General features: G+C 43.2%; 1 protein-coding gene across 1 annotated transcript; it reads right to left on the reverse strand.

Moving 5' to 3' along the window:
• Positions 1 to 6992: 6992 nt before the first annotated feature.
• On the reverse strand, positions 6993 to 35313 carry HS3ST1 (heparan sulfate-glucosamine 3-sulfotransferase 1). The gene is made up of 2 exons (XM_058546735.1): positions 35063 to 35313; positions 6993 to 8436 (listed from the first exon to the last, which is right to left on the reverse strand). Exon 2 carries the CDS (start codon positions 8325 to 8327, stop codon positions 7392 to 7394), a length of 936 nt encoding a protein of 311 aa, XP_058402718.1. The 5' UTR covers positions 8328 to 8436; positions 35063 to 35313; the 3' UTR covers positions 6993 to 7391.
• Between the last annotated feature and the right edge of the window lie 36776 nt (positions 35314 to 72089).

A 72089-nucleotide genomic window follows, 5' to 3' on the forward strand; every position in this document is an offset into this window, starting at 1 on the left:
GAACAAAGTACTACAAATTGAACAGCTTAAACTAACATACCTTTGTTATCTCAGTTTCCACGAGACAGGAGTTCCAGCAAGTTCTGGCTTTGCTTTGGTCTCCCCAGGCAGCCATCAAGGTCTCAGCCAGACTGCTTTCTCATCTGGAGCTTGGAGTTCTCTTCCAAGCTCACAAATTTTTGGAAAAATGGAGTTCTTGGCAACTGTGGGACTGTGGGTTTTGTTTCCCTACTGGACGTTATGGGGAAGTGGGGTGGGGAGCACTCTCTGCTACTGGCCACTGCAGTCCCTGGCTGTGTTGTCCCCTCCTAGGCCTCTCACAACATGGCAGATGACTTCCTCAAAGCCAGTAGGAGACTCTCTCTCCACTCTGCTAAGTTAAAGTCTTACATAACATAATATAATCACCCCCCATCATTTTGCCATATCAAATAACCTAATCAAGATAGTAAATATCCATCTTATTTATAAGTCCTGTCTACATTCAAGGTGAAGGGATTACACAAGGTGTGTACAACAAAGACTGGGAACCTTGAGGGACCGTTCATGAATTCTGCTACCACAGTCTTTTTGCTGATACTTGTCTGAAGTTCCTGATCACTGTTTTTGCCTTCTTTGTGCTCTGGATCTTTCCATGGGCAGATATGTTGGAGAAAATGTTCTCTTTTGCACTGAAAGGCAGTTCAGCCTGGAGGTTAAGTATGCTAGCCATGAAGACAGAATTCCAGGCTCTACTGTTTACTAGCCATGTGACTTTGGGCAAATTACTTAATCTCTCTGTGCCTTGGATTCCTCATCCCTAAAACGAGGTGAATAGTAGTACCTGTCTTATAGGTTGATGTGAAGATTAAATGAGATAATATACATCTAGCTTTTAGCAAACCCTCAGCTATTATCCCATTATCTTCTATAGAACATGATACCCGTCATAAGAACTGAGTGACTTTTCGATATTAGAAGAGTGTTTATAGAATTATAATCTCTTATATTTGTACGTTGTCCACTAGACATGTAATATGCATAGAATCTCTGTGAAGAAGGCGTCATTTATCCTGTTTTACAGAAAGGTACTAGAAGTTCAGAGAAGTTAAGGAAATTGCCAAGGTCACATACCTATGAAAAAGGCTGAGCCAAACCTCTAAGGTCAAGTTTTCAGAATCCAAGGCCAGTGCTCTTTACAATGTACCAACATGAGAAATTGGTATGAGACTTGCTCTTCATGGCACACTGTGGTAGAACTCATATCCATGGGAGGAATCTAGGGGAATAGAGTTTAGGTACAGGAAGTGTGAATTTTAATAGCCAGTTTGAAGAGGAAATGGATTGCCTTGGAGAATGCTGTATTCCCCATTAGTACAATATTCAGGAAGAGGTTGGATAGTATGGCATAGTGGAAAGAGAATGGGCATTAGAAACGATTAATTTAGTTAATACATATTTGTAACTCCTATGTTAAGCATTGTTCTAGTTGCCAGGGATATAATGGTAAGCAAAAACATAGAGCTTGGATTGATGATTTCTCCAGGGGCTTGTAAGTGTTAAATAAGACAGAGCATTGCAAAGCGCTAGCAGTACCTGGCCCAGAGAAGGTGTTCCCAGGAGGCCAGCCAGATCACGGGGTTGGGATATGGTAGAGGGGGTCTTCACAACAGATTGACAGCAGGACTAGAGTTACGATTCAATCCACAAACAAGTACTTCCTATCTACCATGTACCAGGCACTATGCTAGGTGCCAGGGGTTGCAACCAAGAGGAAGAAACATTCATGTACTAGCTCTAAATGAAATATTTGTCAAACAATAGAGATACAGTACCCTAACTTAAATAAGATGGAGAGATGTTATTTGTGGGAACCAGAAAAGTTTCATGAAGGTAGAGTTGAAGTTTGATATTGATTCATTAATACTATTTTGATAGTCTGATAAGCCAAAAAAGAGACTACTACTTTGTAATAATTATATCTACTATTGTATTTTGCACTTTCATGTGTCAGCCAATAAAACAGACTCATTCCCTACTGTTTCCTGTTTAATTGGAAGAATTATAATAATGCTGTGGGTTGGTCATGTTATCCACATGAAACACAGAGAGAATAAGAGGCTTATGCAGGTTTACTATCTTAGATTGGATGCCCTAGAAGCAAAGCCTAAGATGCGGATTCCTGTATTCTTGGGTAAGTCATTTACTAAGAATGGGATTATAGAAGAAATGGGTAAGGCCCTGAGAGACACAGGATAAAATAGGGGAAGAAGCTAAGGAAAAGCATGGTTTCAAGAGAAGTCTAGCCTGACCCTGATCCATGAGGAGCCCTGGAGCATTACCACAGAGGTTGTCCTGCCCAGAGGCCAGGAGGCTGGGCTGCTTCCCCACAACCCCAAGCCCCCGCCCCCCACCACACATCAGTCACTCATTAGTCAGAAGGGACCCCAAGGAAAGTGGAGAAGCAGGGTGGCCATAACTTCTCAGGCCCTTCCAGGTAAGGCAACTCTTGCCATCTAGAAAACAGCACAGAGTGAGCGATTAGCGGCCAACTCTTCTGGCAGCTGAGTGTGGGGTGTTTCCCTGGTAAATGGGCTCTGGATAGGGCACTAACAGCCCCATAGCTGGGAAGTGGATGGGGAAACAAAGGCAATGGGTGACTGCTGACTGGTTCAAAACCAGTTTTGGTTGGTCTCCCACAGTCTTAAATGCTCTTAACCATTAAGCCACATAGCCACTGAGTTTATAGATTTTACCTACTTTATCTCATTGAATTTTCCCCAAAACAGAGATAAGTAAATTTATTTTGAGAAGGAAATTGAGGTTCTGAGAACTTGCACCCAAGGCCACATTGCCGATCATTGGTAGAGTGAGGATTCACGCCCTCATCTCTTGGCTCTAATTGCCTTTTCTCTCCAGCTACCTAACTGGGAAATTTGGGGGAAATGGAATAAAGATCTTGCTATCAGGATGAACTGAAGAACCAAGGCCATTTCCTATATCAAAATACTTCAGTCAAGCCACTCAGAGAGAGTCTGTAGCTTTGGTCCTCACTCTTGGTTTGCCGTCTGGAGAGCTCCGCTGTGTTGCTCTGGTCTTTAGCTGAAGCTCAGGCTTCCTAAATGAATATCTGCCAGTAAGGAACATGCTTTATCATGTGCCTGTTGTATGAAGTCCCAGCCACTCTTGCTAGAACACAATCTGGTATAATCCTATCTATGCATCTTCGCGTCCTGGATGCCCATCATTTCCCTTACAGGCTTGCCTAATAGACAGACGCTTATGCTTTCTTTCTTTCTCCCTTTACCCACGACTGCATGGACTGAAAAACAGCAGAGCGAGGACATGGGAGACTAAATTCCAGTTGTAACAATCAATGGCTTTGGCATCATGGGCAAGCCTTTTAATCTCTGAATTTGAGTTTTCGCCTCTGTAAAATTAGTACTATGCCATTGCCATTTCCTAGTTCTCAGAATTTTTATGTGGATTAGAAGCAACATATTTAAAATACCAAGCACATAGCAGGTACGAAATAAACGATAGTTATTTTATGTGACAGACACACCTGCACAGGAGTCAGAGACACAGAGGTGCCTGCTAAGTAAGCTTCCACCACTTGGAAAGCAGATGTCAAGGTCACAAGTGCCTGATGTATAGTGAGTTCTCAGTGTGATTAATCCATTCCCATTGCCAGTAAACAGGTCTCTTGCCTGCATCTTCCCTACCCCCTTCTCCTCCCCATCACCACTGTCTTGATTCCTCGAGCTGCCCTTGCCCAGAATGCCCTGCTCTGCTTACATCCATTGGCTTCTATGCTCCAGTTTCATGGCAATTCCTCCAAGAAGCTTTCCCATGGAAAGAGCAGAGTCCCTGTGGCCCACAAGTTAAGTGACCAGGGTCATAGCTCTACCATGTGACCCTTGGGTGGCAAGATTCTTCATCTCTTACTACTCCTGAGTGATGGCATTATGAGAGACATCTCTGTCATCTCTCACCTTCTGTTTGTGATCCTTGAGGCCAACACTCCCCATCTCCAGGACAACCATTCCCCTGGAGTGAGTAGTTCCTCTCTTTCTTCCATTTCTTATACCTCAGTTTCCTCCTCTCTATAATGGGGCTAGTTGATTTCTCCCAAGGATGTTACTAAATTAAATGAGAAAGTACTGAACACACTGCCCTGGCCAGTCCACACACAGGTAAATGCCATTTCCCCTGCCTTCCTATCCCCTTGTATTTTTTATTTAAACCCAGAACAGTTAATGACATTTCTTGTTGCATTTTCTTTTATACTCCTGAGGGTTTCATACTACGCTCAGCACACAGTAGGGGCTCAAAAGATACATACAATTTTAAAATTACCTGAACTCTTGGCAGTGATCTGATTCCACCCCTGTAAGTAGCAGGCACCCTGGTCACTGGCTCTTCTGACCTACATCTCCCTTTAGCTGAGTTAACAGTCTCCCAGGATAGAAAGAGCAAGGCACCCTGTGCTCAGAGAGGCACATCATCATTTTTGCTAACCTAGCAAATTTTCAGGCTATGAGCTGATAACCAAACAGTATTAATAGGATTTCGGCACTATCTGATTCCCAGAGGAAGGAAGGGGGCAGGGGCTATCCTGATTCACAAACATCAAATGCAGGGAATATTCCAAATATAATAGCTGAGGTCTGCTCAGCTGCCTCTCTGGAAGGCCCCCACCTAGAAGCCCCTAGGCTGCCACCGGGCCTGGGCTGGTCTGGCATCTCTATCTTTGTTAATAGAGTTGGTATTAGACATGTTTGGAGAGGGATCAGGTGTCCATCTGGCTCCTGAGTCATTGCATTTGGGCCTTTATGAAGGTAGGCCCAGGTCTACCATAGGGCCTCCTCCGAATTTTGCAGTGCTCAGATGAGATCTAAGTGCCTGGGCTAGGTCTGGAACAATGGTTTCTTACTCCTTGCATCTTCTGAATAGCTGGCTGGGTTGTATCCTACACGGAAGAATAGACATAGCCACTAGTAGTCCTGACCCCTTGCCTCTGGTAGACCTTCATGAACACCTCCTTAGTCAAGACCCCATACCCCTAAATCAACAACGACTGAACTTATACCCACTGATCATTTTACATTGGACTACTCCCTGCCATCAACTGTGCCAGCCCCAGCAGCTAGATCATGTCCCTAGTGGTTGATCCTTCCTTCCCCCATTCCCACCCACCACCTCTTGCCCCAACAGTGCACGCTTTAAGCATACCATACACATTAGGTCACAGGCATTCCTAGATATTTTGCAAAGAGCATCTTCTTGGGAGTCAGAAAACTCGCACTGGAGTCTCCACTCAGTCACCAAATTCCCGGGCAATCTTGGAACTCCGTTTAACCTTTCTGGGCCTCTCATTTCTTCAGCTCTGAAACGGGTGTGATAAAAGCAAGATCCAATGATGTGCTGCAGAGGGAAGCACTCTGCAGATTGCAAAGTACAATGCCAAGGGGAAGCCTGCTGTAACTATTTCTACCACACCCTCTGGGGAGTTGGTTTTTTAAAGACAACCTTAATGGGTTCTGAAGAGGAAGGCCTTCTGTCTGCTGTCCACACACTCCCTGGGGTGGGGCGTGGGCCATGCTAAGGTCAGGCCAGGCTGCTGCTGCTGAAATGTATCCAAGGTGACTCATTTTCCTGATAGCGCTGCTGAGAAAAATGCAGGTTCATTCTTGCCCTTTCCTCTGGCTCAGGCACACCTCTTGGGATGGAAGACATTTGGTACCAGGGAAGGAATAGGTCAGGTCAAGTCGGGAGGAACTCTCTGAGTCTGGGCCTTTGCTTTTGAGTTCAGAAAGAGTTGGGTAGAAAAAAACAAAAAAATCTGTGTTTTGACTCTAAGTGGACTCCAAACCCCAGCTTATAGACAGTGTGACCTTGGGTGAGTTCCTTATCTTCTTCGGGCTTATTTCTTCCTCTTTGAACTCACCACAATAATTCCTATTTCCTGGGGTTGCTTGGGGAGATCGCAATGAGTTCTTATATATAATGTCCATTTCACTTCTCTGCTTTAAGTATAAACTGTATGAGGAAACGGGTTTATTTTGCTTGTTTGTATTTTTTGTTTTACCATAATTGAATATGTTTTGCTTTCATAATAAGAAAAAAATCCAATTCTGTAAAAGGCTGGCTGAAGGAAGACTGCATGAGAAAATAGGCTCAGAGGGCTTGTGGCCACCTCCGACAGCCCAGCTGCTCAGAGGCAGAAGTGAAACTGGAATGAGGCCTCTCACCTCTAGGCACAGTGCAAGGGTTTCCTTATGGGGTACCCTCCTCTTTGTGCTTTTCTCTTTTCAATTTCAACCCTCAGGAGTTTAAATTTTCTTTCACATTCAGGGCTCCAAATTTGGAACTCATTTTTAAACACGTAAATACACATATTTATGTCTCAATACATACGGAATATATGCCTATAAGTGCATATTGATCTTTCAGGAAATAGATAAACAGACTCCCAACCAAAGCAAAAGGCTACCCCTTTAAGTCAGCTTTTCACAGAATCTACAAGACAGGGATACACAGATTTGATAATTCCTCTTTTCTATTCTAAGTGGCTTTCCGGAGACCCACTGCCACCTGGGGCAAAGTACACAGCCCCAAGATCATTCTGAAGGCCGGTGGTTCAATCTTCTTTACTGCTGGTTTCACCTACCTTTATTATGGGTTTCGCCTATTGCTGGGATCAGAAACAGATGCAAGCAATCTTTGAAGCAAAGATGTATCACATGGGCCTCTTGCTAGTTATTAACTAATCCTCCAGTCTTAACATTGCTTTGTCCACTCTGAGTTTACGTGGGGTTAAACTCCACACTCAGGTACCTGCTCAAGTTGAGAGTGGGTGAACCTGCCGCCTCTAAGAATAACAGGGATCTCAGCGAAGATAAAACTTAACAACGCAAGTGAAAAATAAATCTGATGACCACAGCAAGACATTAAAAATTAAAAAGAGCAACGAAGAAAGGAGAGGAGGAGAGAGGAACATAATAGCCATGAAAAACATTTTTTTTTTTTTAAGGAACAAAGGAATATAGATTCTGCAATAAGCGCAACACAGGCAGCTATTTCGAGTTGGGGGCAAAGTTAATTATATTCAAAAACGACAGTGTCTCCAGAATTTTTTTTCTTTTTTTTGCAATGAAATATTTTAGTTCCTTCATATAGAGACATAGTACACATTAACAACCATGAAAAACAATACAAAATGCCCTCAATTTAACAAGTAGAAAAATATAACTAGTATATATATGGCAATTGTGAATCTAATACTGTACAGAAGTAATTTATGGATTTTACAAATAAATTATAGCTTAAATGCCCTTTTAAAATTCTTTTTTTTCCCCCTAGATGTACACGGTAACTTACAATAGGAAAGGTGCCTAGCTTATTGCAAATCAGTGCCAGTCAAATGTTCTGCCGACAAGCTCAAAGAATTTCTTATTCGGCTCGTGAAAATATTCGTGCAGTTTATTGAGGAGTTTGGGGTCCACTTGGGGGTGTGCCCGGCCTTTGGACTCGTGTAAGCAGCGGTCCCGGCCGCTGTCCCGCAGGCAGTAAAAGCCCTTGGTTTTGTTAAAGTAGAAGTTCGAGGCGTTGATTTGCGGCGACAGCTTCAGGAACCGCTCGACCTTCTGGATCTCGGGGAAAGGGTCCCTGATGAGGCGGTCGCCGTCGACGATGTGGATGTGGCGCAGCGGGAAGAAGCGCAGCCAGTTCTGCATGTGCACGTGGTAGAGGCTGCGGTTGAGCGCCTTGTAGTCCACGTTGAGCCGGCCGTCGCGCACCAGGAACTCCTCGATGGACGGGTAGGGCTTGCGCTTCTGCACGTGGTTGTAGAACACTTGGGTGTAGTCGGAGAGCACGCGCTCCGACGGGTCCCGCAGGATGAGCAGCAGCCGGATGGACGGGTTCATGCTGTGGACCCGCTCAGGCACTTTGGGCGACGTGAAGTACGCGGGGGTCTTCTCCACCGTGAGCTGGTGCGGGGCGGAGAAGGGCATCTGGCTGAGATACCAGACCAGGCCCTGGCTGTAATGCTCCTCCCAGTCGAAGAAGTGGACCTCGTTCTCGGCAGCCGCCACGTCGGGGTGCAGGCTGAGCATCTCCAGCAGCGCGCGGGTGCCGCCTTTGCGCACGCCGATGATGATGGTCTGTGGCAGCTGCTGGGCGGAGCCGTTGGGGGCCGCGCCGGCCCGGACCTCGTCCTGCAGGGTGGCGGCTTTCCGCAGGAGCTCCTGCTGGCCGGGCTCGGCTCCGGGCACGGCGGGGCGGGCAGGCACCAGCTGGAGCTGGGCCACCAGCAGCACCGCGCCCAGAAGCAGCGCGGCCATGCTGGACACCACGGTGGCTTCACTGGGCCGGGCGCCGCTGGGTCATGAAGCGCTGCCGCAGGGAATGCCTCCTGATCAGTGACACATGGGTGTCGCAGGCCGCCAATTACTAGGAAACAAAGGGGGAACATATTAACCCCAAATAAACACAGGGCTTAATGGAGCTACAACTCTGTAGTCTTGGGCACGGCATTCACTTGCCTGGGGCGCTCTCAGTTTCTTTATCCCACAAAGCAGGGAGTGGCAAACAGTTTCTGTACAAGGCCAGAGAGTAAATGTTTTAGCCTTTGCACGACAGGCAGTCTCTATGGCAACTCCAAGCGTGCTGTTTTGCTCTAAAGCAGCCATAGACAATACACAAAGGAATGGGCATGGCTGTGTTCCAATAAAACTTTATTTACGGACACAAATCTGAACTTCATATCATTTTCATACTTATTAAATATTATTATTCTTTTGATTTTTTCCCAACAATTTAGATCTCTGTTTGTATAAAAACAGAGCCAGATTTGGGCCTGCAGCCATAGTTTGCCAACACCTGCTATGAAGGCAAGGGTTGGAATGGTCTTTTGGACCTCAGCAAACATCAATGAAATATCCACTCCCTGCCAGCCCCAGGCAGAGGGACAGGTGATATAGAAGCAGGCATTGTTCCTGTCCTCTCACCCACCAGGGGCTCCTGATCTAATAGGGCAGGTGACCCTGTATGGAAGATTGATTGCTACTCTAATAGGGCGGGGGAGACTGTATGAAAGATTGAATGTTTAGTCCCAATTCTTCACCCCTCCCTGCATCCAGCACTTGCCATGGCCTCCTTGTCAGGGGAGTGTGCTTCCCAGCAATTTGGTTTGGGTTTGGCCAACGTCGTGTGAGCAGAAACAATGCACCAGTCCCCAGCCTTAAGAGGCCTTGTGTGCTTACACCCGCCCTCGTACACTGTTGCCATCACAATGAGAAGAATGTGCTCTGGTCAGCCGCTGGTCCTAGGAGGAAGATGAGAGACACATGCAGCAGAGCCATCCTGCAAGTCTGCTGTGTGCGGCACAACCATCCCGGCTGATGAGTAAGAAAGCATCGTTGTGGCTTTAAGCTGTCGAGTTTTGGGGTGGTTTGTATTGCAGCACAATTTTGGCAAAAAAGTTAATTGATACAACCTGACCACAGGCATCAGGATACGTGTTACAATTATCGTTTAGGCAGGGTGCTATGAGGGCATATGTTCATTCATGCGGCCTGAAACAATTGGGGATGGCTTCATAGTAGAGGAAATGTCTGAGGTGGGCCTAGAAGGATAAACAGGTGAGGTGAACAGAAAGAGCAAAAAACTTGTATGACCGCAAAGTTTTACTTTTTATAAAGTGGTCTTGTAGTCTGCTCCATTGATTGTACCACAACCTTACCATGTAAGGTCAGAAGGCGGGACAATTATAGATAAGAGTGTTGCCCAAGGACAAAAAAACTTGCTCCAGTTCAAAATTCATAGCCCAAATTCAAAACTCTAAACCCAGGGCTCTCTTTCCACAGACTGCCTCCTTTATGCTTTTTCCTCTTTAACAATCTGAGATTTATCACATTTAGGCATTAAAATCCCTCATGGACAGAGACACAGCTGGGCGAGGTTGCATGGGGTTCCCAAGACAGACGAGTCAGGGTTCATGTTTTTAGGGAGCTCATAAACAACAACCTGTGTTTGATCCTCTCCTAGAAAGAGGAGATTGGAAGCTCTCTTTTAAGTAATCTTTGTCTAAACAGTTAGGGAAGGTTAGAGACAGGCCTGGTTTGGGAACTGTGGGATTTACAGAGCCAGTAAAAATGTTCTCCGTCAAGAGGGCCCATTATCTTCTTTATACCAAGTTTAAAATTCACCTCATTAGTTTAAAACTTGTCCAAAAGAAGAACAACATTGAGGGCTTCCATTTTTATGATAAAATCAATTGATCTACCTCCCTCAGATATCAAATGTATTAGCTGTTTTGAAAAATTTATATTAAAGAGCAATCAATTAAATAGGTGGAAATTTTTCGAGAATCACAGAACACTGGGGAAGAGACTCACAAGATCAGCTGACATAAATATTTAGAGAAAAAGAAACAAAAATGTTTAGGGGGGGATGGATAAGCAAGATGTGGTTCAAGAATGGTTCTACTGATTGGATGAGCTCAATTTAATAGGGCTTTTCCTTACTCAACTGCAAGTTTCAGCATGTTCCAGTCAAATTCCATTTCCTTCTTAACTACCCAGGTGGGTCGACCAGATGGACCAGCTATGTCTACTTTTTACATGTTTGGGGGGTGTGTGTATGTGCACATGCATGCACATGCATGTTTGTGTATGTGTGCATATGTTTGTGTGTGTACATGTGTGCTTGCATGTGTGCACGTGTTCAGGGGGTGGGGTAGGTGAAGCGAGGGAGGGAGTAGCTACTCCACACTAGACAGCTCTACTCTTTGCGGTGGGTATTGCTCTCCTCATCTTACAGCTCTGTATTCAGACTCTGGAAATCCCAATCAGATTGGAATCCCAATCATTCAACACCTAAGGGACAGAGTCAGAGGCTAGATCTGAAATTTAGACTGTCTGACTGTTCACGCTCTTTCCACTCTGTTATGAGGCATCCTGGTTAGCGCAGTGCACATCTGAGATCTTTTTCCTAAAGGAGAATTACCAGCAGACGGCAGGGAGAAGAAACTAAATATAGTTTGTACTTGACAAAAAAAAAAAAGCAAAAAAACTTGGGCAGTTAATAGTTTAAAAGCTCCTTGTTTCTACTTTAATACTTTCTAAAAATGTATTTACTTATTCTAAGCCTTCTATATTCCAAAAATATTTGAGGTATATGAAAAAAAACTTAGCTAAAGTCTCATACACACACATGCTATATATATATATACACACACACACACACACACACACCCCTATATATACAGATAGGCTGTGTGATATATTTTATATATTTTTATTTATATATATTTATTTATACATGTATACTGTGTGTATGATGGATATAGAGAGAGAAAGAGAGAAGCATGTATATATATGAGCTATATGTATAAAGAGACAGCTATATATATGTATAGTATGTGCATGTATGAAACTAAGTTTTATATATATAGTGTGTATGTTTTATACACACACATATATATGTATATCTACACATATATAAAATATATTACACACACAATGGCCATTGAGAGCCAACTTCCTCCTGTTGTAGTTTGATATAACAGTGGCACAGCCAAAATTTCTGTGCCTCTTAGCAACACTCTGGGAAAAGAAAAGATCGCCAAGCTCGGGTGAACCGTAAGCCAGGACCCCTGGGCCACGCTGATCTCGCCGACGGAATTATGAACATCAGAACAGAAGAGAGTCATTACGTTCCTGCCTTTCATTTTTTAGGTGAGGAGGCTCTGAGATGACTTGCCCAAGGTCACATAGAAAATCCGGGCCTAGAACTTGTGGTTCCTGAACCCCAGTTCTGTCCTCTACCTGCTGTTATTGCTGTCTCTCTAGCATGTGGTCTTAACATAAAATAACAGCAATATTTTTGGGATCCTGAAGAAGAAAATCCCCCCAAAATCTATCCAGCAGTGACAACCCCCTGGCCCCCAACTCTAGAATCAGCTGATACTCAGGGTACATACAGCACGAGGTCAAACTCATTCATTTGTTCTATTCAGTAGAAGAGCCGAAAGGAATAGCACAGGCTGTGGAGACACGAATCCTGTCTCTAGTTTTGACCTTAGTCAAAGTGACTTAACCTCTCTTAGCTTCAGTTTCCTCATCTGTAAAATGGTACTAATTCCACCTACCTCAGATGGTTACTCCGAGACTGAAGTGAGATGGTGTGTGTCAGCATTGTCCAACAGAAATAGAACGTGAGCACCTTTGCATTTTTTTAAACAAATATTTATTAAATTTATGCTATGTATCTAACATTTTAGCTAAGTTATGATATGAATTCCCTAATTTTACCAATGCCCTCTCCCCTCTGTAATGCCAACCACAGCACCTTCCCGATAGTAGTTATGCAGCAGAGTTGTATAAATAAAAGCATAACACGCAGTTTTACTACATTCTCAGAAAAACTCAAATCTTCATAGGCAATCAAGAGATGCTCATGAAGGTAACAGTAGTCCGTCCCAGAAGTGAGAGCAGCCACTATTTATTTATTTGTCTCTGAGACCTAGTCATATCCTGCCCCATGACAAATCATGTATTGTCATCACTTGTATTATAAATGTTAAAATGACCCACATATACACTTTAAAGTTTTCCAGGAACCACATTAGAAAAAGAAATATTTTATGTAACCCAATTTATCCAAAATGTTATTGCTCTAACACAAAATCACTATATAAAATCAAGGAGACATTTTGCATTTTTTTGTATTGTCTTAAAAATCCAGTGTATATACTCTACTCTTACAGCACATCTCGTGGCCACATGTGGCTGGTGGCAACTGAAGTGGATAACACAGAGGCAGAGCACTGAGCGAAGCTGTAATTCTTAATCTGAAAGCTCTTCTAGCGTGGAAACCGTTCTCTTAGTAGTAAGATCCCCTGCCCCACTCACAAAATAGGAGCTTTCTAAACAGGCAAAGGAATAGGAAGGCAAGTTGAACTCGCAGGCAGCACAAAGATAAATTCATTATTCTCCCTCCAGAAGTGAACCAGGTAATACTGAACAAGTGGAACCTTCTGAAAGTTTGGAGCCCTCAGCTGGCATAGGCATGGACAGAATGCTCAACAGCACCTAGAGCCCAGGTCACGTCCCTTGCCAAAAGCAATGATTGCAGCTACCAAATGTGGCACTTGCTACTGAGCAGACACTAGGCTGGCAACTGCACAAAGGGCCCCTGTGATGCTCAGTGCAAGTCCTCAGGGGGAACTGATATCATTACAAGAAAGTGAGGCTCAGAGAAATTAAGTGGTTTGTCCAGAAAGTTAGAGGCAAAACTAGGATTCAAACGGTGTGAGCAGGCAAAACCTCGCTTCCCCTTTCAGTTCTTGGCAGTGCCCAGAGTTGGTGGACCAGCAGGTACTGGGCTCCTCAGGGTGAGTCTCGGTCCTGTTGAACCTTCATGCCTGGCACCGATTCTTTGCTGAGGGACAGGATTTCTTGGAAGTCCCCAGACTTGCTAGGATGAGCAAAATGAACTCTGTCCTTCCCTTGTAGATGGGTTAAAAGGCCCCAAAGAAAGAGCCAGCCCCCTCTCTGTTTACGCCCCTTTATCAGGGATGCTGTTTTCTTGGTCCTGCAGTGATTAACCAAGCCCTGAGTCTCAAGAACTCAAAAGATGATTCTCTCCCATCTGCAACACTAGGCTTCTTTGGACCCTACCGGGAAGATGCTGACCGCCTGCCAGGCATGGGGAACACAGGGAGAGGCCTCCAACTGGGGGTTCCCTTATACTTGGAATCAAATCCAAACTCCTTTCCAGGCCCGGGAGGCCCCTACAATGGGACCCGCCTGCCCCTCTGGCCCCAGCCTGCTCCTTCAAGCCAAGTTCCAGCCTCACTGACCTTCGCTCCTTTGAACACACTGAGTGCGTGCCAGCTCTGGGCCTTGGCATCTGCTCCTCCCTCGTTCCAGGATGCTGGGCCCTAGGTTTTCTGGGGCTGGCTCTTTCTTGTCATTCAGATTTCACTTCAAATGCTTGCTTTCCCTGACATGTGAACCCACCTGCTCTCTTTTAATCACTTTTTTTCACAGCGTCCCATTTTATATTCCTTATATAACATCCCAAATTATATTTGCTTGTTTACTATCTGCCTCTCCACCTTGCAATGTCAATTCAGAGCCTCCTTATCAGTGTCCTGTCTCTCTCGTTGCTGCACCCCCAGGGCCTGGCATGAATTCTGGTACACAGTATGTGCTAGAGATCCTATTTGCTGAATGAGCATGTAAAATGTAGTAGAAAGTTAGGCAAATGGCTGCAGGTCCTGAGAAAGTCTTTTAATTCAGTAGAAAGAGAAACTTAACAGTTTGTCTGTCTATGAAAAAGACTGCATCAAAAGATAGTGAGTTTTTCATCCCTAGAGAGTCAAGCAGAAACCAGATGTTGCAAGGGGGACTCAGAATTTCTAATAGTGATTGGACAAGATCACCTGAGAGTCTGGAAAATATTTTAATTAAAAAAGGAGGGGAAGCAGTGAGATAACCCTTCAAAAATATTTTAATTTTCTCCTTAAGTCTTCTTATTACGTAATTCACATCATGACCTAGATTGCAAATGTAATTAACTACAATATATTCTCTCAGTCCCACCACTGGAGTATATTCATGGATAAAATGAAATAACTAGACTATTTCACAAGAGGTAACTTCAGTGCCTCAGGAACGGCAAAGCCTATGATCCCTCTGTTTGCAGGACACCCACCCAGCCCCTCAACAAGAGACAGCGAGCCAGCTGGCACAGGCAAGAATCTCCTCTCGGATACAGAAATGATCAAAGCACTCAACCACAAGTCCTTTAAGAGATTTAACAAAAAGGTTGGAAAGGAAGAGGTTACTTACTGAGTGCCCACTGTGTGTCAGGTTGTAAGCACTTACGTGTAAATTGTCCCTTCTAATACTTGCAACAATACTAAGAGGTGCTTATTCTCATTTTATTTTATATGTTTTAAGCAATGAGAAGGTAGTATGGATTAGTGGAAAAGCAAAGAAGCTCTTGCAATTGGACAGGTCCAGGCTGGAATTCTTATAGCTCACTGACCTCAGATATGTTTCTTACCTCTCTGGGGCTCAATGTGCCATCCTGCAAAATGGGCTAAAACCTACTTCACATGGATGCCATCAAGATGAAATAAGACCACCCATCCCAAATATATAGCGCTGTGCCTGGTACACCGTAGGCATTCCCCAAATGTTAACGGCCTGCCTTTCTCCCCATGACAGATAGGGAAACATGCTATTAAGGTTAAATGACCTTCTCTCAAGGTCACAGACCCAGGAAGTGTGAAAATTAAAATTCCACAGGCCATCTCTAAAGCTCTCTGTGCTTCTTTTCCTTTGAATGGTGATGCCTCCCATGGGCAGCGGGGAGTATGTTCCAGGCAGAGGGGAGAGCTGACTCCAGAGCAGGATAAGATAGCAGAAAGGCTGAGATCTGTTATACTGCTATGCAAGAACTGCCTCTCTCCAAGCATCCCAGGGTGTTGAGTGATCTAATTTTCTGGAATGTACTGAAACCCGAGTAAAGACAGTTTGAACAACAGAACTGTCATTTCCGTATCCAACCAAACTTCTGAGCAATCAACAATATAAGATGCTCCGTTCATCTTTAGAAGTCAGACATGTCTTCATTCTCTCCTTTACTCAACTACTTAAGAGCACACTGCAGTGGTGTCAAATTTCCATCCTTGGCAGGTCATCTTGGAAACCAAGAAAAAGGAAACAGATTTAGCTTGCGCCTGTCAGTCTACGAAAGGACAGTGATATCTCCAGACTCGCATAAATATTTATTTTCTTGAAATCGCCTACACATGACACTCTTCAACAAATGTTGCCGTTCACTTTTGTTTTGATTTACTTATGGTAATTGCTGTGAGGTAGGACAGGGTGGAAAGAGTTCAGGGTAGAAAAGACCCAAGGTCAGGCCACATAATGTTAATGAGCTTCCCAGGGTCACATTTACTGTCTGGGAAAAGGAAGTGTAATTGCCCCGTTTTCCCCTTGAAAAAGAAGAGCACTCTTCCAATGTTCCTTCCTCCAGCCGTTCTATGCTCCCTTCCATCCAAGGCAATGCTGGGAGGTTCCATATTTACAAAAGGTTACCTGAATAACGAACATGACTCTCCAGGATTAAAGGAAGGAGGGCAAGCCAGGGAGCATAGCGTGGCAGGGATTTGCAGCCAGAAGATTTCAATCACAGTGTTGTTTCTGAACCTCTGAGAACTCCATGATACAATAAGGATAAATGTAACCTGTCCCATAGGTAGACTGAAGTCAACCTACACAACATTCTTCTCCAATTAGATAAGAGATTAGGGTCGAAGGATCTGGATAAGGAGTTGCAAGTGGGAGGGGACTAAAGCTTCCTCACAGGAGCCGGGGCTGCCCCATTACAATCGCTGGGAACAGTGATTTCCAAACTCAGATGTGCACACCCATCCCTGGAGATCTAGTCCAAAATGCAGATTCTGATCCAAGAGGTCTGGGGAGAGGCCAGAGAGTCTGTGTTCCTAGCAAGCTCCCAGGGGAACCGGTCTGCCCACCCACAGCCCCTGGAACGACAAGGACCTCCTGAGCCTGGAATGTCTGTGCCCGTTCAGACTCTGCTTCTGATCCCCTTGGCCTCGGGCTCGCGTGATCAATGTGCCTTTGGTTTTCTTTTCTTACTGTTGTTGGGGCAGTTTGTTTTTAATTCCAGGACTGGAAACAACTGTTGTAGACAAAACAGAGAGTGATAGGTCTGGCCACAGAGGTGGCATTATCTGTGAAGGGGGTGGCGGGGAGATACTGGAATTCACAGAGGACTTACAGCCAAATCCCTGGCTCAAATCTCAGTTCTCTAACTTAAAATCCACCAGACAGCATTGAAACTCAGAGTCTTGGATCAACTGCATTGGCCCCATATACCGATTGTGAGGATTCAATAAAATATTCTATGTGGGTGCTTACAATATTGCCATATTTCCTGGCCCATGGCAAGCCCTTAAATCACGGTAGCTATTTTTGTCCCTAAAAAACGAAGACTGTGTGGTATAAATGGGATCCAGGGATGATAATTAGTCCAACACATTTGTTCATGATCCAAAGTACTGCAGTGACTCAACCAGGCAGAGGCTCAAGGAAGAAAGGACGGTGACACATAGAATGGTCCAGGCTCTCTGTTTGTGAAGGGGCATGCAGTGGGCCCTTCATAAATGCCCCTGCATGAATGATGAGCAGCCAGGTGTGTGTGGCGGTGAGGCCCCAGTGAGGGAAGGGGAGGAGGAGCTAGTTCTCAACATGTTTAATCTGCGGTGCTGTGCACAGAAGGCAGCGGTGACCTAAATAAATCCTTCATTAGAAGCAGAAAGGCACTGGCACAGTCAGTGCACAGCAGAGCTCCGTGACAGGAGGGCGGACAGGGCCTCTCTTATTACCCGGTGCAGCTGAGTGGAAAGGGGGCCGTGCTAGCAGACAGGAGACGGAGCTGGGCTGCCTCAGTGCACTCGGGTGAGTGTAGCTTCAGTTCCTGCTCCAGGTGCGACCCACCCTCCCAACAGGTGCTGTCCTGACTACGAGAGCCTCCCTGGCTGAGGCGGACAGCCATCATCACCCCACAGGTGGCAAGCACCCATGGATCCCATGCATTTTCCCAGAAATGGCCAAGAAAGACACATAGGGCATCAGAAGCCAAAGGGCCATGTGCCATCATTTTGTCCTGTCCTTATCCCAGCACAAGGGGAAACTGAGGTAGGTGGAGAACAGGAACCCCAAGGTTAAGCATGCAGGGGCTGAACTGAATCAGAAGCCAAGGTCTCCTGATTCCCATCCCACTGGACCCCAAACCCGTGGAAAGGTGTGCTTCCTTTGTGTTGGTGCAGGGAACATTAGAATAGTTTGCAGCTGAAAATAAATACGCACAAACTGAAGTGAATGCTTCCCCTGAGCGGGCAAAGGTAGGGGAGTATTTGACTCATTTCTTGAGCCAGACTGTATGGACTAAATGTTTGTGTCCCCCAAAATTCATCTGTTGAAGCCCTAATCCCTAATCCCCCGTGTGATGGCATCTGGAGGTGGAGACTTTGGGAGGTGATTAGATTTTGGCGGGATCACGAGAGTGGGACTCATGGTGGGATTAGTGTCCTTATAAGGAGGAGAAGAGAGGCCAGGGAGACAATGGCAGATGCGAGGCTTCAGGAGCCAGCAGGGCCCAACCTGAGAGGCTTCAGGATTTAGAGACACAGTAGAGGGAAAAGACAGTGACATGGAACGAAGCATCAAGTCCTGATCTTGGATCCCAGCAAGACCACTCACAGGCTCCAACTTGGGGCACATTGAAGGGAAATCTTGGAAACTTCTCTCAGCTTTGGCCCAAAGCTTGTTTTGGTCTTTCCTTTTGCATCTGCATGCCCTCGGTTTGATATGATCATTTAAAAAACGACATTTAAGTGAGCACTTAGTATTGACACGCATTCTGCGAGGCACCGGGGTGGAGCAATGACTAAGACATCCCTGCCTGCAAGCAGCTGTGGGGAAACAGGCATGGAAACAATGAAAGCACAGAACTATGGCTGGTTTTCATTTTATATTGCCCATATTTTTTCCTTCTCTGAATTAAATTGCTGCTGTTCATATGACAGCACTGAATAAAGCAACGGTGCCTAGTTTTTTCCTCTATACCACACACATGCACACACACAACTGTGATTTCTATTGGTCCCTCGCTTAAAAAAATTTAAAAACACTATTCAAGTTGACTATTCTTTTATTCTTAAGCTTCAGGGTCTACAAAATGAATTAGCATTTCATTTGCCTCCGATTCGAGAGAGTTGACGAGTCTATAATGAATTTACTTTCAACAGGGAATACCTGCCTTATTATTTCTCTCATCTTGAAATCTTAAAATGCCATTTAATCTATCCAGAAGGACAACATCTAGATCTTGAACTCAACACCACCTTCTCTGTGATCTCTGGTTATAAGTTCAATATCTTCAGATTAAATATAATACTATATCATAAGTCAAACCAACACCAGCCTGATCTTTCTTTCGTGAATGCTAATGCAAAATGATTTATATTTTATACTTTTAAGATATTACTTATTTATTATTACTTAAATAACATATTTGAAACAAGCTGGAATCAGGGAGAGATATTCAGGTATCCTCAAGATAAATTATAAGAGCTCAGAGAGGGTAGGCTGGTGGTTGAGAACGTGGGTTTGAATCACGGCTCCGTCCCTTACTCCCTCTGGGTGACCAAAAGCAAGTCATGTGACCTTTGTGTGCCTGGTTTTCTCACCTGAAATGTAGAGATGGTAACAGTACCAGTTTCACAAGATTGTCATAAGGATTAAAAGAGATATTATTACATGAAGTGCTAAGAAGGGGGCCCGGCATACAGAAAACCCTCACCAAATGTCCTCATCATCACTGTCAGATCTCCATCTTCCATCGTAGTAGCTGATAAAGTTCCTACTCAGGTAATTAGTATCACTAACACAGATAATTTCAGGCACATACAATGCATCTCCACAAAGTCTTCTTTGCTTGATGGTGCCAAAGCACAAAAGGTGCTGAGTCAGGAATTGGGAGCTGGGGTCTGGTCTGAGTCTGCCCTGACTTCTGTGGTGATCTTGGCCAAGAAGCAGAAATACTCTAAGTCTCGTTTAAAAAGGAAACAGTTGGGTCAGAAATTCTAAGATCATCCGCCCTTTACATCTATCTAAAATGTGAAGGCTTTAGAAAGTTAAGAAATTTGTGTCTGTCACAGCAAGATATTATTATCTAAAATTTCAAACAAAATAATTACTGTTACAAGTAAATCGTAAAGTTTTGTCACTTGTGCCAGCATCAGTCTAATGTTTCATGGGTTAAAGGTAGTGACATATATTGGATTTCTACACAGCTGAGGTCTTTTTGATAAGGGGAAATAATACAGCTTCTAATAGAAGAGACTGTTCCCTTGTGAAGGGTCTCCCCAACTGCACTTGCTGTTCTGGTTCTATTCAGATCGTATTCAGTGTTCATTCGATGAATATTAATTGAACCAGGACCTGATGAAGAGGTGGGTCAGCTCAATCAGGGAACAATCTATAAAAGATGCTTAGCCATCACTGGAACAAAACAAGATGAAGAAAATAGCATTATTTAAAAAGTTTCTCAGTGACAATAAAATATACAATTAGAAGGAGCCCTTCAGCCTGTGGTGGGGGCAGGGGGGTTGCATGTTGTGGGACAAGATTTCCCTTCACCCAATCGAAAGAGTCAGTGTAATGACCTTCTAGGCTGGACAGAAGCAGTTTACTCTGGGACTTTTGCTTGCTTACGTAAGTTTGGGAGTGAGCGGAATTGCTTAGAACAACAGAGGAAGGCTGAGAACCGTCACAGAGGACCAGCTTCTCGGTTCTTACCACATATAACACTCAGCCTCTCTAAAGATGTGAAGAAGCAACCTTCGAAGAATATTAGATGTGAGCAAACCCAATTATCAGCCTGCCCAGAGTACCTACAATTCAGAGTCGACACCTAAATAGACTTGCTGTGTACCAGGCACTGGGGAACCAGAGACAAAGTTGGCATCCTGTCCCTTCCCTCAAACACCTCAAGCATATGCAGGGGTGTAGGGTATGGGGGGCAAATGGAGGAGAAGTGGTACACGAAATGTGGTGACTGCACTAGAGCTAGGGCTCTGAGGGGGTTATGGACATGATGCTTATTATCAGGCCAGGAAGATTCACAGACAAGGGAATAATGGAGACACGTACATCACAATTAAAGCCATTTTGGTCATATTAATGTGTGGTGACATAAGAAGAATTGTTAACAGAGCTACATTTAGAAATAGTTTGTTTTGTGTTTCAAAATCAAAGAAGAAAAACGGTGTGGAAATGAGTTATCACGTCCCAGTAACTGAATTTCTTCCTCCAACTCTTCGTGAACAATAAGGAAAAGGCAAAGGCATTGGGGGAGGGAGTGAAGGACAAACAGGGGTATGCATGTGATTTTCTACATCACTCCTTCTTCTGTGGAGTCAGCTGGATTTGACGAGACCTAAGAGAGTTCACTCACATGGTACTCTATTCCAGTTCCTCCTGAAAGTATCTGTTATATGACGCGTGTGTGCGCACGTGTGTTTCTGTGTACATGTGTGTGCGCTTATGTGTGCTTGTATGTATGTGCACAAGTGTGACAGCTCCCATGATGAACTAAGTTTCAAGACTTCCTGCTACTCTCATACCTTCTCAAGGCCATTAATGCATTAATGAAGCTCACACGCGCCCTGAGGTCCTGCACTTTGTCAGCCCATAAGCTGCTTCCATGACGATAAGTTTCCAGAGGTGTCGAAAGACTAAACCTGACTGTGGTCCCATTGCTCTTCTGCTTTGACAGTCACCTTCACTTCCCCACCAGCTGGTATGAACATGCAGGCCTGGCTGTGTACTCCAGACTGGTACCAAACTGAAACCTAACAGTAGGTTTGGCCAAAGAATGATGGTTCACACTAAATGAGGTTTTAAAGATTGTGCTGACATTTCTGGTTTGGCTTCTCATAATTTTTCTTTCAATGCTTAGAGTCATAGAGAGAAAGACGTTCAACACTGTGAGTCACTAAATTGTATTCTAAGATTTCTTCTTACAATTATTACCCTCCTTCTCCCCTCAGACTCTACCCAGGAGAATATGTCATTCGCTCAGGACACAGATACCAGGCCTCCTGAGTGCAGGCCTTCTCCAGGGCACTATCCAGGGTCCCCCCTCAGTCCCCAGGCCCACTGTGGAAGGGGAAAGATGGATATGGAAACATATACTTCCAGCCCAATGAGATGAAGAAGGCTATGGGATAGATGCTATCTTAGCAACTTAAAGGAGGCCAGGAAGAGGAAGTTTGAGACATACTTCATGGAAAAACACCTAAGAAACATCCAGAGGTCTGGGAAGGAAAAAAACCAAGTTCAACATTTTTAACTGACATCCAGGCTAAAGTATATAAGTAGGAAAATAAAGAAATAAGTGGAGTGATGTGGGAAGATCAAAGTAAGTGAGTTCAGATCTACCAGGGTTTAAATCCTGGCTTAGTTGTTTGCCCATGGAAAAGCACTTTCCTCTCTGGGCCTCAGTTTCCCCATCCGAAGAAAGGGAATGCTTCCTACCGTGTTGAGTAGCTATAAAAATTAAATGAGATACTACAGGAAAAAAGCCCTAGCCCACCTGACACAGGGTAGACCCTCAACAGAGCTCAATAATATTAGTTCAATTAATAGCAGCTTGATGATACTAGCTTGAAGAAAAAAATAAAGGGACAATAATAGTAATAATTTAGATTTTATAACAACTAGTCTGCTTACATAATTGTTATATATAAAGAAAGAAATCGCAACATTCTAAAAATTGACAAGTAAGAAAAAAGCATTCTTCATAGAAAGCGGAAAATTTTGAGTATTGAGAGCTATGCAGAGAGAGATGACAAAGAAAAAAGCAGAATGAAAAGCATACAGTGGCTCTTAATCTAATGTTTTTAAAGGACAGCTATTACGAGATAATTAGCCTTTGTGCCATCTTTAGCAGAGGACCATAAAGAATCACTCAAGTAAGAAAAGGTAGCAGGTGAAGGCAATTCTCAACACATGCAATTGTTTAAATCAGCGGGGCCGGTGGCCTGTGTAACCAGAATCCTGACAAACGGCCCGATGCCAACCCAGAGCCCTTCTGCTGCTTCTGCTGGAATTTGTGCAGCGAAGGGACAAAGGTGGGGGCTCAGAAGCAGGCAAAGGCAGGCTCCACCTTCAGAACTAAAAGCATAAAGATATCCCTGGAACAGGGGCCACATGGCTGGGAAAGGCTGATGCCCACAGGGCCACCATGAGAGAGTTCAGGAAAGGACAGAGCATGGGTGGCACTGACTTTACCCAGAGAACATTTTCTCGGGTCTTCATCCCTTTGCGGGGTGACAAAGGACAGCTGCCCATCTGAGCTCAAGAAATCTGAACTACAACATCCGCCTTCTCTCAAAGACTGACATTTCTATTTATAATAACAGTACTTTCACTTCCCACGTCTCGTGACCTAAGACCTTTTCACCCCTTCTCACCACACGAATCCACATTTTGTTCCCCAATCGTGCATTAAACCCTGGACCAGGCACGAGGGGGTGCAAAGCTGGAGGAGCAGTGATTTGTCCTGCTCTCCAAGGAGCTGCTTCCTGAGGGACGCAGCCAAGCCAACAAGCAATTATAACAACGTCACCTGAATGAGAAGGAGGCTCCAGGAGAACTGAAAAAGCATGCCTCACCCAGGCCACGCTAGATAAGCTGAGATAAACACCCACATCTCAGCGCCTCCTCCCTTTGGCTGCTTGCCCCACACAGGTGGGTGGCAGGACTCTGCTCCTTCAAGTCTCTCAGAGACCTAGAAAGACAGAACACTGCTGACTTGAATGGTGCAGGTCATCATGCTGAGGGGGAGAGAATGCACAAGGCATGAGCTGGCTCCTGAAGCTCCAGGCCAGATGCGACTCACGTCACTTCCCCCACTTTCACTGCCCACCGCGAGTCACATGGCCACGCGGACCCTCAAATAGGAAGGAAAGTACAGCCCTATTACGTGCCCAGAAGAGAGAGACGTGCAGTGCTACCACACGCACAACGATTTACCATGGAAGGGGGAGGAGGTGGAGTGGGAAAGCATCCAAAACAGACCTGAAAGAATGATCCAGTCTGTACCTGGGCAGAAGGGGGAGAGGGTGGCAGGGATTCAAGGCAGAGGGAACAGCATATGCAAGAGTGGAAATGTCCAAATTCCTAGTTTATCTGGGGGAATGAGGGGTGACGGTCCTGTGGTCAGAATATGACATGTGTGTATAGAATAGAGAATGGGGAGGGATGAGGCTTTTAAGACTAGAACGTGAATGCCAAGCTGTGAGACTTGAATTTCATCATGACTTTGATTATAAAAAACAAAACAGCAAAAGAAGAGCTAGCTTTGGAGCACCCACTATGTGCATTAAGTTCTCCGTATGCATCACCGCATTTAATCCTGAGGACTCTATGAAACAGAGGGCATTGGGGTCCTCAGTTTTTTCATTCAACAATTAGTTCTTAGGAGCCTGCTGTCTGCCAGGCACTAGTTCAGGTTTGATCCAGGTTGGGTGCTCTAGACAACATCCCCATCTTCCTACAATTTAATCTACTGGAACAGATTAAACATTAAATAAACAAGTGTACAAAAAAATACGTAACTAAAAATCATGAAGAATACCTGAGGTTAAAAGAAATTATTAACTTGCCCAAGAGGATACTGTGATGAAGCCACGTGGCTGGGCCCAGATCTCTCCTTGTCTTTAAAAGTCTTGCACTTATTGGTGTTTAGGGTCCTGAACACTAATATTGTAAACGATGGGGATCCCTGGGACATTCGGCATCAGGGGACAGGGCAGGGGCCTGATTGTATTCGTGTTTTGCAAAGATTGCTCGGGTCAGGGCTGGAGAGATCAACACAGAGAAATATCGCAGATTGTGAATGGTTGTAGAAGTTGCGGAGCTGGGAGAAAAAAAGTGAAACCAGAACACAAGATTTGTATTTTAGCTGAAGACAGCAACAAAAGAGATGTTATGAAGCTGAGCAGGATCAATCGCCAACTGCAATGTACAAACAGGTGTGTGACAGTTGCTCAAAGGCAAGAGGGATCAATTCAGGGTTACCGTATTCCATTAACTGTCCTCTTCCTTGTTTCAAATGTCTGTGTGCCTCAGTTTCCTCTTCTGTAATTTTGGACTGCGGGCATGTGAGCAAGTGTTTGGCTAATGGGACCTCTGGGAGACTCTCCTGCAGACTTTTGAGGAAGATTTCCTCCCCTGATTAAAAGAGAGGCCCCCAAACTTGCTGTCTTCCTACAACAGAGCAGAGTGAGGCGAGAGGTTGCCGGTACACAATGGCCCTCTCACTACCTGGAGTGGGAGCAGCCAGAAGGAGGTGGTGGACTGGAAGGTGATATGCAGCTAATCCTCAGTGACATTCTTGATCTACTTTTCAAACAAAACCAGGCTTACCAGTGAGAAAAGCTAATGATTACTACTCAGTGCAGCATTAGAAGCACTTACTCAGTCTCAGGCTCTCAAATGGGTGTTCTACACATGTGATAAAATGTGATTCTCAAGGCAAACGTCCTTGAGAAAATATAATTCCATTTAACAGATAAGGCAACCAAGGTTCGGAACATAAAATCATTTCCCCAGTGTCAAATACCTCAAATAGTACTCTCCCTTCTGGAGCAGGGGGCATTCTCTCATGCTCAGAGTCACTGTGAACTCCAAACTGCTCTGGGCCCAAGGATGCTCCCATCTTGGAGAAAGACTGAAGAGGAGGGACCTATCCTCCAGGAATGATCAGTTCCTATGATGTGCGAATAGTCGGGGCTCAGAGAGACAGGAACGAGGTACCCACTTCACAGGGAGGAACCGGGGCAGAAGAGACACCACCTGAAATTCTCTTTTATAAGAGCTGACATTTAATGAATGGAAATTTAAAACCAAACCAAAAGAAGCTCCTCGCAGGAAGAGGAGGACTACAAGGGGCATCACGGCTGGTCCCTCCACAAGATGGCACTCGGTCCCCTTGTCTTCAGTTTTCATCTGTGATTTTGTGCTGTCATAGAACAGGGAGAAAGCTTCACTGTTTATATCATCTTCCACATTCTTTCCAGTTTTACCACGACAGTTTTGGTGGCCTTCCCTCAAGGTCATGGGCATTAAGATGGGGTCCTGAGGAGGCTTGTGAATGGGAAAGGGGGGTAGCATTTACTCAAATGACTGCATCGAAATTTAATCAGGGGCTCCTGAGGACTGCCCTGGCCACAGTGTCACTGGACGTGCATGTTCACGTTCTTCGAATCTTTCCGTCTGCATTTAATAGTTGCCCTGTCCTGTCTTCTCTTGTTCTCTCCACTTCTCCTCCCACTCCCCCTCCCTCCCCTTCTCTCTCTGTACCTTGTGTTCTTCCCCTAACAGCTCCTTCCATTCCTTTTCTACACTGCTTCTTCTAACATGTTGGCTCAGGAAACGAAATAATAAAGTTTGCTTGAATTATATAAATTAAGACCAAAGAAGCAAAGGGCAAACAACTCAGACACTGTCCCGTGAATAAGACGCATGAGAGTCAATCCGCGGCCTCTAACGTGACACTGAGTTTTCAATCTAGAGGCCTACGTTGCTTTCTTTGGACATCTTATTAACGGCATCTTCTTTTTAATGCTGACTGTGAGACAGCGGCTTCGTAAATGCTTGACGTAACTCACTTGGTCTAATGTGCACTAAGTAATCCTCTGCTATAATTTTAATTACGCCCATTTTACGAGGTGGAGACTGAGGCTTAGAGATATGAAGTCATTCAACTTGTGCTTCAGGGCTGAGAAGTAGTAAAGTGGATTCTAATCAGATCCCTCTGGCTGGTCAAGACCACAGACTAACCGTTATGCTGTTTCCCTTCTTTCTGGTCCATATTCCACATAAACACACTGCTGGTGAGCAGCCCGGGTTAAATGAAGAGTTAGTAATATTACATGCAACAAAAACTGGTTATTTCGCCGGTTACGAAATCTCCCCATTGAAGAAAGCATAAAACCCTGCTTTGGAAAATCCACACGCAAGAAAAGTCTTGTTAATTTAGTTCCCTACCAGGTTATTACCCGAAATGGAAGCAACATTTTCACAGCCATCCTCAGAACAACGCACGCGCATCTTAGGGGAGATCTGGGACTCAGTTTATAACCTGAGGTCATCTACCAGGGAGGAGCGAGTCTGAAAGGCCCTCTCACCGCTTGATTAGCTTTGGATTCATCCGATGAGGAAGCGATTGCAGGTGTGAGTTTTCAAAGCACAAAGTATTCCTTCAGTGCACTCAGCGGATCCCTTGTGTGAGCCTTGTCTTTCCAGTTCCAGTCTACGGTAACGAGCTCGAAGCCATATTTGTGTTGACTAAGGCGCTCTGTTAGTGGACTGAATGCCACCCTGGTGGCCTCACGGGGTTGAAATACCTTCTTTGAAAAGGGTGTTGGGAATAATCTGGGGCATGGCTTTATGACAGGGGAGGGAATCTGGCTCACTTATTAAATGCACTGAGAGATCTGGTTGGGTGCACACTTCTTTTGTTTCTTTTAGCAAACAAATAAACTTGCCTTGGTTTGATCTGTTGCTTGGCTCACCAGAGAAAATAATCCTTTCTTTTCTCCTTGGACCATATCCTTGCTAAGTCATTTCACCTTCAAGATTACTGGACTCCCCCTTCTAAGTTCCTAGGGTTCTAGAACTTTCACCAAAGTAATCACTCAGAACTGTCACCACAAGAATAGGGATGTTTAATAAAATATACGACTTCCAGTTAAATTTAAATTTCAGAAAAACAATGAATAATTTCTTAATATTTAGTATCTGGGATATACCTATACTTAAACGTTATATATTATTTATCTGAAATTCAAAGTTAACTGGGTGTCCTGTATTTTTATTTGTTAAATCTGGCCACTCTGCACAAAAAGAATATAAGCTTTCTTGAGTATTATGCTGGGCATTTTATATTGGCAATCTCCTTTAATCCTCATTAGAATGTGGAAAAAACTGCGGCCCAGAAAAACTGTCTATTTCTCAGGATGATACCATTAGTAAGGAAAAGATCAGGAATTCAAACAGATGTGACTTCAAAAGTCATGCTCTTTCCAACACAAGAATAACTCAAAAATCTAATTCCAGAAATCTGTAACTGACATCCTCTCCCTCCGTCCCACTCAGGAAGCTGGGAAAAATCCAGTTTAAGATGTAATTTAAAAAAAGTGCAAGCAAGTTTTCCAAAGGAGGCATCCAGCCCGCTCACTCTGTGCCACTCAAGTATTTATTTTTCTGAGCACAGCTAGGCGAGCATGCCTTTTCATTTCAGCTGCATCTGCAATCACCTTTCTCCCACTGTATTTTAACTGCTGATACAGGACTCTGATTTACTCTCCTAAACTAAAAAGTGAAGACATTTACATAAAACAACCTACTGCAGGGCATACAAGCACCTAATCTGCAGGAATTCTAGAGGAAATTCAACAAGACACAAAATGCATCTCGGAAAGTGCTGAAATGGAAGTTCTTGACGAATAAAAGGAGACGTGAATGTTTTAAATCTAAATATATTTCTTTGCTTATAGAAGATGTGGGCTACTCGGTCCTGCAGGGATTTAGCAAGTCTCCACCTTGAGCGACGTGCTCACTGGAGGTGAAGAATCGTGGCCAGGGATCCAGGGTCTGCCACCTTCCTTCTGAGGATCTAAGAAAAGTTGCTTCATTTCCGGACCTCAGTTTCCTTAAGTATACAATGAACATGCTAAGAGCTCCCCGTCTCCCTTGAAGGACTGGGTACAGGAGAAAAAGGAGGCAGTGGGTACTATTGTGCTATGTGAAAGTAAGAAATTATCATTTTCATACTTTTCTCTTCTTTTTTCATTCTTTTTTAATCATTTTCATTCCTTTCAGGTCAGAGTGCTGTTCCACGACTAAGATCTATTCAGAGACATGTTTGTGTTACCATGCCAGTTACTCACCTAGGCTGACCACACTGGGAATCCCTAAAATGGACAAATGAGTTCTCAAGGAGGGCCTCAGGGCTATACAAATGTTGACTGTCTCTTACCATTCTTCTTTGGGTTTTCTCTCCATGCCTCTCTCTTTCTTTAAATATTTTTTCCCCCATGTAGCCTTCTCTAATTCCCCTAGACAGAAATGCTGCCTCTTATTTCTTTTCTGAGCAAGTACTTGGAACCACACACACCGTTCTAGAAACTAGTGGGAGAAACACACATCCACCTCCAGATGCCTGGTCTCATGGAGCACATATTCTGATGGGGGAGAGAGCTAGTTAGCAAGTGAGCCAATGAAGTAATAAGATGGCTGCAGATAAACATTATTGTTACAAAATCATGCTATGGAAGAAAGTATTGCAATGGAAGAAAGAAATAGGGTGATGGCAGAGGAAGTGTTCCCAGGAAAGGCCTGCCTAATGACACAGGCAGAGGCCTCAACACTATGCATTTATCACCTTTTATGTAAAAACTCACTAATTTATCTGAATGCCATACTAAGCTATAAGTTCGTCAAGAACAAAAACTATCTTGTATCTTCTGTCCTGGCAACAACAGTCAATATCGAAGCCAGGGGCAGATTTGGGAGAGGGTGCATCAGAGTTTCAAAGGGCACAAGCACATTTCACACTGAGAACAAATTTTTAACATACTTCATTTCTGTGATACAAAATGAAATTTCCTAATAATACAAAATGTCATTACCAGGGAAAGGAATTAAAGCTTCAAAAAGTCTTCACTGATGATGTGGTTCAGGCTTCAAATAGGTTGAGAAGTACAGACCAAAACTGTTCCTGGCACACATCAGATGCTCGATTAAAAAGGTGCCGAATGTCGGAGTTCTGAGCATCAAAACTCAATGGTAAAGACAGCCTTCCCACACTCCTCACACACTTCAGTTATCTACTCTCTTGTGATCATCTATTAATGTCTTCCATACTGGTCTACAATTTCCTTGAGGACTGGCCCTTGATTGGTTTTGTTCGTTCATGTATTCTAGCACTTAATCCAGTGCCTGGCACATCGTGGACACCCAATAAATGTGCTCAGTAGTGGATTTCATTAAAACCAAGAGTATAGTCTATTATCAGGGGTTTACCCACAATAGCAACTCCCAGAATATAAGCCAGGGTCCAAACTCCCACACTCCAAAATCTTTTATGTCGGACAATGAAACTTGACTTTGGTTCTATTGAGGCAGAGACTGAACTTCAAGATCACTGGCTACCCTGACATTTTCTATGGCCTTCCCCTGACTTATTTTTATCCCTAGCACATCACCATCTCTCATGGGATGTATCTTACTTATCTCTCTTGCCTTTATCCATCTTCTCCACCAGAAGAAGTGCAGGAGCAAGGGTTTCCATCTGTTTTATTCTCAACTGTGTCACCAGTGAGTAGAACAACACTCGGTGCACAGTTGGAACTCAATAAACAAGCGTTAAAGGAATAAATGTGATGGTTGTGCCTGCTTACTAGGACAGGGAGAAGGAACACCACGACAAATATTCCATAAATGTGAAGGTTAACTCACTGGAACACTGTCTACACTACACTCCTGACACAGCCTTGCCTCGATATTCTGGGTAACTGATTCCACTGAATCTCATATTCCAACCAATTTCTTTTCCATCCCCAGAAACCAGAGGCCATAAATCGGAGGCCTGTGGGACAGATATGATGCCTATGTACAGAAGTGTTTTATTTGGCCCACGTGGTATTATTTAAAAATATTGAATTAGCTATTGCTACTTAAAAGTCAGTAGATTCTACATAAAACTGTGAACTTACAGCCTATCTTGAAAGAAAACCAACACATATGTGGCAAGACTGGGCCTGTGTCCCACTGGCCACTCCTGTGCTGGGTCTGAGCTATAGGGCCCCCCTTGCCCGGGCACAGGCCCAGGGGCCTGCTTCACTCAGGCTGTTACTTGCCTGGCCTCTGAAGGCATTTGAGTGTGCGACCCCTGCTGGACAGCTACCAAAAAGCACACAACATGGAGAAAAAAAAGTTAAAGAAAAGATGCCCACTGGGATCTATTTCCATTATGTTCGGGCTACTCCTTGGAAGAAGGATGTTTTCATTTTTCCAGAACTCTCATGGTTCCGCATAACTGTTGACAAACTATGGCCCAGTAAATATTATTCTAATAGCCTGAAAAAGCTATGAGCTTTATTCCCTGTGGGCAGAGGAAGCTGAGAATGCTTCATGCTGGGGGCAGGCCTGAAGATGAATTGTGAGAGGCTGTGCCTATCTAGCTACAATTCTGGCTAACTCACAGAGAATAGTGGATTTGGGTTACCTCTAGGAATTGATGGGAAGGTGAATAGCCAGGCTTGGAAAATGAGAAAGAAATGAAGTGACCCTGGGCACCAGGAAACACGTCAGGATCATGCCAAGGGGCCAGCACCCCTGGGACATCCTGGGACACGGATGCTGCTGCTGACGCCACTTGATTCATGATCCATGGTGGCAAATAAACACTCAGCTGTCCTTTAGCACTTTAGTTAGTCCCTCAAGATTCCAGGTCCCACGTGGGATCATGCAACTAAGTCCTAGCTCAGGGCCTGGAGATATGGACGAAAGAGAAAGAGCCCCACCTCCCATCGAAAAGTCCCTCCATGAGGGGAGAGCTGTGCCCCTTGAATAAGAAGGCTGTTTGGTGGCTGGGCACCTTCCAAAATGCAAAAGTCCACTATGGATTAGGAAGATTTTAAGTGGTGATGGAAGGGAGGGGACAATATAAGTAGTACAGTGGAAAGAACTGAGAACAGACAGATGTGAACTCCAATCTGGAATCCTCTGTACCTTCAGAAAATTAATTAACTTTTCTGATCTGCAGATTCTAAGTCTTTAAAATAGAAATGATGCTATCTGCCTGTGCACAGCACAGAGTTGATGTGAAGATTTAGTTCAATCATTCATTCACTTATTTCAAAAATACTTATTGAGCATCTAAGTGCCAGGCACTTAACTAGATCCTGGGGACAAATTTTGAACACCAAAAATGCAACAGAGAGCCAGTGCTTTATGCTGATGACAGATTTAGACAAGGGAGACCCAAGTCATCTCCTGAAACTGATCATCTATCACTTTTTCCCAACCGATTCACTCATCTGCAACTTTCCTCCTTTTTTGATTAATCAATATCAGGGCCCTTCCTCCAAACATATATTTTCCTAGGACATATGAAATACATTAAGCTAAAAAGAAAAAAAAAAAAAAAACTCCAAAAAAATTTAACTCTGATCCTGAAAACAAGAAACAAATGGTTTTGAGAAGAAGGGAGGCCTGGTGCTGGTGGATTTCAGGTGCAGTGAGCAGCACAAAGAGATACTGGCCTATTATATGAAATCCTCTCCCTCATTTAATGTTTAGCATATGTAATTCACACAAACATACACAAACTGAAATAACATTAACGTTAAAATAGACCAAATGAAATTTGCAGGAAAAGCAAGTTAAGTAACCCTGTACATTTTTCATCAGTGTTTTAGAATTGCCAAAATGCCCTTCACATACATTTTCTCACTTTCTTATAATAATCTTTCGATCTCTATTTGGCAGAGGAAGAATCTGAGGCTCGGAGAGGGAAAAATCATTTACTTAGGGTCCTGGGACAAGAAGCTGGCTCCAAATCCAGCTAGCACCCTTGTCGTTACCCCCACTGGAAAAGGGCAGCCCTGCTAGGAAGCACTGGGTCATTAGCGGAACTGAAGGAAGATACTTACACCAAAGTGATGCGGAACAACCCAGTTCTTTTCCAATACCAGCTGGAAAGTTATCACTTTCTCCGATAGCTGGAAAGTTACTGCATTTCCCACACAACAGGTAGAAAGTTGCTACTCTCCAGCATCACCTTCACTTCTCCAAGACTCTCTCTCACACAGGGACCCTGGCTTAGACACATGCCCTGGACCCAGATGTCTGAGCCCTGACGCTGGATACAGACTCAGTTCCAACATGACATCAATACATCTTACTGTCTGTTTCTCTAAACTCTAGCCTCAATAGAGATAATATGACTCAGTACTCACGGTGGGTGTGTGCCACTCTGGGTAGATGCCCTAGTCTGGGAAAGGCAGTATGCACCAATCAAGCAATTTTACACCAGCCAGTCCATACGTCTAGCCCCTTTCTGGTCACCATCAAATTTTAATTCAAGATAAAAGCCTCCATATTGCTTTTCCATTCAAAGAGCTCTCGAGACTTTTCCAGTAAGGGAATTTCTTCCTTTGACAACAAAAGCACAAGCCCCAACTATATTGTGGAGTCCAAGTAAAGGGTTCCTGAACATCTACACAGCGGCGGACTTGAGGCTTCCTGCTACCCATACCAACAAGAAAGCTAAGAGACCTGGGCTTTTCCTGATCCCATTTGCAAGTTCAAGGTACCACTTTCTCACCGTTTTCCCAAGCAAAAAAATCTCCCATCTCAAAGCTATAGTGCATTGTACACCAGGCAGCTTCAGCCTGGATCCGCAGCCCAGATGCGCAGCTCAAGACCACTCACTAAGGTATCCTCACTTGATGCTACTGTCGCAATTAACTGCTTTGACTTAAGAATGCTTAGTCACGAAGTTGTGGATCCCTGGCAAACTCAGCTGAGTTAGAGGGACGCGCTGAAGCCCTGAAAGGCTCCTTTAGAAGCTGATCTTTTCTGCCTAGCGCTGGAGAAAACCTTATGTAACACAATGGTCCATTACAATATGTTATTTCTGCAATCCCATCGAAGAAAAAAAATCTAAGCACTGGAAATACAAAGAGTAACACGGAGATTTGCAGCTCAAGAGTTCATCTCCTGGAATTTCACTAGGTCAGGCTTATTCTAATTGCACCCAATCCTTACTGAGAAAGCAGAAAGCAAGAATAATAATTCTGAAAGCCAAAGGATGTGCTTTAGAAATGCAGGGAGGCAGATGTTGGGTTATCTCTTCCTTTTTTTTTAAGATGGAATTCCTTTAATTAACCCTTGAGTGGAAGTTGGTAATTTCATTTCAACAAAACCAGGTGAGATCGGCTGCAAAGCAAGAACGCATGAATGGGACCGAGAAGATCCTAAGTGCGCACGGGCTGGAGCCACAGAAGCCGGCGGACGGCGGGCGGCACAGCGAACCGGCGGCGCCGAGGTTTTGAGAGCTCTGGCTGCAGGAGGAGGAGCGGGCGCACTCCCTCCACGATCCCTTGGCCGCTCTTTGTGGCTGCTCCCTGCTGGCAGGGGACCGCTTCTGGAAGCGCAGCGCGAAGACAGTGGATTTGGAGTCGCTTCCCAGAATCCCCCCCCAAAAAACATCTCAGTACAATTAGTGGATAAAAATAGCCGGCGGATAACGCAGGGGGAGGAGCGAGACTCGCGCAAGGCAAGGCAAGGATAAGACTGGTCCTGCAAAGTGGGGAGCGGAGGAGGAGGGATGCAACCCCCCTCTCGAAAGAGGGGCATGTGCGAGGAAGCGCGGACGCCCGCCCGCCGGAAAGGGTGAGATGGAAGATGCCCAGTGCGGGAGACGAACCGCGGGGCTGAGCACACCCCACATCGCGCGCCCTGCATCCCGGCTCCCGCTCCCGCTCCCGCCCGCTTCTCCATCCCATCGCTGGCTCTCGAAGCCGGCCGTCCGGCTCCCGGGACAGGCTGGGGCCAGAAGGGGAAGCAGCGCGTGGTCCGCCCGTGGCTCCGGGAGCGCACCTGAAGACGTCAGGCTCGGCGAGTGTGCCCCTGGTGTGCCTCTGAGCTGGGGGCTACGAGCTCCTATGGCGGGTTGGCGCCCCGCCTCCCCTAACCCTCATCCGCCACCACCACCCATGGTGCTCGAAATAGAAACAGAGGCAGAAAAAAAATAGGTGATAAGTAACATGGAAAATCAGGACCGTGTATAATTGGCATTCGGAGAAAGAGGATACTTACTGTCTGTTGCCTCAATCTCTCTCCTTTCGAGCATCCCCGCCCCTCAGGAGATGCCCCATCTCTTCTCCACTCCAACCGAATGCAAAGGCAAACCAGACCAAGATTTCCCCACTCTGGATGCTCTCTCGACCGACTGACTTTTTGCTGACTGTATCCCTGCCCCAGTTCCCAGCCGGAGTGGTACCCGGACTCCGCTGCGCTCTGCCCTCCCGCTGCCAGGCACAATCCTGGGGAGAAGCGGCCGGCAGGAGAGAATCTCCCGACTCTGCTAGGGAAAGGAAAAAAATCCAGTCCACTAAGAGTCAAAAACCCAGATACATGCCCGTAAAAAAACCAGTCCCTCGGGACTTGCAGAGCTGAGGGGTCAAGGCAGGAGGTAAGGAGGATGGGAAAACCCCGAGTCTCCCCTTCCTTGTTCACCCTACATCCACTCCACTTGCTCCAGCCTCGACTCACCTTGGGCTCTGAGATTGCCCCAAGTCCGGGACGCCAGGTCAGGGCACCTCGATGGCCCCTCGTCTTGCCACTCCCCAGCCTGGCGGCCCCTGCCCCGCGCGCGCCGCACTCACCTGAGCCGCGCCGCGGTCCAGCCAGTCCGGCGCCCGAAGTCTGCTCTCGGGCTGGGCCATGGGCAGCGCCGGCGAGCACCAGCGGCCGGCGGAGCGAGGTTCGGGACGCCCCGGGGCAGGCAAGCGAGGCAGGGGCGCGGGCACCCACTGAGACCTGGCAGTGGCGGCAGCTCGTGTCTACCCGCGCGCCGAGGACTTTGCAGGCGGGAGGCTCGGCGATCAATCCCGCGGAGGGGAGGAGCAGGAGGAGGGGCGGGAGGAGGAGGAGGGGACAGAGGAGGCCGGGCCCTGAGGGAGACCGCGGTGGGCAGAGGAGGATCGCGAGCGCCCACTGCTGCCCGGCCCGCTCTGGTGCTGCCCCGAGTCGGGCCCGCTCGGTGCCGGCTCTCCGCTCTGCGCTCAATGTGGCGGGGCAGGGCTCTCGGCTCTCACCGACAGGTATTGGACGAGTTGGTCCCGCCTACCTGGCACGGCGAGTCATCGGGTTTCAGTCCAGGGGGAGGAGACCAGCGCGGCCGGGAGGGTGGGGCCGGTTGTGGGTAGGATGAGTGCTGTCGTTGCAAACCTGGAACGTCCTGTCTACTCCCTCACCCCTGCTAGGGAAGGGTAGGTCCGAACCCGGAGCCCACCTCTTCCTCCACTCTCCAGCCCCGAAAGATCCCGGGACCTGCGCCCCTCCCACGTGCGTCCGTTCCGCGTGTTCCCTTCCCGGCAGGTGACCGACCTTAGGCGCCCGTGCTCCCTGCGCCGCCCGGGAAGCAGGGGGAGCCATCCTCTCGAGGTCGCACCGCTGCTAGGCTGGGAAGCCAGCGGCAAGGCAGCCTGAGCCCGGATCCGCGCGAGGAGCCGGCTCCCGAGCGCTCCTTGTCGCCATTGAACACGCCCTTTGGTTTCGCGTCCGCGAGTGGAAGCACATTTACCAGGAGAGCGCGGAGAATTCAGCTCTGCTTTTGCTAGTGCGCCAGGATTGCAAACGTCAGCTCTGAAATTAAGCAGAGCTTAATTTCCAGTGGCTCTTCTCCCGATTCCAGTGGCTGGGAGGTTTTCTGTGAGAACTCGACCAGCATCCAGTAGTTCAACTTAAGATTTAAGATTTCGAGGGGCGTGCGGTTGGAATCTTCTTGGAGAAGCTTGGCTGCCTGCCTACCCGCTTATCGGAGCCAAAGCAAGTCGCTCTCAAAGGCAGGTCAGCAAACATGTTTAAAAAAAAGAAAAAAGGAAACAGAAAAGAAAAATGCCAAATGAACATCAAAGTAATCTAGTTTTAGATTTCAGTAGGTCTTCCATATCTTAAAAACTGGAATAAAATATTTGGAAGAATTCGAATTTGTCTTTTAAGTTTAAAAAATCTTCAACTTTGTTTAAAACTACTCTCCCATCTAGTGAATGGCTCCTATAGGAAATTGACCCCTTCACTCCTGTAACGTTACCGGTTTCCCTTTTAGAAAGCAAAGCAATGATCACCATTTTCTGGCTGTCTGATAAAGCCAGTAACATCTGGCAGGCCAGATCAAGGCTTATTTTGGAAAATAAGCTTTTAACGACCCTGGCTACACTTCTTTGAGCCAGACATGTTGACATGCCCATTTTAGATTATATATATATATATATATATATATATAAATTTTAAAAAGTCACTTTAAAGCCCTACTTTGAAAAGTCTTAGCATTTAAATTCACATTAGCTTTAAAAGAAGTGCTTTTTTCCGCATTCTATGAAACTGTGTAAGATAATGTATGAGGTTGTGGGGTCAAATGGAAGCCTAAGATAAACGCTTGCCAATTACTAGTGTCCTTAAGCTCCTACCAGCAGCTAAGCCCAGTGCAGATCATGAGTTCTTCAAAATAGGAAGCGGCTTTGATGTTCTAAGTTGGTATGATTACTTTTCTTTAAGAGTTCAAAGTGCTTTCGTGCCCATAGTTTGAATCTTACAACTCATTTGTGAGATGCAAAGACTGGCAGGGATTCCATTTGCGCCCTGGGAGCCAAAGGCAGGCTAACTAATCTGCTTAGTTCCCCACTACAAGTCCTAAAAAGGAACTAGAACCCCAGGGCCCAGGCCTGAGTCTCTGTAAGAAGCTTCACTTGCAGATCTGGCAAGTGACGAGAATTTGAGGATTGAAATTTTAACTTCTCTCATTTTTAAATTTCAGTCATTGATCACTGATCAATATTTCTATGTTTAGGTAAATAATAAAGTATTAATTGGCTCTTTTGATCTTATTTAGCTTTATGTCTCTGCCAAGACATTTGCCGTTTCTTCTAAGCAGCCTTCCCTGAGCTCTGCTGGGCCTGAGTTAGGTTTCCTCACTGGCGTTTACATATCACCGGGACTCAGCTCTGACACAAGCACTGTATTGAAAATATCTGCTTGGAGATCTGTCTTCCCCACTAGGTTATGCTTTAAGCATGGGGACCATGATGGGGCCCATGATTTAGTTATCTCTCCCAGAACATTGCATGGTGTCTGAAACAGCGTATACTCTCAAAAAAAAAGTTTGTAAAATATGCTTCCCTCAAGGAGTCATGGTTTAGGTCAGATGTGTTTTCATTTCAACTGTCATTGTAAGAATGGAGGCTCCTAGGAGACACAGTGTAGGCAACTGGAAAAGTGGCTGTCACTTTTAGGTGTGTGGCCTAAGTAAGACACTTTTACTCAATGTCATCAACTGGAAAATGAGAGGGTTCTAGTAGTTGATCCCTAAGCTGCTAATATTCTAAGATACCAAAGTCTTTATCAAGCACCTAGCATGTGTTCAACACAATGCCAGGTGCTGAGGAAGAGATGGAAAGTGAAGACATGGCCACTGCCCTAAGGGAGCAGAAAATCTCATCTCAAGGAAAACTAGCACCGTTCATCTTATCTCAAGACTAACACAATAACCCATCTTTACTGAAACTCACTGATATCAGTTAAGTTGTAAACTGTGTTCTGCAGAAGATAAAGGCTAAAGGAGTGACCTAGAGACAGAAGCAACTGACCTGAGAGCTTGGTCAACAATCAGTAATAACACCAGCTGAGATGTAATCCAGGCTTTTGTTCCAGGTGCTGCACATGAGTTGCATGTTTTGTTCTTGCACCAACCTTCTTAGAAACTATGATTTCCTCATTTTACCAGCACAAAGGCATAGAAGTTTAAAGCCATGAATGAATGTGAGTGAATGGGAAGAATTAGGCACCATAGATGGGACAATGTAGCCAAGGGAGCTACCCTTCCAGGAAAAACTAGATTCCTAGTGCAGTGCTCTCTGTAATTGAATGGTTTGCTTATGTTTCCTTTTGATATTTTTGTTTATTTTCTTTCCCCCAAATATGTGATGGAAGAGGGAGATCAGGAGAAGCGGAGATGGAGAGAGAGGGAGAGATAGAGAGAGCTTGCTTCTTCTGAAGCTGTTTGGGATCCACAGTCACTCTGCCTGCCTGGGCTCGGTGTGATTCCATCCGTAACTCCTGTCTGTGGGGCTACCTGGTCTAGCCTTTCCTCCCAGAAAGGCCATTTGAATCTTTCGGGTTAATAGCATGAATATTAAGGAGTCCAGTGGGATTCTTTATAAGCAGAGGAAAGTGGGATCAGGTTAAAAATCCTATTTTAATAAACTTTCCAAGTTCTGATTTAGATGGTGCACTAATGGCTTGACTGCTGAATCACCTTAAAAGTCAAATGTATTTTTAAAGAGTCCTTGTTGTATGGGAAGCTTGATGAGTATTGTTTAATTGTACATTGTGCATTCCTGTCTTCGTAGGAACGATCATGTATAAAACTGATGAGAGCAGATAGAGGATGCCACTCTCCACAGAGCTGGTTGGTCAGAGAAGAGGGTGTTCGGTTTGCAAGACAATTTTCACTCCTTTGACCAAAACAAAGAGAGCATGATTACACTGTGTGAAAGTGGTATCCTCAAATAACTCCACTAATTTGATTGTGCTGAGGTCTGGAATTGTTTCTATTTCTTTTGATTTGCTAATTACCTAGAGCAGTCGGCTTCTGAGAGAGAAAATGAGGGTCATTTCCAGAAAACATGTAGGATTGTGGTTCCTTCCAACTCAGCGCACCCATCGCATGCCTCCCCCTCCAGCCTAACACCCAACTTCATCTATATGTCCTTGAAAACAATCCACCCATCTATGATTAGTAGATTATTTGATGTTTTTGTGAAAACAGGATTTTTATCCCCTTGATGACACCAGATTTACTCTTGCCACGTGTGGTAACAGGGTTGAGTGTATAACTTTTGCTTTTGTGGGACCTATCCTTCACCAAAATAAATTAATTAATTAAATAAAAATTACATTTCATAACTGCATTGATATAAAAATGAATATATTATTCTTATCTCTTTCAATATTTTCTGAGACCTAAAAGCTCATTTTTCCATCTGATTTTTAAAGAAATTAACACATTTTTGAGAGGCCCTGAAAGTACCTTGGGCTCTTATGACTTCTAATGTAGTGGTTGGCCCCATGTGGCTGATGATATTGCAGAGGATGGATGCTTAATTGGTTCAGGTGAAGTATGGATGATAAATGCAATTTCATACACATATCTTCCAGTCCATTTGTTGTGTTGGATAAACAACTCTAGACAACATATTGCTTTTATTTCTGATCCTGTGTCAAACTTTGCCCCAAATTACACACATCAGTGCTGCAAAAATTGCAATATTGCAGGCCTGAAGTGGTCCCCTTGTTCAAATTATTAGACCCTGCTGAGTGCTAGAATGCCTTCAGGGCAATGGGAAATTGTGGCACACTCTTTGATTTTTGGTTTGCTGGGACCAAAGCTGACTGATGCTTTGATGAGCAGGTCTTGCTGATTTTCTCTTTTAGGCCTTATTCAAGGACTCTGGGAGGTTCAAACTCTTCAAAAAAAAAAACAAGATCTTTTCCTCTCTCTCCAGTCCCATCAGTTCAGTTAAAACATTTACTGGGTACGTCCTATATAGCAACCCCGTAGTAGGTATATGGGCTGAAATTTATGGAGAAGAATAAAATTTAATCCCTTACCTGAAGGAGCTCACAGGCATGCATAAACAGAAAAATTACAATTCACTCTGATAATTTTCATGAGCTCCTGGTTCTCTGTACGCCAGGAAGGTCGAAGGAGCATTTGGACGGTGCTTCTCATGCCCTCACATCCTACCCTGAACTCGCAGCTTCAAGCAGCACATAATATTTCTAGCAGCTCTCTCAGAGTCCCCACTGAAGTTCTCTAGAGAGTAGCCCTATTGTCTCTGAAAACTGACAGTGCTGACTTCTCCCCTCTAAGCCTTGTTTTTATTCCAGATTTAAAATAGAGCCAAAGCTTTGAGAAGTCTCTTGAAAGATACTAGAGTTCTCTTTCCCCAGACTTTCGGTACACTTTTTTCATGAAAGCATTTACAATGACTCTCATAAGGGCTAGCTATATATATATATGTTTGTCTCCTTTATGGTAGTAATAAGTATTTCATAGAATGCTTTGAAGTTCAGAATACTTAGCTCTTAAATGGAAAAAAGTAGCATTTTATATTTAAAATGATTAAGTTACCATATCTCAATATATTTGGTAAACTAATGTAAAAATGGCTAACTTGTACAAAGTCAGGAAAATCCGTTAGACAGTATGGGAAACAAGGAAGAGGTATGGAGAGGTAAATAAAAATCATGGCATCCCTTGATTAGCTTTATGCTAGGAGATTTGAATACATTCTCCTTTTATCCCCATTTTACATGTGAATATAGAGAAGTGAAGTAACTTCCTGAAGCTCATATAACTAGCAATGCTGGATTTAGAACCAGGTCAACATCAAGTCCTTCTGCGCTTTCTTCCTGTCTCATGATGTAATTCTCTCCTTCGTCTCTTAACTGCATATATTCACTGTTTAAAAGCAGACAGGACTCCAGTGGATTGTATGTTATATCTCCAAATGAAGGAGAAGAGATGGAGGCTTCTCTTCATGCCTTGAAAATGTCCTTACATTCTAGGAATTTAACTATCCATAAGGTATTTAAATCCAATATCCATGATATTGTTATAATTGCATTTAGTAAACTAATTGACAAAATAAAATGCTAGGCTTAAAAGCTCAGTTCTCAGTGTAATTGTTTTTCTTTCCTCACGTATGATCAGCCCTTAGATATAAAAGCTGTAATGGAGATGCAATTCCCGGCAAACTTGATCTCACAGCAGGGACCTTGATTTCCTTTGGTGCTTCAGATCTCACCTCTGGCATCGATAGTCATTCATTCATTCCAGCACTGTTAGTTTTCTAGCTCTTCCTCTCTGTGGGGCCCTGGGTGGGCCCTGGAGAAACAGAAGTGTGCTGGAGACGGTGTCCCCTGTCTTCTTGGAGCTGAAAATCAGGAAGGAGTTGGTGTATCCTTCAAAGGATATAATGTCCTTCCCAGCTCTTCTCCCTTATCTAGAGTCGGCCTGCCCTTATGGATTTGCCTCTTCCTGGAGCTGTTCTGGTTGGCAGCGACACTCTGCCTAGGAAAGTGGATGGACTTATTTATTCACAAATTTGGGAAGAATAATAGCAGATGCTCCATCAGCTCTGCCCTTCTTCCTCTCGGGAGCAAGCTGCCTGCAGGGAGCATCTAACCTGCTGGGCTTCTCCTCTCCTTCTCTGGTCCTCCCTGTCGGGGAGAGGTCTGCTCTGGCCTGGGTTGTCTCTCCTCACCTGGGGAGTGTGCTCAGTTCCGGGGTTCAGCTAGCAGGCCTCTTGGCTCTCACATGGTTACATTCTCCAACCTAGATTCTCTCGGTAATAAAGGACTTATCTAGCTCTCATCTGTCTTAGTCTTTATTGCATGGGCAGGAAGAGGGGTGCCATTTATTGAGGCTGATTTAAAACCCCAAAACTGATGAACTCCCTTGATCCCTTTCTTTCCTGGCTCCTGATTCGCTTATTCCTTGCCCACAGTTAGTGCTGTCCTGTTCTCTAATTGTGACCATGGCCATAGGTTTTCCCCAGGGTTATTGTAAGTCTACTGTGTTCATAGTCTATGTCTTTTAGGGCTAGTCATACTTGGAAAGAGAATGTGAAGGGATCTCCCCCAAAACAGACATTCAGTAGATATCACAAACCCCGGAGGGCAGGCTCCGGAACCAGGTTGCAATGGTTCAGATCCCAGCTCTGCAGTATGAGCTCTGTGACTTCTCCCAAGTTACTTAGCCTCAGTTTCTTCTTCTGTAAAATGGGGAAAATAATAATGGCACTCTCCTCTTGTCATTCCATGTACAGCACCTGGCACATAGTACACACTGCATGCATGTGCGTTGTTATTATAAAAGGAAATTAAATTCAACAGCCCCTCCTTCTTTAGAAAGAAAAAGTATAAAAAAATCCCATGGACTTTCTGAAGCCCCGTGAATGACCTCTAGATTACAGACCCTTTAAGGGGATGGCTCCTCTTGTGAACTGACAAGATCTGCCCCAGAGGTCGTTGGTGTTTGAAAATCATAGTGGTGAGGGGGAGGAGAGTTCTCAAAGAGCAAAGCTCTGGGGTCAGACAAAGCGAAGTATGAGTTTGCCCTTCAAGTCCATTCACATATCCTCTCTGAACCTCATTTCTTCCTTTATAAACTAAATACAATGTGCTTACATAGAATGCAATATTTTGGGATTTAAGTAAGATGATGCGACTGAAGGCCACTAACAGTGAATGGAACATAGGTCAATATATTTTGACTGACTGGAGACAGAGAATATTCCTTCTGTCACTCACTTCAAATAGCACCATAAACCAGAGCTGTTGATATTGCCTGAGCTGCCTTATACTCACTTGAAAAGCAAGTGACACTGAAGGGGCAGAGCAGAGCAAAAGGAAAAGCCACCCCCCATGGAAAACCAAACAACTGGCCCATTTCCTTCTGAATAATGGAGAATGGGAGGTGTTTCTTGTGCAGAGCACATCATTCTCTAAGTTTGTCACCTCTACTTCACTCACAGGTATGACATGCCATTCATGCTGGAGCATGCTTCCTCTTTCATCATCCACCCCGATGTAGGCAGAATAATGGCCCCTGAAGATGTCTACATCCTAATAATCAGAATCTGTGACTATGTTACCTTATATCGTGTTATGAGTTGAATTGTGTGCCCCCCAAAATGTACATGTTGAAGTCCCAACTCCCAGTACCTCAGAATGTGACTGTGTTTGGAGATCAGGTCTTTACAGAGGGAATTAAGTGGAAATGAATTCATTGAGGTGGGCCCTAATCCAATATGACGCGTGTCTTTATACGAAGAGGGGATTAGAACACACACACAGAGGGAAGACCGTGTGAAGACACAGGGAGAAGCCAAGGAGAAAGGCCTCAGAAGAAACCAACCCTGCCCACACCTTGATCTTAAGCTTCTAGGTTCCAGAACCATGAGGAAATAAATTTCTGTTGTTTAAGCCATCCAGTCCATGACACTATGTTATGGCAGCCCTAAAAAATGAATATAGTCCCATAAACACTTGGTTGTTGCTTTGCAAGAGAATACAGAATTCCCGGTCATTCCTACAAATAAGGACATTGACTTCATAAAGTCATATTTACACCCTAGTACTCCGTTTCTATTCTTTTGCATACATGCTCCCTTCTTATTCCAATGCTAATTCTTAGTGTATTTTTTCAAGACATTTTAAAACAATTATATTCACCACATATACTTCAAATAATGCTAATATCTCAGTAGAACTGATGCCAGCGGGTATATATATTGCTGCATAACAAATTATCCCCAAAGTTAATGCCTTAAAGCAACACACATTTATGTTTCAGTTCTGTGGATCAAGAATCCAGGCAAGGCTTAGCTGGGTCCACTGGCTCAGAATATCTCAAGTTCTAATCAAGGTGTTTCCCAGAGCAGCAGTCATGTCAAGGCTTAGTGGAGGAGGATCTGCTTCCAAGCTCACTTACTCTACTGTCAGCAGGATTTACTTCTTTGCAGGTTGTTGGACTGAGAGCCTTGTTCCTTGCTGGCCATTCTGGAGGCCTCCCTCAGTTCCCTGCCTCATGAGCTCTCTGTAGGGCGGTTCATCACGTGGTAAGTGGCTTCATCAGGGTGAACAAGCAAGATAGCCAAAGAAGGTACTCCAGATGGAAGGCATAATGTTTTATGATCTAACCTCAGAAGTGACGTCCTGTCACATTTGTCATATTCTCTTTGTTAGAAGCAAGTCCCTAGGTTCAGCCACACTCAAGGGGACAAGGTCACTCAAAAACATGAACTCTAAGAGGCGGGGATCATGGAGGCCAGTTTAGAAGCTGCCTGCCCCAACCAGTAAGTCCATCAATGAGCAGACAGTGACAACAGCATCATGACAACTGTTTGGCCAACAATGCTCAGAGGCCATCAATTGTGAGATAATCTTGATTTCATAAACATAAAATGTATAAAAACAAAACACCTTACAGTCAATGAAACACAATATGTTATTTCTTAAAATCTTTGTAACAGCACCCATAAGTCATGTTTCATAACATTTTTTCATGTAACTTGCACATTACCTTTGTAATCATATGTTATAATGAATAAAGAAAGTAAAAAACATTTGAATCAAATTTCAAAGCACTTATCAATTAGTAAACCATTCAATCAGTCAAGAGATGGATACTACTATATTTTAGGAATGTGTATCAACCCTCAAAACGTTTGATGTTTTCAGAGAAATCAGATCGTTTTAACTCACAGTGAAGGGGGTTCTGCTTCCAACTGGCAGTCAGGCAAGGAAGGCCTCACAAAGAGGTGAGATCTGGGCCTGAGTCCAGAAAGTATGGGCTTGGTTTCAATAAAGGAGTTTCACATGGTGAAATTCTCTGCTGAATTGACTGAAAACTTGAGGAGAGCAAGAAGCCTTGGCAGGCACAGAGTGATACACCAGAGAGGACTATGTGTTACTTTTAAATCTCCACATTTCAGTGGTCAAGGGTTAAGCTAAATTTTAGAGTTTACTTTTGCATTTGTTTTATTAAAAGTTATACTTGTTCATTATAGGTAATTTGGAAAATCACAGAAAATTAGAAAGAAAAAGAAAAAAACCCCAATAATTTCACTACCCAAAGGCAATTCCTGCATTAAGACAGAGTAAATAATAAGTGAAATAAAAAACGAAATTGAAATTGCCAATTTGTTGGATTAGAGTATTTCTAAGTCTTTAGTATTTAAAGTTGTTTATGTTTAACTTTATTAAACATAACGTTTATTGTATATTTGGATTCCTAATTTCTCAGGAACAGGTACAAGCAGGGGCCAGGTCTTTGATTTAAAAAAACCAATTTGTGTATCATAATTCAATATTTACTTTGTGAAGAAAATGAACAAATAAATTCTTGTCTGATTGTGCATGGAATCCTGAAGAAGGGCCAGAAGTAAAACAGCTCTTGCTTGTACCCAATTCATGAACCGTGAATAAAGAAGTAGGTTCAAGATGTGCAGAGAGTTCTTGTTTACCACCCAGGGCAAGGTAAAGAAGATTGAGGTCACTCCACAGGCCCCCATCCTCATCACCACACCCTTCCCCCTCCCCAGTGTCACCATTCTCCTGACTTTTAAAACTAGAGTTTAATTTTGCAAACTTTGGAACTTTATATAAATGCAATCATACAGTATTCTTCTGTGTCTCAGTCTTTTCCTTTAACACTGTTATGAAATTCATCCATGCCATTGCACGGAGCAGAAGTTCATTGGTATTGTGGAATAATACTGTATTGTATGAATATACTGAATGTTCTTAGTCATCCTACTGTTGATAGTGTTTGGATTGTTTCCAGTTTAAGACTTGCCCAAATCATGCTTCTATGAACACTCTTGTGCATGCTTTCTGGTGCACAGGTGCAAATATGTATGTTTGCTATACACTTGGGGGTGGGATTGCCGCATCACATGACTTGCAAATGCCCAACTTGAGTGGTTAATGCCAAACTGTTTTCCAAAGAAGTTGGGCCAACTCATTCCCATCAGTATTGTGTGAGTTTCCATTGCTCTGCTTCTTCTCCAGCATTTGGTAGCACCGGTCTGTTTAATTTAAGGCACTCTATTGAGTACGTAGCGGTGTATCATTTTGGTTTTAATTTGGACTTTTGTGATGACAAATGAGATTGAACACATTTTCCTATGTTTAATGACTATCTGGATATTCTCTTATGAAGTGCCTATTTGTGTCTTTTGTCCATTTTTCTATGGTGCTCTTTGTCTTTTTGTTTTGATTTATAGCAGATCTTTATATATTTAGGACAAGGTACTGTGCCTTGGTTTTCTTGTCTTTAAAATGAGAATAATAATATCTACCTTACATGATGTCCTTACAAGGATTATATGAGTTAATACACATAAAAGCTCAGAATCATATTTGGCAAATAATAAGTGCTCAATAAAGGTTTACTATTATTATTAGTCAAGATCACACTGCTAGCAGGTAGTGGACACAGAACTCTAAAGAGGCCTTCTAACTTCCATTCACCAGACTCTGCCTTGCACAATAACAATTTTACACATCCAGAAAGACTGGAACTCACCATATTCACCCTTAATTGTGCCCACCCAGGGCGCCAATGGTAGCTTTAGAGGGAAATGCTGTTGTAATTTTATTACCATCACCATACTATTTTTAAATATTAAAATTGTGTTTTTCCTCCGAGGAGAACAAGGTACCTTTCAAATTGAAAATTACTGAAGAAGCATTGATCTCACAGCCCCTGCATGGTGCAGTTGGCAATGGGCATGTTAATGCCAAGAGTTTTAACAGAATGGTTTTACAACAGGAAGTTAAAAAAAAAAATGAAACCTCCCTGAACACAGAAATAAAATGTATTAAAAATTAAAGGATGTGCAATGTGAACAGTGAAGTATTTTAGGCTAAATACTCATTCCTGCCTCATCCAACTTCCCTTGGTTCACTAGCCACACTTAGGAAAAAAGGGACAATTTTTCTCTTCTACCCTATTGGGAATTACTTTTCTCCCAGCGGCCAAGGCAATAGGAATTCTTATAAACACACTGTAATCAGCCTGCTTTTGCTCCCTCCATCTGTGAAAATTTCATACATAGATTAAATAAATTATTTTTTGAAGAAGGAAGTGTGAGGAGGATTGTAATTTAGGCCTTTACAACCAAAAATGACAGACAATTTTTCATTTATTATTTCTCACGAAGAACAGCTACTATTATCTACCTTTTAGGTCCCTTAATTAAATTCAGCTTCTTAGTTTTTCTCTTGTTTCACTCCCTGTCCTTCCTGGATTAACCCAGTTCTTCACAGTTGTAATTTCTCAACTGTTAAATTTCATTTACCTCATTTAAATTTCTGTAGATTTCACTTGCCAAGTGGAAAGTTTGTTTACTTTTTCACTTCTCTCCCCAGGCAAGAAAACTATGCCACTTAGACCAGAGCTAACTGATTTGTAAACATTCATACTGAAATGTATTATCCCATAGAATAAATATACAGTCACTCAATGCTTAACGATGGGGATTCATTCTGAGAAATGCGTCCTTAGGCGATTTTGTCGTTGTATGAACATGATACTGTGTATTTACATAAACCTAGATGGTATAGTCTACTACACATCTAGGCTATATGGTACTAATCTCATGGGATCACCATTGTATATGCAGCCCATCATTGACTGAAACGTCATTATGTGGCGCATGACGATAAGTGTGAATATACAATGATTTTAGAAAGAGAGACTGATTGGCACAAGACTGTCAAGAGTGATTTTCTCCATCCTTCAAGCCCCTTTTAAAGAGTTGCCTCTTCCATAAAATCCTTTCTGATTTCTTCTGGAGGAAAGGAATGTTTTGTCATCTTAACTCCCATGGAATGTCTCCAAGGGCACTGTAGTAATCTATGTTATTTTTCCTGATCATTTGCTCCTGCTTCCCTGTAGAGGATTATCACACTTGCCATGTGACTTACAGTGCCCCCTGTGGCAAGACTGTACTTCTCTGTCCATTGATTGGCAATGTGTCCTGTTTCAGCCAGTGGAATATGAGCAGATTAGCCACATCTGAGTGAAAGCTTTCAAAGATATCACACATTTCCACCAGCTCTCTTGCTCTTCTCCTCTCCTAAGTTCCTTCATCCTGGTTCCCAGACTAAGAAGGCGCATGGAACCACAGAAACTGAGCTGTGGTCTCCTATGTGTGACACAAGCAAGAAATAAACGTCTGAAGCTTGGGGTTGTTGATTACTTCTAGTCTTTCATTGAAATTGTTTGTTTACTTGCCTTATTCAAGGTACATTCCTTGAAGACAGGGACTGCATCTTCTTTGTTGGACATCTGCATAGTTTGGTGCTTGGCAGTCAGTAGGAACTAATAAATGTTTGTTGAATAACTGAAAGACTCAATGAAGACCTCTAATGATAAGGGTCTATTCTCTGCTATGGCAGCTACACCCCATTGGAAAACGTTTCTCGCCCTGAGCAGAAATCTCATCCTCCAGGACTTCCAAAATGAGTTTTGGTTCTATCCCTTGGGATCTTATAAAACCGTCGAACACCTCATTCGTAAGACAGCCCTCTAGTGTTTTAAAACAATGCTACTCTGCACTTCAGGAGTTTGCCTTTGGGGATTTAATATTCCCAGTTCTCATCCTCTTTGTTATCTTCCATGGTTTCAGCCTCCTCGAACTCCTGGGGACTCCCTTTGCAGATGCTCTAATCTCCCCTTGTCACTCCTAGAATGTGGGACCTGGAATTAGCGCCAGCCTCCATGTGTGGTCAGAGCAGCACAGTGAGAAAGGGTCATCTCCTCTGGACTAATCCTCCATCTGGACTAATTATACTGAGTCTAACACATCTTTGCTATTCTTGGCAGCCATATTCCACTGCTGACTCATATTGAGTCAACCAAATCCCTTAAGCCTTATTCCCAGGTCTTTATTACCAAGCACTGCCTCAACTTGTGCTGTAGTTTAGGGGACCCAAATGCAGATCCTAACACTTTTTCTTGTTAAATTCTCCACCTCATTTCATCTGATCGGTGTTTGTGTCTATCAGGAAAAAGAAGATTTTGATTTCTGGGATTGGAAATTCAGCTACTAGCCAACAGAAAGGAGAAACGACCTTGTCCCATCAACTCTGGTATAATTAAAGAGCCCCATTGTCTTGTCCAGTAGCCTGTACTTAACTATGTGGTGCATAGTCATGCATCGTTTAAGACAGGGATACATTCTGAGAAATGTGTTGTTAGGTGATGTTATCATTGTGTGAACATCAGATTGTGCTTTCACAAACCTACGTGGTGCAGCCTACTACACACCTAGGCTATGTGGTACTAACCTTATGAGACCACCATTGTATACATGTCACCAACTGAAATGTCGTAATGTGGCACATGATGATAGTTCATTGCCAGTACTATGATGTCTTCACTTAATTTCTCAGCGAGAACAGAAGAGTAGTATTGAGATCCAGCACCAACAAGCAGCTCTATTTATGTGTGACAGACTCTAAGGTGGCTCTCATGATCCCTACCTCCTAGTATTCATGCCTTTGCATAATTCCTTGTGCTTGAGTGTGGATGTGTCCTCTAACATGCTTCAAACCACTAGAATATGTCAAAGGTAATGAGATATATGTGATCGCATGTACACAATTATATTACATGAGATTTTGACATTGTCTTGCTAGGAGACTCTCCCTTGCTTGCTATGAAGAAGCCATGCATGTTGTGAGCTGCCCTGTGGAGGAAGCCATATAGCAAGGACATGAAAGTAATTTCTATACAATCCCCTTTACAATTGCAACAAAAAGAATAAAATACCTAGGAATAAACTTAACCAAAGAGGTGAAAGACCTGTACACTGAAAACTATAAAACATTGTTGAAAGAAATTGAAGAAGACACAAAGCAATGGAAGGATATTCTGTGCTCTTGGATTGGAAGAATTAACATAGTTAAGATGTCCATACTTCCTAAAGCAATTTATAGATTCAATGCAATCCCTATCAAAGCTCCAACAACATTTTTCATAGAAATAGAACAAAGAACCCTAAAATTTATATGGAACAACAAAAGACCCCGAATAGCTAAAGGAATCCTGAGAAAAAAGAACAAAGCTGGAGGTATCACACTCCCTGATTTCAAAATATACTACAAAGCTATAGTAACCAAAACAGCATGGTACTGGCACAAAAACAGACATATAGGTCAATGAACAGAATCGAGAGCCCAGAAATAAACCCACACATCTACAGATAGCTAATTTTTGACAAGGGAGCCAAGAACATACAATGGAGAAAGGAAAGTCTCTTCAATAAATTGTGTTGGGAAAACTGGTCAGCCACATGCGAAAAATGAAAATAGACCATTATCTTACACCATACACAAAAATTGACTCATAATGGATTAAAGACTTGAATGTAAGCCCTGAAACCATGAAACTTCTAGAAGAAAACATAGACAGTATGCTCTTCGACTTCAGTCTTAGCAACATATTTTCAAGTACCATGGCTGACTGGGCAAGGGAAACAATAGAAAAAATAAACAAATGAGACTACATCAAACTAAAAAGCTTCTGCACAGCAAAGGAAACCATCAATAAAACGAAAAAATAACCTAATCATTGGGAGAAGATATTTGCAAACCATATCTCTGATAAGAGGTTACTCTCCAAAATATATAAAGAACTCATACATCTCAACAACAAAAAAAACTAACAACCCAATAAAAAGTGGGCAAAAGACCTGAACAGTCATTTCTCCAAAGAAGATATACAGATGGCTAACAGGCACATGAAAAGGTGTTCAACATCATTAACAATCAGGGAAATGCATATCAAAACTACAATAAGATATCATCTCACTCCCGTCAGAATGCCTATAATTAACAAGAAAAGAAACAAGTGTTGGAGAGGATGTGGAGAGAAGGGAACTCTGATAAACTACCGGTGGGAGTGCAAACTGGTGTAGCCACTATGGAAAACAGTATGGAGATACCTCAAAAAATTAATAATAAAACTACCTTACAATCCAACTATTCCACTGCTGGGTATTTATCCGAAGAACATGAAAACACCAATGCGTAAAGATACGTGCACCCCTGTGTTCATTGCAGCATTATTCACAATAGCCAAGACTTGGAAGCAACCTAGGTGCCCATCAAGGGACGAATGGATAAAGAAGATGTGGTATATATACACAATGCAATACTATTCTGCAATAAGAAACGATGAAATCCAGCCATTTGTGACAACATGGATGGACCATGAGGGTATCATGCTAAGCAAAATAAGTCAGGGGAAAAAGTCAAATACCGTATGATCTCACCCGTAAGTAAAAGAGAAAAATAACAATAAACAATCACATAGAGACAGAGACAGGATTGTGGTTACCAGAGGGGAAAGGAGGAGGGAGGAGGGTGAAAGGGACGATTAGGCACATGTGTGTAGTGATGGATTGTAATTAGTCTTTGGGGGGTGAACATGATGTAATCTATACAGAAATGGAAATATAATGAAGTATGCCTGAAATCTATATAAATTTATAAAATTATATAAACATTGGTTATAAACCAATGTTACTGCAATTAAAAAAAATATGGGAAAAAAAAAGAAAGTAACTTCCAATTGATAGCAAGAAACTAAGGTCCTCCAGTGTATAGCCTGCAAGAGACAGGCTGCTGTCAACAATCATGTGGGCCTGGAAGAGGACCCTTCCCCAGTCCAGCCTCGAAGCTAGGCTGCAGCCCTGGCCAACACCGTATTTGGAGCTTTCAGATACCACTCTGAAGCAGAGAGCCCAACCAGGTTAGGCCTGAACTCCTGATCCGCAGAAATTGTGATATAATATATGTATGTCATGTTAAGATGTTAAGTTTGTTGAAAATTGTTACTCAGCAATATGTAACTAATGTACTCTGCAATTGGGTGGTAGAAAACAAATTCAGTTGGAAGCCAGTGACATCATGAAGCCCAGAAAACACTCACCCGTTGTCTCTTTTTGGTGGGTCAGATTAACTTAGAGAACCTTTGATGAGTCCCATATACCACACCATTAGGATGTTAAAAGGCCACCTTAATATCCAACCTCAGATGATAGAGATTTTTTTCTAGTATTTGCCCAGAATGACCTCCTCATCTATCTCATTCAGTGGTCCCAGCACTCCTCTTTTTCTACCTGTTGGCTCCCTTGGTTCTGTACCCAGGTCTGAATATTTGCTTCCTGCCCTCCTGGCCTCCTAACTTTGATTCTCCAATGGAGCATGATTCCCAGTTTTGATCCCTCTTGTACTCTCGTTGGGAGGCATTTCCATCTTGGTTCTGTTATATCTATATCTTCCAGGTCTGGTTCTCCCAGACCTCCTGCCAAAGGAAAAGCATCGAATGTTCTAGGCCCCTTAATGGTGAAAATCCTCTAGCCAATAATGTGACCTTCGACACAATAATAGACATCGGTGATGTCAATGAGGTCACCTCAACATATTTTATTTCCACCGGTGTTCTTTTCCTCTCTGAGCATGAGCTTTACCATTATCATCATCATATTAAAATTCTGTGCACATCTTCACATGTTAAAAGGAACTTGTAAGTACCAGTGTTTGGCTAAGAGTCGCTTGCGTACATGTGCTGATGGCCCATTGGTGAATGACCCCAAGCCGTGGTTTGTAGTTCCTGGGAGAGTACTTGATGTTGTGAGGCTAGTTTGAATCCTGCTTGTCATTTCTGATGGCTCGGAGACTGAACGCTGGGGCCTGAGGGAGAAGCAGATGACTCGGCCTTTGTGTTTGTACCAGCCATGCTATTTTTACGTGCAGCTGAGCTTGCCCGAGATAGAAAGGGCTCCTGGATTCCCTTAGTCCTAACATACCTTAAATACTATGCATATAGAGCTAGAGAATCCAGAAGCCCAGTCCTACTCACCTAGGCTTGTCCTTTAAAAGCAAAGGAATCTTTGAGCTTAGGGACATGGGCCCTCCTCTTAGACTTGACCCTTCAGGTTTGAGCAGTTTCCCTTAATGCATTACTGCTGAGGCAAAATGTATGCTATAATCAACTTGAGTCATGCTCATGGATGGCCCTAGAATTATAGAGAGATCAGAAATGGGACTGAGCCAACCATTAATTCAGACCCCTAATTTTACCAACAGAAAAACAGAAACTGAGAAAGTTTAAATGCCTAGATCAAATTTATGCAGTTAATTAATGGCAGAGTCCAGACTTGATTTCAGACAGGGTAGCCATGGTGTTCTTTGAAAAGCCGTCAAGAGATTAAAGCCCAGAGCAGCAAGTCAATCACTTCCAATTACTCAGAGAAGAGGTGGGTTGGAACACAGGAGGCTGGACCTGAGATGACAGGCCCCAGGTCCAAGGAAGATCATTCTCCATCTCCTGTCTAGACTTCGAGGAGTCCAGATAACAGCAGGGATGAAAATAGTATCTGCTAAGTCAAGGGAGACCAGGGTCTAGGAAAAGAATGTGTCAGGCAAGATCTCCTTTCCCCAGGGGTCCATGTAGAAGGATCCGCTGTCTTAGACAAAGTTTTGATATTATGAAACTATTTATTTTCTAGTTTCTGCTCCTGAGCATTTAGTAAAGGGCCTATTGATTTTCATTATTTTTAATTCTAGCCTCTCCTCAGTTGTACAGTGGGGAGTTAATGGAAAGGTCTTCACTATCTGGGCCAGACTGTTTGAAGAATATTACTACCCTCTGAGCCAGCAGGATGGTGATAACAGGAACCAGAGAGGGATGCAAAGCAAAGGAGAACCTGAAAAATGAGGTCAGAGCCTCAGAATCAGGTTCTTCTTCCTCTAAGACATTCTCTTTCAAGCGCCAACCTTGGAGGGACTGTTTTATTTGTTTGTGTTGCTTACAGTTCATTTTGAGCCTACATTAGAGGCCTCCTCTATCAATACGTCTCTGAGATGTACTGTTTACTCCCACAGATCCCTCTTCTGTGTCTGCATAGCCTTTAACTGGACCTAGATGCCTGGACTTGTAATCTGCCTCGTTAGAGTTAGCTGTAAATGGGTGGGCCCATCCTACCAGATTAGCATCTTTCTCAGGGCAGGGAAAGTATCTTTTTTATTTTATATGACCCCCCTCCTCTAACCCCTACCCAAAGTGGCTAAAGCAGTGCCTTGAAGGTAGTAGATGATCGAGAACTCTGTATTCTGTTAAGCAGAAGCAGCAGCATGTCGAGGTTGGGCCTGTAGCCTCTGAGGTCAGGTGGCCTGGATTTGATACGTGGCTCCAGTGAATACTCACCTTGTGACTTCTGCCAAGATACTTTTCTGTGTCCCGGGTTTCTAATCTGTAAAAGTTGTTTGGTATTACCTACTCATTGGGTTCATGTGAGTATTAAGAGAGTTATTTCATGAAAGTCACTTAGAACATTGCATTGTCTGGCATTTACGAAGCCCCACGGAATGTGGATCCTATGCACTGGGTCCCGTGGTCCCACCAGAGCCTGGCAGAGTCAAGCTGGATCCTCTGGCCCGGTTCTGTCAAAACTCCCCAGTTTCCACCCTGACACCACTTTCAGCACCATGACGTCCCCTACATCTCAGCCGTCCTCTCTCTGAAATGCAGGGATGTGTCCCAAGGCCCTGGTGTTTTTGCCTCAGTTTCCTCACTTTGAGTCTGCCATGGGTCTCCCAACACTGTACTGTCGAAACATCATCTCTGCACAGGCATCTGTCTCCCTTTACCTCCTATTTCACTCTTTATTCAATCCAAAGAAGGTTAGGATTTGGATTGTATCACTGAATCTATTCGATCACATTGAGGATTTCAGATTTTATCTCTGATGTATTGTTGGGGGGTCTTGGTCTGTGGTCCTCAGGGTATGTAATTCTGGAGAGAGGATCCCCTGTCTTGTTCTGAGGGGCTGTTGATTGGGAGGAGGGTTTCCTTTGGGGGAGAAGTGACTGATAATTACTGTGACCGGACCTCCAACGTGTAGAACACCCATGGCTGTTGTGTTCCTTCTAGGTCAGTAGTTCTCATAGTGTGGTCCAGCTCCAGCAGATTCAGCATCACCTGACAACTTGTTAGAAATACAAATTCTCAGTCCCCACCCCAGACCTACTGAATCAGAACCTCTAGGGGCGGGATGAGCAATTTGTATTTTTACAAGCCCTCCAGGAGATGCTGGTGCATGCAAAATCAAGCCTTCAAACCACCCTTTTCAGGGATGATACCATCCATGACCAGGAAAACCCCTGCTAGGTGTCTATTTCATACCTTCCTCAGGTAAGAGAGTTTACAGTGATGTTTCTCAAATTTCCATGATAACAAGAATCCTATGGCAGAACTTGTTAAAAATCATCTCAGGGGGCCTGCCCGGTGGCGCAAGCGGTTAAGTGCGCGCGCTCCGCTGCGGCGGCCCGGGGTTCGCTGGTTCGGATCCCGGGCGCGCACCGACGCACTGCTTGGTAAGCCATGCTGTGGCGGCGTCCCATATAAAGTGGAGGAAGATGGGCACAGATGTTAGCCCAGGGCCGTCTTCCTCAGCAAAAAAGGAGGAGGATTGGCGGATGTTAGCTCAGGGCTGATCTCCTCACAAAAAAAAAAAAAAAAAAAAATCATCTCAGGTTCCACCTCGACCCTGTAAATCAGAATCTCCGGGCACAGAGCCTGGGAAGCTACATTTTTAACCAGAGTTACAGGTGAATCTTATCAGCAAAGTTTAGGAAACTATCTTCTCAAAGGTGGGAGAGGTGTCTGTATGTTGTGGTGGACTTCTTCTACCTAACATTTTGGAGCTGTCAGAAGAACAGATTATTATCAAATTGATCATTCTTTTCGGCCCCATGAAGTGGACAAAACACAGCTTTGGATTCTACACAGGAGCTTCATAAAAGGTCTCTCCTGGCATCCTCATCTGTCCTTGTAATTGCTTCCAGACGAGTACTTTTGCAGCCTCTCTGTCCCTTGTCTACTTCCCTGGTGTCTCGAGCCTCTGGATGAGGTGAAAGTGAGAATGCCCTTGCTCCTGGTTTGTCAGCCACTCTGAGTATCCTTCTAGAATTCTTCTCCTCACCCTCCTCAAGTTCACTTGCTTGTGGCCTAGGTTCTTACTACCATTCTCTTTCTATCTAACTTCCATTAGTTCTCCAGGCCTCTATTTCCACCCTCCTTGGACAATTAGACCTGTGCTGAAAAAATTTTTACCGATTAGTAGTTTCCCATTGCTCTAAAGATAAAGTCCAAAATCCTTAATGTGGCCTGGCTCTGCCTTTGGGGCTCAGACAGAGTCTTCTTTAAAAGCACCAAAGACTGACTCATGCTAACTTAGGTGAAAGGGGAGAAAATGAGGGGTTATCAGGGGCTCATGGAAACAAGAGGCAGGAGGACCAGACATAGAGACCGTTAATCACCAGGGAGGGCTGCCCATCAAAGACTGCAGCAGAGGCCACAACAGAGGCGGGGGCTGGCCTGCTCAGTCCACCATGACGATGACAATGACCTCTGTTCCCACATGATTGTGTTGCTTTCTCAAGGTCAACACCCCAGAATTGATTGTCAACTTACTTGACCCAACCCATGTGCCAGCCTCCTGTTGACTCAAGACAGGGTGAGAAGAGCTGTGGTTGCTTTATCTTCTCTGGTGAGGGGCAGGTGTTTCTCACCAGGACTCCAGCTAATAGGGGTTTCCCAGATGGGAGACCGGGGATGGTCAGAAGAGGAGCTTGGTTGTCAGAGAAACTAAAATTGACAAGTGTCTACTATGCCAATGCTCCAGCTTTTGACAATGCAAATATTTAGAGAAAAAATAAGTTACACAAGACTCAAAGGCTTTCTTGAAATTAATGGTAGCAAATGGCTTTCTCTCCTCTTCTCTCCTGCCCTCCCCTCCCCTCCTCTTCCTTTCTCTTCCAGTTTCTTTCTCTCTTCCTCTCCCACTCCCCTCTCTTTTTCCTAGCAGTGATGTTCTATTGCTCAGTATTAGGGAAGTTCTACATCCTTGGAGGAAGAGGTGGAAAAGGAATAATCTGCATTGTGAGATAGAAAATTAAAAGTTTTGTCCATGTAATTTGTCAAATCAAAACTGCCAAGAGTTACAGTAAACTCTCATTTTGGGGTTTACTTGGGGTCCTTCTGTTCATTCCACAACACATAAATGTTCATTTAAAATATATCCTTAGAGTTTGAAAGTGCTCCTAACATGTAACCCAGAAATTTCCCTATGGATAATTTTTTGTAAGAAAATAATCCAAAATAATTGGAGACAATGTTTATATAGAAAGATGCCCAGTTTAGCTTGGTTTATAACAATCTTCAAATTGGAAACCATCTAAATGGGATGAATACTTTTATGGTATGCTCACTTTATGGCATCCTATGCTTATAAAGCATTTAAAACTTGTTTGTTAAAAGGTGAAGTGAAAAAATCAGTGCACAAAATATAATCACAATTATATTGAATAGAATAAAATAGTAGACATCTACTAAATGAGAAAACATGGGATTTAGACATACATCATTATTCCAGGGATTGCTTTTACATGATAAGATTATTGATTAATTTAAAACATGTTTTTGTCACCTTTTGCATTTCTTTAATTTCCAAAAATTTCACTCAGACCATGCACATGTATTTCTATACACCAAAATAAAATAAACGTCTGTTAACAACAATAACAAAATACCCTTCCCTAGGCATGGGCCCTATGTGCTTGCAGTGTACACAGGGGTCTTTGGAGATGGCAGTTCTCTTGCTGACATCACCAAAGACGTCCATCCAATCAAATCCAGGAAGCATGTTCTGCCCTCATTCTACTAAATCCTCTAGCAGCATTTAATGTGGATAATCAGTCTTTCTTGACACTCTGTCTACTATTTTCTGAGACACCATTTCTCCTGGGAACACATCTGATTCTTTTGCACTCTTGACTCTTTTGCCTCCTCCTCAGTTTTCTTGGCTTGTTCTTTCTTCTCTACTAAAACTCTAAATGTTAGAATTCCCTCCCATTACACCTTCGTTTGTTACAGAAGTGATCCCATCCACTCCTCTCTCTATTCTAACATCTAGTTGGTTTATGGGTCCAGCCTTCCTTCTCTCTTGATTGCTGGTCTAACTGCTTACTCAACATCTCTGTTCGAATATCTCGCAGATAATTTCAAAGTTATGTCCAAAATGGAGTTCTTTATCTTCCACTCTATGACATAAGGACTAAATGAAGAGCCATGTGTCAATTGATTTAGTCAATATTGGTCAAATGGAATTTTCTTTTTTTTTTTAATTTAAAAATGAATGAAAATAGAAATTCTAATATTTTCTTCCTGAATCTCAGTGGCTTATCTTGGTTACCCTCTAAAGTATATACAACCCCCTGAAAAACAATTGTTGGCATTTGCTGAAATCATAGATGATTTCCTTCCCTGGGCAAGTAGGATTCTGATTTGTTTAAAAGCAGAAATACAACAGAAATTCCAGGCCCCAAAGAGACTTGGACAATAAAAGGATTTTTCCATTGTTGTTTTATTTTATATCCAATGCAATATTTAGTAACATTTAGATAGTGCCCATACTATAATTCCTGCCCTCATTTTATGCGGCTTTTTAAATAAGGTCATGGGATATCTGGACATTGCCCACCCATTCTTACATCATTGTTTATGGGGAGAAAAACACAGTAAGTTTTTACCATAACCAGTGACTACATCAAAGTATTTTGGGGGTAGGGCCGGCCCCGTGGCTTAGTGGTTAAGCACGCGCGCTCCACTGCTGGCGGCCCGGGTTCAATCCCGGGCGCGCACCGACGCACCGCTTCTCCGGCCATGCTGAGGACATGTCCCACATACAGCAACTAGAAGGATGTGCAGCTATGACATACAACTATCTACTGGGGCTTTGGGGGAAAAAAAAGTATTTTTGGGGCAAAAAAATAATTGATTCTAAATAAGGGACATGTATAACTACTTCTTCGTTGGAGTGACTTCAATGGGAAGAGCTTTTTATGTTCTTTAGTAGCAAAATTAAACAACATGACGGCATAATTTTTGGACAGATATTTGGTACAGGGACTCTGTGACATACCTATGCAGGTTCTAGCAGTACGCATTATGACTTAAGGGAGAGATGTAATTGTCTTGATGTATTTATTAATTTCATGTTTCTTTTTCTTCGAAAAGAAAAGGAAGATTTAATTACCTGATGAGTGTTGGTCAGGTTTGGAATTATAAAAGGTAATTTGAACCAGGCTCTTTTAGACTCTTGTTGGTCAAAATGTGATGCAGGCACCAGCAGCATCAGCATCACTTGGGAGCTTATTAGAAATTCAGATTCTCAGGCTCCACTCCAGACCTACTGAATCAGAACCTACATTTTTAACAAGATCCCCAGGCGATTCATTTGCCCACTAAACTTAGAGAAGCACTTTTCTAGAACTATAAATATTTAGGATTCTTAAAAGCCTAGCTTTCTTTTGCTATCATCGATTCAAATTCTATTTATAATAATCTTGGTTATTTGGCTTTTCCTTAATAAAAAATTAGTTAATAAACAATTGTAAGCTTAGAAATCATTTGTTGAAATCAAGAACAAGAAAACAACTCATTTAAAATTGGGCAAAAGTTTTGAATATACATTTTACTGAAGAAAATATATGATGGCAAGGAAGCACATGACAAGGTGCTCAACATCATTAGTCATAAAGAAAATGCAATTAAAACCACAATGAGATGCCACTACACATCTATTAGAACTGCTATTAATAACAATAAAAACACCTGACGAGCTGTAGACTAGCTGGTGCTCTCATACATTGCAGGTGGATATAAAAAATGGTATAGTCACTTTGGAAAACAGTTTGGCAATTTCTTATAAAGTTAACCACACCCTCATCATATGATTCAGCCATCCTACTCCTTACCCAAGGAGGTGAAAACTTACGTCACACAAAAACATGTATGTAAATATTTATAGCAGTTTCATTGGTAATCAACAAGATCTGGAAACAACCTAGATGTCCTTTAACTGATGAATGGATGAACAAACACAGGGGTATCCATACAATAGGATGCTACAGGGCTGTAAAAGGAACGAATTACTGACACAAGCAATAACATGGATGAATCTAAAATACACAATAGATTATACAAATGAAAGAAGCCAGATTTCCATTTATATGACATTGTGGAGAAGGCAAAGCTGTAGGGATGGAGAACTGATAGTGGTCGCCAATGTTACAGGGTAGATGGAGTATTGGAATACAAAGGGTTTGAATACAAAGCAGTTGTGTGTTGATGGAGATGTTCTGTATCTTGATTGTGGTGATGGTTACACTGCTCTAGATATTTGTCAAATCTCACAAAACTGCACATAAAAAAGTATACTTTAATGTATGTATGTTTAATTTACAAAAATCAGGTATTGTTGGCAACGCAAGCACTTCGCTTGTCAGGCATGCCAATGAGATGGCTTACACGAAGTCGTGCACAAGCTAAACATGTTGAATGATGTTGCACAATGGCAACTGTGGCCGCAAGTTTGTGGCCCTTCCTCCTTTAGCACCCTTCCACCTACGATGTTGTGGAGGAGCACAGACTGCTTGCTTTGTTTTCATCCTTTCCCTTTTCTGAGCTGTATTCTTCTCTCCTGTAAATAAAGCACGAATGATGTAGCCCATGAGACGAAATGGGAGCATAGTGATTTGCATACTCTAATTAAACTGCTGTACCATGAGCTTTCTTTCTTTGGTTATATTGGAATAAGAACAAAGGTGCACCCTTAATTCAGAGTTTGGAGTGTTATCCCTGGGAGCTGGAATGAATAAAACAGGCCAGGAAGGCTTGCGTGCCTTACAACCTTAATGCAGCTGTTTGCTGCGCTGCTTAAGGGCAGAGTACCTGGCATCATAGTCCTTAGTGGACTGGCCTTTATCTCAGGTAAGTGGGGCCTTTCAGGTGGATCTCTTCCCGACAGGTGTGCGGGGAAATATGAGAAGCTGGCCCATGGGTAAATGATTGCTTCTCATCCATGGAATTCATTTGCATATTTGAAACGCCGTATAATCTGGTGGATAAAGCACTGAATTGGAAATCCAGGATACACGGACTTTGTAAGGACTTTCTGCCTGCCGGCTCTGGGGTGAGCGCCTTAACAGCTTAATGCCTGAATTAACTCAATCATTATCATGACTGGTGATTCGCAATAAAAATGCAGACAATTTACACTTGGTTTAAGTTTATAAAGTACTTTTACACAGTTTAACTCTTTTAATCTGCAGGTTCAGATGGGGAAAGAATGGCTCAGCGGTGTTCAGTGTTGGGTATTGTAGGAATGGGATCATTCTCAGCTCTCTTGTCCTTCCCTCCTCGTTCCTCCTGTAAAACTCCCTTAGTTAATAAAGTAGATTTGATCCTGGACCTAACTCGTTCCTGAATCACAGAATTTGAGACTTGGACATTTCTTTTTCTTTTTTTAGTTAAAAAATTATAGATTAGTTGAGTAAAGTCAAGAGACGGGAGGAAAGTGGGTAAAGGTCATTCTGTCTATAAATTATATCCTTAGAAAATTAGACCTTAAGATTGTGAAATACCACTCTATGGGACCTGAAAGTGTTGATGTCACAACATGTATATAAGAGGCTCAATTACTTTGTATCTATACTGACAGCTGAGGGAGGATAAATATGGGCAATTTATGAGGTGCTTTGAATTCTTTAGGGTCAATAAAATGATTACAAATGGTGATTGATGGGAAATAGAAAGTAAAAATAAAAGGAGACGCAAATTGGAGTGATAGGTTAAAATCCATGTTAGGTATATTGAAGTGGAAATAAATTAAAATAATTTATTAATCTTAAAGCTAAATTAGAGATGTAATTGTGAACGTCTTGACTTTGACTAGAAATAGATTTTTTCAGTTCTAACCCCAGAGCGGTCCAGCAGTGGTGTCTTCCTGTCCCCCAGCACTCATGTGGAAGGCACAGGCATGGACGCTGAGCGACCACATCTCATTCTCCAATCCTAGCTGGTTCTTGAGCTAGAGAAAACCAGGATTCTTTGGAGATCAATGGATTCCATGTCTTGGGATGGAGAAAAAATTGAATGGATTTTGAGCTACAATGACTGCCAGAAGATAGGAAAACTAAAAAATATCTAAGGTCATATTGAAAAGACGAAAGAGATAGTTTTAAAAAACTTCTACTTGTCAAATTATAAAAATTTGAGTATCAAAAGAGAATATTAACTATAGCTAACTGGAATGAATTGAATCTATACGAAAGCCATGACATTCAAAGACAAAATTAGTTTATTAAAGATGATAATTATAATACAAAAGAAGGGTGACTACAATGTTTAAGTTAACTAAAATTAGTAGGGGACTATTGACATATGTGATGTTCTGTTTTTCCAAGTACGTGTTTATGAGATCAAAACCTATCTTTTTTTTTTTTTCTTTTTGTGAGGGAGATCAGCACGGAGTTAACATCCGTGCTAATCCTCCTCTTTTTGCTGAGGAAGACCGGCCCTGAGCTAACATCTATTGCCAACCCTCCTCCTTTTTTTTTGCCCAAAGCCCCAGTATATAGTTGTATGTCATAGTTGCACATCCTTCTAGTTGCTGTATGTGAGACATGGCCTCAGTATGCCAGGACAAGCGGTGCGTTGCGGCGCGCCCGGGATCCGAACCCGGGCCGCCAGTAGCGGAGCACACACACTTAACCGCTAAGCCACGGGGCCGGCCCAAAACATATCTTTTTAACATACCTCTGTGCATAATAGGGAGGGGTAGGCAAAACGGTTCTGAAAGGGGATAAGAATTACACAAAGAACAGAAGGGCCTATCACCTCAAGGGATCATGGACGAGAACTAGGTGGAAAGTGTCGTAGGGGGTTGCCGTATGATGGACGGGTCAAAATTCAAGAAGAAGGGCTGACAGCTCAACTCAGCCTCTTATCTCCTAGAAAATGAAACCTCTAGACAACTCAATTAATTTTACTGAGATGCGAAAACTATATAATGAGTTAAATTGTAAATCGAGGCTAAGTATCCTACATTAGTTTGCTAGGGCTGCTGTAACAAAGTACCACAGACTTAAACAGAAATTTATTTTCTCACAGGCTGGAAGCTAGAAGTCTGAGATCAAGGTGTAGCCGAGTCTCCTTCTGAAGGCTGAGAGGGAGCATCTGTTCCAGGCCTTTATACTTCGCTCATAGATGGCTGTATTCTCCCTGTGTCTTCACATTGTCTTCCCTCTGTAGTTGTCTATGTCCCAATTTCCTCTTCTTATAAAGACACCGGTCATATTGGATTAGGGTCCACCCTAATGACCTCACTTTAATTTAATTACCTCTTTAAAGATTCTATCTCCAAATACAGTTATATTCTGAGGAACTTTGGTTAGGACGCCAAGCTATGAATTTTGGAAAGGACATAATTCAGCCCATAACACGTGCCATGACATGGATATCATGAAGGAAGAGAGCAGAGACACCAAATTGCAGGAAAAGGCATGGCTGTGGACGTTCTCATTGACTCGATGAGTCAATCTTGATTCTAAGAGGAACTCCAGTAAGAAATAGCTGCTAGGGTTTGACTCACTTTGGAAGTCCCAACAATGTCAGCTGTTCTACCATAATCTTTTTGTTTGATAGGTCACTATAACCTGAAAAGAAGCATTAAAATACATTAAAGTATGTACATAATGAAGAAATTAGCTAAGTCTACAAGATCATTAATTTTCTCTTAGGTTGAGTATAACAATACACTTTATAATAATTATGATAATTTGTGAATATTATGTCTGTTTTTAAGGTGTTTGAAGCACTTCCCTTGAATGTGGCTCATTAGGCTTATGCTTTTATTGAGATAGGTAGCGAATTTGACTAAGGTTTGTAATTAACTTTTAAAAGTGTAAGAGGATTAGTAAAGTTTATCTATTGATTTGTCAGTTATGTAAGTTTAAATGTTTAGAGAAATTTCACTTAATATAATTACATTGAACATTAAAGAAAGAACAAGTAATAACTTTGATTTTCTATATACACAAAAACCACTTCGGGAGTAAGCCTCCCAGCAGGACTCCAAAGGCAGTCTGGAGTTGGGAATGGGTTGATGGCAACAATCCTCGGCACAGGGGGATGTGTGGTATGAATTTATGGCCCTTACACTCAGCCACCCCCGCTTCCCACCTTCCAGGACTCCTGGCTGTTAATTCCAGGATAAAAGAAGGAGCCAGAGTTTCACTCAAATATACATTTCACTAACTTTACTCTTTTGCAAGACTAAGATTCTTGTTGGCAGATGAGCAGTGATTCTGCCTCATTGGGAAATACTGTGGCTGTTGTTGTACTTCTTAAAGAGATGGGGATTATGGAAGATAATCTGCCACCAAAGTGGTTTGCATCAAAATTGTCTTTATAATGACTCACAGATCTTCACTAGCCCCATTTGTACTCCAGGTATTCCCATGTGTTTGCCTTTGCTCTTGTTGATATCCCCTCTTCTAGTACTTTCTCCACCCATCTTTACTCAGAGGTGACCAAAGCTTGGGTCCACTCCCCAAGAAGACCTTTATAGTATAGCCAGGGCATGTCCCTGACCCAGAGCCTACTGTTGATCAGAAAATTGATTCAATAAATTTAATTCATTAAAAGAGTCCATTATTCAAGATGTTGCTACAGTGTCCCCTACTATTTGCACTTGAAAATAGGGCTATAGAGGAGGCCAATGCTTAATCTGAAGGAATTATCTGAGTACTAGACATGAATTTAAATCTGCTTTATTAAATAACTCCATGTGTCCATAACTATACTGTGTACCAGGTCCCTGATTTCAGTCACGGCTTCATGGTTCATCGGGAACTTCCTCCATAGAAATTAATGCCAGTAACTCTCATTTCTTGAGTACCTCACTAAATGCTATTTGGTACTTTATGTACATCAATACATGAAATACTCACTCTACCCAGTAGTCTATGTATTATTTTTCTCAAAGATAACAATTGGAGATACAAAAATGTTAAGATATTTCTGGTAGTAAATCTGGGTAGAGCTGAAATTAAAATTTTGGTCTTACAGGCTATAAATCTAGTTCACTTTAACTGTTGCTTTACTCTGAATCTTAGTTTCCCATTTGTGATATAGTCATAGTGATGCCTACTCATGAGATCATTGTGAGCTCTAATAATGTTAATGTGAAGAGAAGACTCTCCTCTTCTATGGTAAAACCCAGCGCAGCTGGGCATTTTCAAGTTTCCAGGCCACTTTTCCCCATAAACCTCAGGTTTGGATATATTTGTGTTTATGGTCATGTTTACATTTATATTTGTACATCTATGAATACTAGTGGTGAAGTCCACCCTGTCTCTCTGTCTATATGGAGCGCAGTGTGGATGGATGATGATACGGGTATATCACCATTTCCCTTTCAGCTTGGCATGGTTTTAGGATCTAGGTTAGCCATTGCTCAGAGAAGGGTTGCCAGATTAACAAATACAAATATAGAATGTCCAGTTATATTTAAATTTCAGGTAAAGATAATGTTTTTAAGTAAAAGTACATTCCATGGAATATTTGTAGGCAACATTTCGGGCACACTTATACAAAAAGTTATTTTTGTTTGTATGCAATTCAAATGTAACTGGGCATCCTGTATTTTATCTAGCAACTCTAATCATAAGCCCTGAGTCTAGAATTGGCAGCTCTTACCAGAGTCAGGCCCTTCACAGACAGGGAACTGACAAGTCAGCAATTAATAGGCCAGTAGACCAAGTTTGGGGCAGGCAATGAGGGTCAGCCTCAAAGGTAAAGAGAAGGAAAAGACAGGCACAAAGGACAAGATCAAGCATCCCCAGGCTCCCGAGGACTTGGCCCTCTTGCAAAAGGACAGTCTCTTCTCTCATCTGATGTTGACCTGATTTTCTTCTTTCATTTAGCGAAACAAACAATTTTGCTTTTCTGCTCATCTCAAATTTGGGAACCTTGTAGATTGATATCAACTCAACACTTATTTTTTTCTGTTGTGGGGTCACCTGTATTCATAGTACACTAAAATGTGCAGGAAAAAAAAAGCATCTTTCTGTTTCTATTTCTTATTTAGTATGTCTACTCCACTAGGTCATGGAGAAGAATCTAAATTTAGTTCAATGTGGAAAAATGAGTCCTATCTAATAATTGGAGTGATATTTTTGGAGTAACACATTTCCTTAGAGTTAAATGTTCTGTCTTTCAGATTATTTTCCCCAGATCTCTGTTTTTCTCCAAGATGATGTCAAGGTTCATGGGGAAGATGGGCTCATAGATCCATACAGTGTCTCTGAGTCTGCAGTGGTATCAGCCAATGACCAGTCTGGTATGCACTCTGAACTGAAGACTGCCCAGGGGTCAGCATGTGGACTTCCACGACCAGAGTTCACGATCCTGGCTTTTCTACTAAGGGACCAGAGTTCTCTCACACTGTGGCCTCTTCCAGGTCATGTCTGCTAGACTATCAGCACTCTCAGTAATGCTCCATCCCCTCTTCATGTCAGTGGGGAAATTCTGGACCCTATAACTCTCTCCCAGGCCTTGGGGAGTCAGTCATGCTGTCTCAGGCCCACTGTCCAGCCTTCTCCCTCCACCAATAGTTCGACCTCACCTCTGCCCATGATGAATGTGGCCATGTCAAGCGTTTCTCCTGGGAGCTGGCAGCTTTCTGAAGCTCTGCCTGGAGAATCATGTCATCAGTTTCTTCCTTATGTTCCCCCAAACCTTTTTGAATGTTTTTAAAGCCCTCACTCTTGCCCAGACCTAACCTCAAACTGGGGAGAAATGTGGACTACATTATTTTATTTTCTCAGTCTATTTCTGCCACTGATCTCTTTTCCAAAATTTGCTGGGGCCAGAGGAGGCACATTTCAACCTTCACTATGTCATACTCTGAGTTCTGTCTACCTCAGTCATGTGGAAAATAGGCCCAGCTTGGATCTTGATCTCCATCGAACCTGTAGGAACTCAGAAAATTATATTTCCTTTAACAAGCTCCATTACAGAGAGTCTGGATCAGAACTCAAGTCAATTGACTTTTGTTCCAGACAGGACTCTGGGTTCAGCCTTGGAGGTGAAGGCCTGCAAAGGGGCATTATTCAGGGACAAATGACAATTCATTATCCCTCTTACAGTCCTCCCTGTGGTTCTCTGCAGGGTGAAAAGACCCCTGTTCACCCACCCCACTCTGGCTGCTCTATGCTCCAATACTCCTTACTTGCTTTCTTCAAACACCTCCTGCCTGGTGCCTTTGCATTTATTATTCCTTCTTTCAACAATGCTCTTCCTTTTCACTTCACTCTTATGCTTTCTTATCCTTCAGATTTCTACTCCAGTTGCCACCTCCCAGAAGACCTCCCTGACTACCATCTGTAATTATCTTAGGTTTTTTCTTCAGCTCTGTGTCTTGTTCATTTCCCCTCAACATGTAAGTTCCATCATAGTAGGGCCCTTTCTGTTTGGCTCATTTTTGCATCTTCAGTGCTTAGCACCTAGTAGGTACTCATAAATATTTGTTGAAAAAGTGAAAGTTCTCCATTTAACTATAAATGATGGGTCAACTATAACAATAATTGTATCGTAGTTGCCATGAATGGAACCCTTACAATATGCTAGCGTCAAACTCAGTCATTTACTTAAATTTTTCTAACTTTTGAAGTATCCTGTTACATTTCACAAATAGAGAAACCAGGGCTGGGATGAGTTAATTTCTCCTGAGGTCACTCAGAAGAAATGTTAATAAGTGGTAGAGCTGAGAATAGACCCACATATGTCAACCTTAAAGTTTTCTATTACACTACACTGTCTTTTAAATAACAAAAACAGTGCTTTAGTTTTACAAGGTGCTTTGATGTACTTTGGGAAATGTAAGGTGAATTGAAAAGACCTCCTGATTTGGTGTCAGAATACATGGATCTAACCCAGGGTTTCTCAACCTTGGCACTAGTAACATTTTCATCAGGACAATTCTTTGCTGTGAGGGGTTGTGTTTGTGCCTTGCAAGATGTTTAGCAGCATCCTTGACCTCTGCCCACTAGACACCAATAGTGTGCTTCCCCCATTGTGACAACCTCAAGTCGCCAAATATTGCCAAGTGTCCCCTGGAGGCAAAATTACCCTTGATTGAGAACCAGTGGTTAAAACTGGTACTTAGCCATTTGTGAGATCTCAGTCAGTTCAGTTCATGTCTCTGAGCTCACTGGCCTCCACTGCAGAGCAGGAATTACAACATTTGCCAGCTGCACTCCAAACCTCATCAGGTCAATGCATGGCTCTAGTGAAATTAAAGGAAACCACATTTATTGAGGGCCTATTACACGTAAGCCATCATGCGAGACTGTATATTTTCTTGCTCAGTCCACACCACAACCCTGTGAATAGTAGTATTTTCTCCATTTTACATATGCAGAAAATGGGGCTCAGAGAAGTAAGGTAATGTGCTCATGTTCACAGATTCAGCAGTTGTCAAACCTAGGTTAATTTTAAAACAAGTGTATTAAAAAAATGTGAAGGTATTTGGTCAACTCTAACTTACGGTACATATGGAAATTTGACAGATCATTCCATTTGTTTATTTGGTCAGTATTACCATCTTGCAATATGATAAGCAACAACAACGTGTATTTATCTTTTGCTCAGCCAGGCAGTCAGAGTAGAAAAGAGACTGGGAATATTAGTACACGTCCTGAGCTGTAAAAATTGAGTAGACATTTCTTAATTTCCTTTGTGACTAGGAAAATGAACATTCTATATTTACAGAAAGGAAACAGCCCATAGACATCATTAAAAAATACCAATATAATCACTTCTTTTAAAATGAAAAGATAACATTTTATTCACATGACAGAGGAAGAAAATGCCCAACTCTAGAATCAAATCAATATAATTTCATGGAGCAGCAATACTCCAAGTTTTAGATTTTAACTGCTTTTTATGGTTTTCAGTAATTTCACTGTTGTCATCATTGTTTAAATATATAATTGGTGTTCTCTGCAGCGACTGAACAGGAAAAAATGATATTGTTTTGGCCAGAGAGAGAGAGAGAGAGATTACTGGGAGGGAAGGAAAGAACAGACAGCATGAAAGCCACCCCAGGAAGTTACATGTGAGAAAGCCGTATGATGACATCTTTTTCTCTGCAGGAGAAAGTGTGTTTGAAAGCATGTTGATTCTGCTGAACACTTGGGATAATTGTTCCTTCTCCTTCCTGGAGCTGGTGATTCAGCTGCAGCCACCATCCTGGCCTCCCTTTCCTGCCCCAGCGCCTCTATGCAGCAGGCAGGGTCACTCTGGTGGCAGTGCCCTCAAGAGTGTCTCCAAGTCTACCATTTCTTCATAGGAAGGGGCTAAAATAGAACTGAGTTCGCCTTCTCAAAGGAACTTCATGCACCTTGAGTCTTTCTCCCTTCTGTGGTTTTTGAAAGCATGTGGGGCGGGGGTGGGAATTGACTCCCTTACCTGGAAGGTGACTGTAGGTCTTTCTGTGCTCTCTGGCACAGCAGCTGGGAGAAACTTGAACACTATAATGCCTTATTCTTACGGTTTTACATTAGAAAGAAAGTGTTCTCATCCGTGATTTCAGTTCAGCCTGGTATTCAATCTTTTAGTCAGTCAGGACAGGGGGAAACCTTACTAGTTATTTCCTAGCCTAAAGAACATTCACAATCCAGAAGAGAAGGTGGGTCAGTTTCTGGAGGAGGATAGTGAGGCTCCAGGAGGGAGGGGTGGCTCATAGCCCTTAGTGTCAGGGAACCCAGACCCCACAGGCACACAGGAGGAGGGGCATGCCGGAAACTTCAGCTTTCAGGGGTTTTTAAAAACCTATTCTTCTTCTTATTTTTCTCCCCTCTTGGGCGAAATCATTGGGCCTTTGCATTCACTGTGATTAGTTTTGCCAGGTACAGCAATTGCCTGCCCTAGAGTAGAAACTGAAATGATATCCAGGACAGGAGCTTAGTTTCTGCTCTGCCACTAGTTAGCTTTGTGATTTTAGGCCAATGATTTCCTTTTCTGGACCTGCATTTCCTTACCAACAATATGAAGGTATTGAAACTGAGCAATAGTCTCCAAACTTTTTTTATGTTTTTTCCAACTATGAGATCTATTTTTCAAGTGAAATGTCAATGGAGTTGCAATATATGGGACAAGTGCAAGCAAGCAGCTCAGTTGACATGGTTGGCTGAGCAAAGGGCAGAGAAATGAGCCAGTTGGGCTTCCTGCCCGGAGGAGGGAGCCCCCTCGCCTCAAGGCAGCCCCCTGGCTCCTTCAGTTTCCTGGGACCTCACCAAAAGGAGTGTGGAAATCCCCAAGTATTGTATCCACAAGGGTCTCCAACATTCTGTAAGTCTGCTCTGTAAATGAAATGAGATCATGTTAAGAGAAAGTGCTAAGTAAAAGTGAAAGTGCATTGTTTTGTTACTATGAAGATTATGATCTTTGGACGGAGCCAAAGGCCTTTGTTTTTGATCTAGAGAGGCACGCAGGCTACTGGCTTCTCGTGGCTTTGGCAAGAACAAAACCCAAGGTACAGCTCCGGGAAGGCGGCTTCGTTGTCTGTGAATATTAGAATCCGAAAAAGCGTTGAGCAACTGGGGAAAAAAGAAAGAGACCGGAATGGCTTTTCTTAATAAAGCATTTCCTCTCCTCTGAAAGCACAACACAGAAGCTGGGGGAGCAGGAACCCCCATGGCTGTGCTTAGTCACCATGCTGCCACCCCCCAATTCTTCTCACTGCCCCATCACTGAGAGAAAGGCTGCTGGAACTGGCCCCCTTGCTCTGGTGACCTTGGAAAGATACAGAGAGAATAACCTCCTGGGAGAGCTCGTCCCACTGGGCTCCTTGCAGTTACAGGTGGGAATTTATTCACTCTTTCACTGAGTCACTCACGCATTCATTCATTCATTCACTCCTCCTATCAGTTAGGAATAGTACAGGCTATACACAATAGAGAACACCTGTATATCCTTTTTGCAGATTCACCAGTTAGCGAAATCCCTATGGACCAGGTCTTTAGAACACAGGGATGAGCAAGATTTCACAAGTTCTCCCATCTCTGAAAGTCCGTGAAGGCAGCAGTCACCTCCCCTCTGAGAAGCCTGCCGTAACCTCCTGCTCTGGATGAGATGCCCCTCCCGTGTGCTTCCATAGCACTCGTGCTCACTAATGCCAGTCCAGCCAGTGCAAGGGAAGTTCAGGGAGGCAGAGCCCAGGTCTCTGCCATCCACAGCTCTGGTCCCAGAGAGCTTAGTGTAACACCTGGCACCTAGCAGGTGTTCAATAAACACTGGTTGGCAGAATTTAACAGTACTTTCCACACTGCACTATGGTATCTAGTTGCTTGTTTATCTTCCTTCTCTACCCTTCCCATGTGCCATGAGCACCCGAAGGCCCCTGGCATCACATGTCTGTCCCTTCTTGCAGTTAAAGGAAGTGAGCCTGATCTGAGTTCAAATCCAGGACCCTGCCATGTCCTGCGGTGAGCAGCCTGTTTCAATTTCCTCATATCTCAACATGAAAATGAAGATGTAATTTCCACATCCAGAGCTCTTAAAAAAGTTTAGGAAGAATGCAGATGACCTGCCTAAGAGAATCCATAGCAAATGAGGGGCATGCAGTAATTGTTCCCTATTAATAGAAACTACAATTTATTTAAACTTCTAAAGCTCATTGAATTGCTGGAAATATAGTCTCTTTCTCTGGAAAACTTCTGGATATACTGTTTCCTGATTCACCAATTTTTAACATTTTGCCACATTTGTTTTATTGTCTCCCCTTTCTGTTTCTCTCTCTATATATAAACAAACATATATAGAGACACATCTGCATACATGAACATACATGTGTGTAAATTATAAATTCTAAAATGATTATTTGTTTTTCTGAACCATTTGAAAGGAGATTACACGCATTCTACCCTTTTACTTCTTAATATTCCAGTGTGTAATTCCTAAGAATAAGGATATTCACTTAACCACAATCTTGTTGCATTTAGGAAATTTAACATTGTTCCAAATACTTTCATCTAATTTATGTTCCAATATCCCATATTTGTCACTTGTCCCAACAATGTTCTTTAAGCACTTCCCCTTCCAGTACAGGATCTGGTCCATTTAGTGGTCATGTCCGT

Source organism: Diceros bicornis, chromosome 8, assembly GCF_020826845.1.
Source record: "Diceros bicornis minor isolate mBicDic1 chromosome 8, mDicBic1.mat.cur, whole genome shotgun sequence".
In the NCBI taxonomy this organism is placed as follows: Eukaryota; Metazoa; Chordata; class Mammalia; order Perissodactyla; family Rhinocerotidae; genus Diceros; species Diceros bicornis.

Coding starts and splice junctions, on each gene's coding strand:
- HS3ST1 (XM_058546735.1), bottom strand. CDS start 8,327: ATGGCCGCGCTGCTTCTGGGCGCGGTGCTGCTGGTGGCCCAGCTCCAG.